The sequence below is a fragment of the Sinocyclocheilus grahami genome, unplaced genomic scaffold (assembly GCF_001515645.1).
Source record: "Sinocyclocheilus grahami isolate Dianchi unplaced genomic scaffold, SAMN03320097.WGS_v1.1 scaffold749.1, whole genome shotgun sequence".
Taxonomy (NCBI): Eukaryota; Metazoa; Chordata; class Actinopteri; order Cypriniformes; family Cyprinidae; genus Sinocyclocheilus; species Sinocyclocheilus grahami.
Window position 1 is genome coordinate 82,488 of NW_015505928.1, and position 52,862 is coordinate 135,349.

Consider the following 52,862-nt stretch of genomic DNA (forward strand, 5'->3'; position numbering starts at 1 on the left):
ATATATATATATATATATATATATATATATATATATATATATATATATATAGAAAATTGGGTAGTGTTGAAATGTCAATCAAAAACATTTTCACACATATCAAGGAAGGAATTTTATTTTACAGGGTACCTGAAGATTTAAAAAAAAGAAATCAGTGTAATTGTTTTTATGACCCTTTTTAAGACTTGCACAAATAAAATGAAATGAAAACACCGTATGAGTGGGGTTGGGCAATGTCTATGGTAACATGCATAAAATGACATGATTTACAGTTCAGATACAGGTTTTCACAAAAATAAAGGTCTTGTAAAATGATAGACATCACATTTCAGCCTTTAAACCATTAAGAAAAGGGATGAGTCAAACATATACATTGTCATATTAATTTAAAACATATAAACATATATCTTAATGTCTTAATTGTTTAGATTTTTAGAAGGCACATTAGCTTCTTTCACATTTACAACTCTATGTGTTTGGTGCTTTAAAAAAATGAGTCGATATTTGCATTGGTCTGAACATAAATGGCAGACGGGCTTACTGAAAATGCAAATCACTGATCTGTAAATTGATCAGTGATGCACATTCATTCTCTGCCAGCAGGTGGCGCTTTTGGAATGACAGAAATATAGTGGTTTCCCAATAATGACTGCACACAAAGCAGTGCTGTGCTCATAAATGCTGCTTTATCAGGCATTATAGGAAATAATAAATAAATGCCATCGAAACTCCCCTTCAGAGATGCATTCATATAAAAACACCCACGCTGCATTTTCACTTTTAGACCGCATTCTACTCAATGAAATCAGAGCCTTTTGAAGTTTAATCATCACATTAAGCTGTATTGCAATTCTTGTCTGTCAGTCCCCAAATGTAAGACCTGTTGAAATGTTGAAATTATAATTCAGAAATTTCTTATACGTATATTTTCTATATATTTTCTCATATTTAAGGTATCTAAGACTTTTATGGCCTTAAATTTAATTCCACTAAATTTAAGACATTTTAAGGACCCGTGGGAACCCTGTATTTAAGATATAGGGTGGTGATACATTTTGGTAGCCCGACTGGAAGAAACAATAGCCCTGGACATCGGGCTTGTGATTTTGCGAGCCCTGCGAATATAGCTGTGGTAGCTGTTTCAAGTTGACTTGAGATGTCCCAAAAAGTTGTGAAAACGGCATATTAAGATCCTTATCACTGTCCTCAAAACATAGAATCAGTAATGGCATTCATTTATACAGCCTATATATATATACAGTATATATATATATATAAAACAGTACTCAAAAACAACACCTTAATATTTATCTCTTAATGGAATCTACTAGCTGTAAAAGCTGCTGTTTAATTTGTATTAATTTTACATCAAGCTATTAAACATGGTCTGCTCTTTCATAATGCATAGTTTGTTGGGCAGCTGAATTCAATTTTAAACTTTAATTGAAATCACTCAGCAATCTCATGTAATTCTGCGCTCAACTACTGAACGTGCGACTAAACTGTCTCCATTTCAGACTCAATTAACACTGTTTTACATGTGCCACATTAAATTATATAACACTTCAGAGACATTCACACAAAAAGCTCTGACTCTTGTTAGGGTGTTGTGTCATGTTTTTTATTGTCTTATGGCATTGTAATTGCTCTTTCACTCACTGCTTACACTCTCTTTCTCTCTCTAGCACGGCCATGATAAGATAAGAGGTGTAATGGGAATGTAATGTAAATTTGAGTCTTGATGTTGCTGTCCCAGCACAAAATAGCAGAATATGCGGGTGAGATAGTTAATTCTCTGCATGCATGTCTCTATTGGTTACCCTTCAGGGCAAGGAGCCACTCTCATCGCAGACACCGGCGCCGGAAAGCAGAAATTAGGAGTTATTCCTGCATGGCAAACAGGTACAGTGGTGACCTTATGACTGAATAATTGGGAGGAGGCCAAATTTAAATGAACTCCATGGCTGAGTCTAAAACCGAAGGCATCTGCTATGTTGTCCAGTCTATCAGTGGCATTATAACATCACATTTAATGATCTAAAACTAATTCAAGTCAGAATAGAATAGAATAGTATAGAATAGAATAGAATAGAATAGAATAGAATAGAATAGAATAGAGAGTCTAAACCCGAAGGCAGCTGCTATGTTGTCCAGTCTATCAGTGGCATTATAGCATCACATTTAATGATCTAAAACTAATTCAAGTCAGAATAGAATAGAATAGAATAGAATAGAGCAGAATAGAATAGAGAGTCTAAAACCGAAGTTAGTAGCTATGTTTTCCAGTCTATCAGTGGCATTGTAACATCAAATTTAATGATCTAAGTCAAATTCAAGTAAGAATAGAATAGAATAGAATAGAATAGAATAGAATAGAATAGAATAGGATAGAATAGAGAGTCTAAAACCGAAGGCAGCTGCTATGTTGTCCAGTCTATCAGTGGCATTGTAACATCACATTTAATGATCTAAAACAAATTCAAGTCAGAATAGAATAGAATAGAATAGAGCAGAATAGAATAGAGAGTCTAAAACCGAAGTTAGTAGCTATGTTTTCCAGTCTATCAGTGGCATTATAACATCAAATTTAATGATCTAAGTCAAATTCATGTAAGAATAGAATAGAATAGAATAGAAGTTTGTAAGCGCACTCATTCACCTGCACATTCCCACATTCATACGGATTAGAGCATTCGTATTCAAAGCTCAAATTTAATGATCTAAGTCAAATTCAAGTAAGAATAGAATAGAATAGAATAGAATAGAATAGAATAGAATAGAATAGGATAGAATAGAGAGTCTAAAACCGAAGGCAGCTGCTATGTTGTCCAGTCTATCAGTGGCATTGTAACATCACATTTAATGATCTAAAACAAATTCAAGTCAGAATAGAATGGAATAGAATAGAACAGAGCAGAATAGAATAGAGAGTCTAAAACCGAAGTTAGCTGCTATGTTATCCAGTCTATCAGTGGCATTATAACATCACATTTAATGATCTAAAACAAATTCAAGTCAGAATAGAATAGAATAGAGCAGAATAGAATAGAGAGTCTAAAACCGAAGTTAGTAGCTATGTTTTCCAGGCTATCAGTGGCATTATAACATCAAATTTAATGATCTAAGTCAAATTCATGTAAGAATAGAATAGAATAGAATAGAAGTTTGTAAGCGCACTCATTCACCTGCACATTCCCACATTCATACGGATTAGAGCATTCGTATTCAAAGAATTTTAAATGACCGTTCCAAACATTTTAAAACATTTTCTTCTTTTTTTTTTTGGGAGAATGTTGAGCGGCCAGAGATATTTATGGCTTCATGCTGGCCAGTCAGGTTTTTATCTTATCAGTGAGCGTCCGGTGGCACTGTGGCGATGACTGATAAAGGTAGAGGTGACACAGAGGAAACTCTTTTATCTGCCTCTCACAGCTGATGTCCAACATTTGGCGTGTAGATCAATGGAAACGGGAAAGGGAATGAAATTTGAGATCTCGCCCCCGTGGACGGTTGCGCCTCTTTGGAGTGGGTTGTGGGGTGATGGGGTTGAGGTACTGTAGAGATGGAGCACTACAGGGAATAGTGTTGAAATAAAGTTTCAGGTTTAAATCTGTTTCCTTTGATAGTAGGTGTCAGTGAAGATTGCCTGTAAAGCATATAAATGCCAAATCCTGCTGATTGCCCATGTACAGAGATTATGACAAATGCTCAAACAAGTTAGGACGTTGAAGTACACGCTTCATTATTGCACAAATCAGGGTAGTTTATGAGATGTAAAATAAGACCATTTTGTACTGGGTCAAAGGCGTATTTTAAAAAATACATTTTGAATTAGATGAACACATCAGAGTAATCACAGACACAGTTTATCATGCATTAAATTGGCCTCAAATGCTCTCCCAGGTGACACCGAACTGATTACTTCATCAGTCCTTCATACAAAAGCCACTCTCATTCATTCATCACAGAATTTCTACCATTTTCAAGACCGGAGAAAAACGCGCTCAGGTTTCAAATTGAAATAATCTTAAACTGGAGATGATTGCTTTTAAATCCCTAACTGATCTCTCCATTATTTGGAATTTCTCAGGGATATTCAAAGGACGAAATCATTATAGAAAGCAAGCACAGTGAAGCTTTACATGGTTTCAGGAGTTTAAAAGGCACAGAGAGCCCACTCACGCCACACAACAGGAACAATGGCCATCAGTTCCCATTCTGGTGAATCCTCATTCACTTCACAAAGACCTATTACAGATAATCTATGTCCTGAGCTGGTATAATTGGCACGTCCTTTCATAGGAAACCGTTTTATTCCACCTTAAGCGCGTGCAGATCAGAGGAACTAGCCGATCATTTTCCATATGTTAACCTGTGGAGGATTCACCTTTACACCTCACTGCCCAGATAATGTAGAAAGGGAAAACTGACGAATGACTGTTATACCTTCGCTGTCCCACATTATGATTTTATTGTTACTGTTGTAAAGGTGCTGTGAGCATTATCTTGATAAGCTGAAATGGTTCTACTTACAGTATTATGTATATTTAATGTGAATATGAATATTTTAATTCCTCCTCGAGGTGAAGGGGCCGTTAACTATGATTTCAATTGCTTTGTGTATGTAGATATGAAGATTGTGAAAAATCTGGTTTGCAAGACGGTGGCCATTCATCAGCTGTCCATGGAGGCAACGCATGCAGGTCGGCAATCAAGCTGACCAGTAAAATCTCCTCTAAGTGCTGCTGCCACTTTTCTGAAAGCACCGTAAGTGTTTCTGATGGCTACCTGATGCGCTTACAATGCCAGTTTACGGCCCTCGTGAAACCATTGATTCTTTTTGCTTAATAGGTGTCAAGACGACAAAAGATGTACACGTATCTGTTAAACTAATGGATTTTGAAGTCAGCAAGTGCACATTGTTCCTCCATGGAAAAATATTTATTGTGATTTATGTGACGTTTTGCATGTTTTTTAGTTCTTTTACAATAACTGGGTAGGATTTGGATTGAAGCTAGCCATAGTTAAGCATAAAGGCATAGCATTTTTAATTCTCACATGCAGATGAAGTTTTTCTACAGTCCTTTTTTAATGGGAACAATAATCACCATTGACCAACATGAGATTTGCATATTGCACACATGCTTGACACACAATTTAAACTTAAGTTAATTAACTTTTTAATGAGAGTGCTTTTCGAGTGTTTTCCGCTCTCAGTAATTACACTTTTTAAAAGCGACATGCAACCTACTGCCACACTCCAACTAACTGCATCCACTCCAAGCAGAAATATCAAACATCATTCAATAAATAAAAGTTCACCATCACTAAAGAACATAGTCCAGGGGAGTGGTCATATAATGTCCTAATTTAATGTTAATAATTAACATAAACCTATATACTGCATCATGGATTTTCTAACATTATTTTCAGTAAGCTTTTAAATAAACTTTTGTATCATGGCTTCGAAGCCTTTTGTGATGGTTTGTGTGCGCAGAAGATAAATCACTTTTCCTGACATAATCATTATAGTTACACTAATTGCATTGTCTAATCTTTTAAACACTGATAATATTTTTGTCTTGTGCTATCATATTTAAAGATCGTCCAGCATGTGAAGAAAATATTTCTTCCATTGTTTTTTGAAAGTGCTTAAACTAAAGATGTTGACATAAATGTCTTTGAAAAGCCTCTCTTTTGAAGAAAAATTAGTTTTCGTATTTTTTAGATACATTTTATCGCACGGTTGGTTAGCAGTGGCCTTTTTCTGTTTAAGTAAAGCATGCTTTGCTCTGGTGCGGTTTGTTTCATATACTGAAGCTTGCAAAAAGCTGATGATCTATACATAACCTGCACATAATTGTTTCAGTCTCACTTCACAGCTCGATCATTACAAACAACCACCAGGCTCTGTCAGAGTTCTACCACAAACCAGAGTTTGATTGCTTTTTGCACCACTGTAGCAAACTAGAACTTTATTGAAGTTTAGCAGCTTCTTTCCATTTTCCACGAAGGATGCAGAGTCTGTTTGAATTTGTTCCATCAGTCCCACAACAGAAAATGAGAACTCATTTAAGACCTACAGGTGCACAACAAAGGTAAAGAAAAAGGCTCATGCCGGTATGTGGCAGAGCGGAGTTGGATTTAAAGAAGAGAGGGTTATTGTCTTTTTCTTGCACTTTACCACTCTAATGATGCACTTATGTCACCCGCTCTTCCCTTTTTCTTACACCTTACCTACTTAAGGAGGAAGTCTTGATTGGTAAGTCGATGCTATCCGCAGATTAAGGGACTTATTGTAGGCCGCTGGTGGACTGTAAAATCTCTTCCGACAGAGGACTAAAGCAGAAACATGTTCTTTTTGTTTTTCTCAAGGATTTTACCTAGTTAGAGTGATGGAGATATTTCTTTTGTCTGCAACCCTTTTCATATAATTATATATTTTTTTTACTTAAGCCCATTCTGTGATGTCTGTTCAATGTTCTTTAAAGGAAAAGTGCTTTCAAATTGGGGATTTCTGTTTCCTTTTACTCTCTCTTTCTTCTAACATTAAAGTAGCTGGAAGTTTATTCTTGTAGGTTCTTTTCTCTCTTTTCTGATCTGTCTCTTTCATTAGCATTGGTTCATTGTTTATTTTCTCTCTTCAGTCTCTATTTCATTAGTTTCTTTTGTAAGAGTTCTTGCTTTGTTCTTCTCCTTTCTTTTCAAATTTCTCGCATGTGACAGATATGCATGGCGTTTTTAATCTTTTAGTTTCTGTCCCAAAAAAAACTTGATTAATTTCCTCTCTGTGCTCTGTATGGACATACAGTATGTGCCTTTTAAAGAGTACTCAAACTGTATCATGCAGGTAGCAGATTATTGATGCGGCCTTGATTTTCTTTAGAAAAATAACAACAACTTTGCTTTGTCTGCTCGCAGATCTCGCAATCACGTCCTGGGGTTGAGGGTTTAAACAAAATGGTGATCGTCCAGGACTCGATATCCAATAAGGGCAAAGGACATGCAGATTACGATTCGGGAAATGACACGTCATCTCCACTGTCAAGTAAAACGGGCATCACAAAGTCAAAGGTGTCTGGAAACGGAAAGATCTCATGCCAGGATCTGACATCTCCTGAGAAGCTTAGGCTAGTCGACGGAGACAATGCCTCAGATTCAGGCAACTCTCTAACCAGCTATGACTCTCTGGGTAAACCAGTGCTCAAAGAAAACACCCTTCACAGCTCTGCCTTCAACAAGTTCAAAGGGTGAGGCTGTTTTGAATGCATTTTACACCAACTTTACATCGGTCTGAACTCATTCTATTACAGTTACAGTAAGAGTAAGTAAACAGAATATATGCTATACATCAGATCTATCACTGTCTAAAATACTATTAAACCTTGACATAAACATTAACGATACACTGTAAAAAATGGCCGTGAATTTAACGGTAAAAGACTGTAAAAATGCTATAGTAAAAACCTGTTAAATGGTTAACGGTAAATTCCCCTACTATATACGGTGAAAACTGTATTGGACATTACATGTAATTTTACAGTAGTATACCGTTTTTGGAAGTGAAAAATACTGTATAATTTACATTTCAAATTTTTTATGTTAGTTTTTTCTTATCAGTTTTGTATATTAGGGTTGTGTGTTACACCTAATGTTGTTAAATGAATATTTATTGCATTATTTCAGTTTCATGTGTGTTACCGTGATGGTGTTTAGTGTTTGTGTGAATGACGCTGTGCACCTTCTATATATGTTATTATTTAAAAGCTGCTTGTGATGGGCTTTGGTTCATCGTGTGGCTTTCTCATCACCTCCTGCATTTGGTGGTTATCAGTTTATTACAAAGCTACAAAACAGATTTCAGTACTTCAATAGGTTGGTATATTAACATTATATCAGTTAATGAAACTACGGCATTTAACTGTAAACTTAAGTTAAAACCGTAAAACCTAAAATGTTGCTACCGTATTTTTTACGGTAAAATTCTGGCAACCACAGCTGACGTTTTTTACTGTAAATTCTACAGAATTTTTTACAGTGTATCTTTCCAGCTTAAGTGTATAATTTTGGATGTAGGTTCGGCTTCTGTTTCACTCTTTACATATGGCCACTAATGAGTGACTTTTCAAGTTAAAATAATATAAAAATATATATATTTCAGACCGAACATGGCAAAAAAACAACAACTGTACAAAGCAGTGTTTTATTAGTATTATTAAAATGATAATTTTTATATTTTAGATTTCCATTTTTAGTACACTCAAAAATGTTTTGAAACTTTATGCATTTCAGTTACATACAAATTTTCCATCCATTTAGATACATAGTTTTAACATAAACAAATCAATAAACATAATGCGATTCATGTGCGTCAGTCATACGTGAATGAAACAGGTAAGTTTTATGTAATAGTAGTGTCCACACTGCTCAGTGTTCATGTGCACATAAAGTTTCAATTTAGACCGACAATTTTTTTGAGTGTATTTAGTATTTACATTTTACAAATTTTTAGCACTTTTGTTTTTTAGTTTAGTTTTAGGTTTTACTTCAACTGACTTTTTAAAAATAGTTTTAGCTAGGGTTGGGAATCGAAAATCGATTGCGATTCCAGAATCGGATACTTAAGGTCAGGAATCAGATACTTGTTGTCAAATGAAAATTTCGATTCCGCCTATCAATTCCTATGCGCTTTTTTTTTCTTCATCTGTGAGGACTGGACCTAGCGATCTGCCTGGACCTTGTTTGCTAATCTAAGCGCTCCAAAGTTTGGCTACATTTGCGATCAGAAGCCAAAAAAGCTAAGTATAATATCTGTAGTGTCTAAACATGTTGCAAGAGAGGTGTCACCACCAACATGAAAGCACTTTAATTTAATAGATCGTTAAAGATCGCGAACATGATTCAAACACCAACGTGATTCTATTCCTAAATTACAATGATTCGTCTTTCATTCCACAACCTTTGACGTGTGCGATCAATGTTGTGATCACTTGGTTTATCCGTGCAGAGTACGATCAAACCAGTGTGATTTGAACATTTAAATCTGCGTTTACAGTCTTTTACCGTTAAATTCACGGTCATTTTTTACAGTGTGTGTGTATGATGGGTATGGTAGCGATTAAAATGGAGTAAATCACCTTTTGAAAGTAATTTTACGCTTCAAATGAAGATTCATCGATTACACTGTTACACCAGTAGGTGGCGAAAAGGGGCTGTTAAAATGCATTTGTCTTTGAATCATACAAGAGGTTCGTTCAAGAACGCTGATTCATCCAGTAATGACACAAATACATCTTGAGTGAGTCATTGAATCATTCATTCATAAATTACGTGTGATTTTGTTTAGTTGTCTAATGTTTTTTCTTCAGAATCATGAGAGAACCACAACTTCCATTGGGGAAAAAAATAAAATAGAAAAACCTCAATTTATCCAGAATCATGCAGTTGTATTTTGCACACAAACAGCTCTTAAAGAGTCCAGTTTTTATGTAGCCTGTTGATTTTTGTTCATGGTATTCAGCTAAAATAAATGGTTTGGAAAAAAAGAGACACAGGATAAATGTTTGATATCATTATTTAATCACATTGGAATCGAAACTGGGAATCGGAATCCATAAGCAGAATCAGAATCGGAAATTGATCAAATTCAAATGATACCAAAACCTAGTTTTAGCTTTAGGTAACTATAATAACCCAGGTACAGAGTGCAGTCTCTTTCTGCAACTATGCAGGTCTCCTATTATATTGTGAAGTAATAAAGTAAATAAAAATAACTATTGCCCCTCTTATAATTGCAGTGAAGAAGCGGGCACGTGCTCTGATTTGGGGAAGACACAGCCCCTGGGTGTCGTCACTGATAGGAATCGGAGTCTGCCATATGATAGATATCAGGATCGAGCGAGGTCCCGCAGCAGAAGCATATCATCCCAAAGCAGATACTCAGGGCGCTATTCAAGAAGCCGATCCCTGTCCTCAGGGAGAAGGTGGGTCACACAGCTGCCATTCATTATAGAAGACACAACTCTGATTTGAAGCTTTCGATTTAGTTGCAAACTGGTATTTTTGTATCTGACAGCATCATCTCCCTCGGCTCATTTATAGATCATATTCCCGTTCATCCAGTTATTCACTGCATTCTCGGAGAGACAGTCTGTCTAGTGCGAGCAGTCCCCTCAGTTTAAATCACTCACAGAGCACACTAGACAGGTGAATTTCAGCTAAAAGAAGAAGTGTTTTATCTAAAATAATGGTTTGACGATGACGGCGACATTAATTAACACATACGTGCTCACATCTCTTTCATGTGTGGATGAAAAGGTTTCGAAAGCGGAAAAGAGACTGCAGTTCCTGCAAGAGTAGAAAGCACAGCAGGAGAAGACCTTGCTCTCCAATGAGGAAGAGAAGAAGAGATTCCCCCAGTCACCTGGAAGCCCGTAGAATTACAAGGTCTGTTCTCACAGAACTACTAGTGTTGCAATACAAGCTAACAAATGGACACTGCTCCGTCGATCTTTCTTTGGAGATCTGGGTTTACTGATTGTGTGGGCAAATCTGTGGAAAACTGCAGAATGGATTTAAACACTGTAAAATGTTTAAACTGAGCTAAGAATATATTAATATAATTCTAATTGGAAGCTGAAGGCATTATCAAATTAGAAAATATATTTAACAAATTAAAATGCAAGTGGCAGGAATGTCAGCATTCCAGTTCTTTCTTGCATCCTCAAGAGAAACAAATTAATTCTTCAAATTAATGTTTATATATATATATATATTATATATATATATATATATCAGCATCATTACTCCAGTCTTCAGTGTCATATGCTCCTTCAGAAATCATTCTAATATGCTGATTTGCTGCTCAAGAAACATTTCTCTTTTTTGTGATAAACATTTTTTATTTGCCAAAAAAACACTAACATGCATGGGAAAGGCATAAAAAATATGACAAAGTATAAAGATATACAACTATACAACAAAGCCATGACAAAAGAGGACAAATGTAATTACAATAGTAAAACCGAGTGATAAAGTGATATTTCTTAATATTATTTAAAAAAATTGTGCTGTTTCAAATTTTTGTGGAAACCTTGATTATTTTTTTCTATAGGATTTTTTTTTGTTTTCATAAAATGAAAGTTCAAAAGATCATAATTTATTTGAAATAGAAATATTTTTTTATCTTTCATAAAAAATAAATTTTCTGTCACTTTTGATCAATTATATGCATCTTTTTTGAACATATGTATTAATTTCTTCAAAAAAATCTTTCCTAAAGGAGAATAATATTAGGTATTTAGAAAAATCTGTTGAAGGCAGGATTTTATATCCCTTAATCTATGTAACTTCTGTATTATTATATTATTAATTGTGTGCGCTCAAAAAAAAAATTAATTGTCAGGTGCGTAAAAACTAAAAGAAGTTTAGTCAACCAAGTAGCTAAAGTTGAGAAGCACACTGAGAACATATAATCAGACCAAATAAGGTATATAAAAATATATATTTTATTTTCCATATGCAGAAGTGAAAAAGTGACAAAAGTGCAAAGCGTCTTAAAAACAGACCAAAGAGCAGACATTTCAGCCCATGCTTTCCTTTTTTTTGTCACTTGACTTTTTCACGTTTGCATATGGAAAATAAAATATATTTTTGATGGACCTTTTTTGGTCGGATTATATGTTCTCAGTGTGTGGACAACTTCAGCTACTTTGTGACATTTTCCCCATTCAGAATGATGTATTAACATGTCATTGTTTGTATACTCTTTCCTGCACAGTGCCAGAAAGAGACCGGTCCCCTACTACCGTCCCAGTCCCTCCGTCAGCAGCCGATCCTCCAGCCTCTTGTCCTGGCGTCTGTTTACTCTCAGTCGCAGCCGTTCACGGAGTCGCAGTCGCAGCCGTAGCCGCAGTCGCAGTCACACTTACTCGTCATACAGGAGCTATAGTCGCAGCTCGTCGTGGAACTCTATGTACAGCAGACGCAGTCGCAGTCGGAGCAGAAGCTATGACTCAGTAGTGAGCTACAGCAGAGCCCGTCGCTAATTTACAGAAGAACCAGATCCCAGAATGCTGAGCTACAGCACAATCCCAGGACCACATCTCACTGTAACTAGAAGTGAAATGGAGCGGCGCTGAGAACATGCTGTGCTTAGATGTGGAACACCAGGCAGTGACAGGATCATCTGTTCAGTGTCAGATAAGACTGAAGCTTTCCATATTGTTGTGTACTAAACTGTGTGCTTTCATCCATCCCGTTCAAAGGAAAACTTGTCAATCAATCACAAAGCCTGCTGTTGTAGGAAAGACCGGACCGGGAAATTCAATCTGTGAGTTCTGCTATTCCTTGTTTTGCTCATAGGTGTAAGGATATTGTTAGTCGTTTATCAAAACCGACGTGGTAGATAAAAGGAAGTGCAGGGTCACTCACCAGACGCTCATAGCGTGACCGTAAAAACACATGTATGAATCTATCGTATTTTTCTAGTGTTTCTCTTTTTTATAGGAGATGTCAGAAGCGCTTGAGGAGAAAGATTTATTGCTTCCATAACAGCTGCTTCTGTGTTGCCCACACCTTTGAAAAATGTGCCATCCGAATCGGCCCCAGTGGCGAACGCACACCCCATCAGCCCAAATGCCAGCTTTATTTATCTTCTGTTGAACTGGAAAACAATTCAAATGTCACTGGCTGTGATGGAGATGGTCATGATGGTGGTGGTGGACAATCAAAACGCAGCGGATGTGCTCCACTGGTGGGAACCGTTTTGCGGGTCCAGGCGTTACCAAATACATTAACGTACATATTAATCTTGCAGACCTCAAGAGATAGAAAGATATTTTTATCTGTAGGATTCGAGGCTGCATCTGAGTGAACAAAGAAAAGGTATATTTTCCCTGTCCTGTTGTTTCTGAGATTCAAAGCTCTGCTGTAATTGTGACCCTGCCTGTGAAAACACAACTAAAGTCTGAGATCCGCTAGTGAGCGACGCCTCGTGGTACCGTCACAGAGAGGCTCAAAATCACTTTCCAGAACATTCTCGTTCACTGTTCCCGGCTGGTGGAACGATCTTCCCACCCCTATCCGGAATGCTGAATCCCTGACAATTTTCAAGCGACAGCTGAAAACTCATCTCTTTAAACGCTACTTGACTTCATCTTAAAAAATATATATATATATATTTCTCTTTATTTATTCCTTCCCTTTCTAGCTTGTACTTATTTGAACAATGCCTAAAACTTGGTATTTCAAGCACTTTCTGTGCCTCTTTAAAAATAATCGCTTTATGTATTCCCCAACTGTAAGTCGCTTTGGATAAAAGCGTCTGCAAAATGACTAAATGTAAATGTAAAGTGTTTTTTTTGTGTGTGATTTGCTGTTTTCTACATAAAATCATCCTTCATAAAGATGTAGAACGTTCTGTGAAAATATAACCTTTATATCTTTAATATTGACTGAGTATAAGGCCATGTCAAAGATTGAAATCATAGTGAAATTAATGGTTGAAATCAAACTTTTCTCATAATTAGATTTTGAGACTTTAGCCTGGATTTCACAGAGAGGGTCACAAATAATTATTATGATTATTGTTCTGTAATTTTTGAAATGCACAACCCTTGAGGCGTGTTAAATTGTATATTATTTTTAAATTATTTATTCTTTTATTGCTCGTTTTTTTTGTATTTTTTTTTTTTATATCTGCGATCATTTCTGAGTGCGGTTTGAATATTTATTATTTAGATCTCTTGAATTATTTATAAAGTAAGACCTTTTGATATTCACATAGAAAAACTTTTTTGCTTGTATCATTTATTTCTGACTTGTTTCTGTTTGTTTTCCTCCAAACCCCACAGTTTAAACATCCAGTCCAGCACTTATTAAATCACACACGATGATGTTTATAAATATGAATGTTTTATAAAGCATATTTATTGGTTGCACATCAGTGCAACAGCAGAGAAACTATTACAGACCGGGAGAAATTAAGATGGCTGTCATAAGAAATCAGTCAGAGTGACTAGACCAAGGACTTTTTTCAAAGGATCAAAGATGTATATTTGGTGTGCCATACCTCTTGATGAAACGACGTGTAAAAATCATCACCTTCATCATGACAGATGATGGCAGCTTCTTTGTTTCTGTGTCATAAAGTCTATTGGAGTGCTTGTTAAATGAAGGCATGGTGATCTCTATGCACTGTACATTATTAGCTGTCTGACTGTTGTGAATTCTGACACTTGTACAGATAATAAGTTGTAGACGAAAGAGGAAAAACGTGAAAGTGTATCACAAATGTTTTATCATCTTGTTCTCAAACCGTAAATGAGTTTAGTAATGATTATGTAAATCCGTTGTGTAAATATGCCAACGTTTAGTGCGGCAATATTAGGCATGGGCTTTATTTATTGAGATGGAGTAGTGGTACTGACTGTTTACAAGGCTGGCTTTCTAATTGACATAATTTGCATTCCCTCAAAAAAACAGAAATGTTGCCATGAATCCAACCTATTTCACCGAATCTGGCTTCTGTAGTTGCAAAAATGAACCCAAACACCTGTAATATGAGTAATTCATTTATTTTTGCACAGAATGAGCTGTGAAGATGTAAAACAAGCAAGTCTGTGTTTTAGCGCAAAGTTAAAATTCCCAATGCAGGACGAAGATTATGTCAGGAACATTCCCCAATGTCCCCTATTCTACAATGTATATACACTGTTGTCGATGTGCACAAGAATATCAATGTCTCCCTTGCTAAAGTAAATTAATGACTAGTTCTCTGTGGTCTGAATATGTAATGATATTCAAAGAGTTCTAAATAAATTATTCATCTAATTAATTCACCCAGTACTTTGCTTCTTTAAAATTGCACTCTCTTTATTCACACTGAAGTTATTTCTTTGTATTCATGATTTGTTTAGTGAAAAAAGGGAGAGTGTGGTAAGTTGAATCACCCAGAGTGGATCAAATAATTGTGTTTCTAAAGAAATTCAAGAGCAGATGAGAATCAAAACAGTTGACATGTATCAGTCTGGAAAGGGTTATAAAGCCATTTCTAAGGCTTTGGGACTCCAGCGAAGCACAGTGAGAGCCATTATTCACAAATTGAGAAAACTTGGAACAATGGTGAACCTTCCCAGGAGTTCCCGGCCAACCAAAATTACTCCAAGAGCACAATGACGACTCATTCAGAGTTCATAGAAGAACCCAGAACAACATCTAAAGAACTGCAGGCCTCACTTGCCTCAATTAAGCTCAGTGTTCATGATTCAACAATAAGAAAGAGACTGGGCAAAAACGGCATCCGTGGGAGAGTTCCAAGGCAAAAGCCACTGCTGACCAAAAAGAACACAAAGACTCATCTCACATTTGCCAAAAAATATCTTGATTATCCCCAAGACTTTTGGGCAAATATTCTGTGGACTGATGAGACAAAAGTTGAACTTTTTGGAAGGTGTGTGTCCCGTTACATCTGGCGTAAAACCAACACAGCATTTCATTAAAGAACATCATCCCAACAGCCAAAGAAGGTGGAGGTAGTGTGATGATCTGGGGCTGGGTGACTTGCCATAATTGACGGAAGCATTAATTCTGCTCTCTATCAGAAAATCCTGAAGGAGAATGTCCGGCCATCAGTTTGTGACCTCAAGCTCAAGTGCACTTGGGTTATGTAGCAGGACAATGATCCCAAACACACCAGCAAGTCCACCTCTGAATGGCTCAAGAAAAACTAAATTAAGATTTTGGAGTGGCCAAATTAAAGTCCGGACTTAAATCCGATTGAGATGCTTAAACAGTCCACTCATGCTCGAAAACCCTCCAATGTGGCTGAATTAAAACAATTCTGCAAAGAAGAGTGGGCCAAAATTCCTCCACAGCGATGTGAAAGACTCATTGCCAGTTATCGTAAACACTTGATTGCAGTTGTTGCTGCAAAGCGTGACACAACCAGTTATGAGATATTGGGGGCAATTACTTTTTCACGTAGGGCCAGGCAGGTTTGGACAGCTTTTTTCCCTTAATAAAATAAATAATCATTTAAAAACTGCATTTTGTATTTACTTGCATTATCTTTGTGTAATATTAAAATTAGTTTGATGATCTGAATCTTTTAAGTGTGACAAATATGCAAAAAATTAAAAAAACAGGAAGGGGGCCAACACTTTTTCACACCACTGTATATTAGTTTTTCTTTCTGTCAGAAAAGTGCTATATTTAGGTAATATAGGTAATATTTAGCTAAATATAGGTTTGATATTTTGTTGTCTCATGAAATTACATTTAAAGTGAGGCTTTTTGTGCCACTGCATACTTTCCAGCGGATAGAAGACTTCCTGAAATAGAACTTGTTGCATGTTTTTCTTGCTCATCTTTCAGCTTTACTCTTCATGACGAATGCAAGACTCGTCTGAAGAAGGAGAAGCAGATACCGCATGCCTCTGTTGCATTTCGTGTTAGTGTATGAGTGTGTGACTCCTCTCCGGCCTTGAGGAGTGAGTAGTTTTCTATTATGAAGTTAATGAGTCATCTGGGGGAGGGGGAGGGTGAGATTGGACCAGTCGCTGCCCGGTGGAGCCAGTCACAGCCTGGGGTCTAAACTTGGATAGGGAGGGTCTTCAGTCAGCTGTCGTGTACCACCGAGCACTTTCTGGACTTTGTCGACCGGTAAATCACATATAAACCAGTGGAAAGAGCTTACATCGTCAGTAAACTTCTAGAACTCCTACACGAGCGCAGTATTACGCGTAAACTTGGGTGCGTAATTACGCGCCTAGAGGCTTTTTTTCAAACTGCGCTCTTTTTGATAATTGATTAATTTCGGACTTCTGACAGGAACGCGAAGAAAAGTTCTCTAAAGTCACTTTTTTCCTAGTTTCACCATGGCAGAAGGGGATTACTACACTATGGGCAACCGACAGAGGATTCCAAGGGATCCGTTTGGTGAACAGTCGCTCGCTTCTCGATTTATGGACGATGACTTTGGACTGCCACCTTTTCACGACGAGTTATCGATGGACTGGCCCGGCTGGGCACGACCTCGACTGAGCACGCGCCTTGACGCGCCGTGGACGGGCCCGTTGAGCACGGGCTTCCCGCGGGGCTTCAGCGCCAGATACAGCGAGGGTCCGCGCCGATCCAGCGCTCCCCTGACCAACCCAGACGAGTCGTGGAAAGTGTGCGTGAATGTGCACAGCTTCAGACCTGAGGAGCTTAATGTCAAAACTAAAGACGGTTTTGTAGAGGTGTCAGGTGAGAAAACACATCTGAACTTTGAGAAGGATGAGTAATTGATAGCATATGTGACCTGGAGCACAAAACCAGTCATAAGTAGCACGGGTTTATGTGTAGCAATAGCTAACAATACATTGTATGGGTCAAAATTATTGATTTTTCTTTTATGCCAAAAATAATTAGGGTATATTAAGTAAAGATCATGTTCCATGAAGATATTTTACCGTAAATATATCAAAACTTAATTTTTTTTTAGTAAAACGTATGGCTAAGAACTTCAGTTGGACAACTTTAAAGGCGATTTTTTTTCAATATTTTTATTTTTTATTTTTTGTGCACTCTCAGATTCCAGATTTTTCAAATAGATGTATCTCGGCCAAATATTGTCCTCCTATCCTAACAAACCACACATCAATGGAAAGCCATTTAATGGAAATAGAAAGGATAAGATGTCTCAGTTTGACCCTTGTGACTGGTTTTGTGGTCCAGGGTCACATATTTTATAGCCTATAATAATAAATCATGCAATGTTATATAAAATACAGCCAAAAAACTGATTGCTTTATTTACGTTTATTACCATGCTTATTATTTATATACCTTTTTCACAAAACAAAACATAATACATTTTGCCCTCAGGTATTTGTTTATTTTTATTTGCATAAAGCATGACATAACTCCTTTAGTATGTTTATTTTTATTTTTCTACGTTGTCTTTGTTTTTTGTTTATTTATTTATTTGCAAAGTATACAACTCTTTTAGTATGTTTTATTTGTTTGTTTGTTTGTTTACTCATAACTCCTTTAGTATGAGTTTTACTTTTCTGGTTTGTTTTTCTAAGTTAACACATATTATCACAATATCAACACAACAATTTATTTTACTTAATTTTTATATGCAACTTTTCTTTTGCTTCCCCCAACCATTATTTCATTGATTAATTAAATATAAAAATAAAAATGAAATCCCACCAGGTTTTCAATAATGCCATTTTGGGCTCCATAGGCTTATTCCATACATCACTGTTGCTGTCTCTCGACTGTGGTTTGAGAATGGAAGGCCTTTGGCATGACTTGCACATTACCAGCAAATCTCTTGTAATCAGCCACCTGCTGAGATCCCTTGAGGATCACACACATAAACACACTGAATTAGACCTCAAATAGAGAGTCCCACACTGCACGCCTTCCCTCGCTTTTTTCTCTTTAATGACTAAAGTTCTTTAGTAAAACTTATAAAGCGGAAAGGGCAAAGGGCAGTTGCTGTCTGCTCCAGAAATACTTTATATTTGTTGACTGTGAGGGTATTGCAGAAGTTCAGAGTTCAGGAGAGAGCAAAGGCCTGGTGCGCTGGGATATTTAGAAACACTGTGCTGGTATGCCAGCTGGGTCACTCAGTCACAGTGTGAGGAGGACTCAACGTCACACAACCTCATTCTAAAAGTGTCACACACAGATATCAAAGTGAATGTTTTACCAAAAGCCTTTTCACAGACCTCAGATTTTGGTGACCAGTTTTGGAACACCTTGAAAATCGGCAAAACATTAAGTTCAACTTTGTCCTGAAAGAAAGCATTGTCAAACAAATGCCACAGACATGTCTAAACATCTTTTTTTTTAAAAGGTAATTGCGACTTTTTATCTCACAATAGAGTTTTATTCATTATTACATAATTCAGACTTTTTTTTCTCAAAATTGTGATTGCAAGTTATAAACCAGGTTTTTTTTCCTAATTGATATCTTGCAATTGCTAGTTTACATCTCGCAATTCTGATTTTTTTCTTCCAAATTCTGAGGTTACTTCTCACAACTGTGAGACAAAAAGTCACAACTGTTAGATGTAAACACAGAATTCAGAGGGGGGGGAAAAACTCAGAATCGCGACAACTCGCAATTACGAGTTTGTAACATGCCGTTCTAAGATATAAACTCGCAATTATGAGAAAAAAAGTCGGAATTGTGAGATATACTCTAAAATTCAGAGAAAGAAGCCAGAATTGTAAGATGTACAGGATTCCAAGAAAAACGTCACAATTGTGAGATGTAAAGATGCAAGATATACACTAGTATTCCCGAGAAAAAACGTTTTTTCTCAAAATTGTGATTGCAAGTTATAAACCAGGTTTTTTTTCCTAATTGATATCTTGCAATTGCTAGTTTACATCTCGCAATTCTGATTTTTTTCTTCCAAATTCTGAGGTTACTTCTCACAACTGTGAGACAAAAAGTCACAACTGTTAGATGTAAACACAGAATTCAGAGGGGGGGAAAAAACTCAGAATCGCGACAACTCGCAATTACGAGTTTGTAACATGCAGTTCTAAGATATAAACTCGCAATTATGAGAAAAAAAGTCGGAATTGTGAGATATACTCTAAAATTCAGAGAAAGAAGCCAGAATTGTAAAATGTACAGGATTCCAAGAAAAACGTCACAATTGTGAGATGTAAAGATGCAAGATATACACTAGTATTCCCGAGAAAAAACATCAGAACAGCGAATGAACTTTTCCTCAACATTCTAATTTATTGAGATGCACCTGTATGACATATTATAATATTGGTGATAATAAGAATCTTGAGCAGCAAATCAGGATATTAGAATGATTTCGGAAGGATAATGTGGCACTGAATGATGCTGAAAATTCAGCTTTGCATCACAGGAATAAATTACATTTTAAAACATATTAGAATTTAAAAACAGTTATTTTACATTGTAATAATATTTCACAATATTACTGTTTTTACTGTATTTTTTTATCAAATAAATGTCGCCTTGTTGAACATAAAATACTTTTTTTTTTAAAAAGAAAAAACTTACTGAAGCCAAACTTTTAAGCACTAATGTAGGTCCTTCTTCTACTTTCAGTCTAAACTTCTTATTTGATCTGATGTTGACAGACCATGTTGGTGATGCGAAATGTTAGAGACTTTCCAACAGTGTTGAACAGTAGCATTCTGCTGAGCTAAGAACACAATACTCTTATAGAAGATATAGGTCACGCATAAGTATTGGGTAGAATAATCAATTTTTTAATTAAGCTGATCGTTTTTACTGATATCTTTCAGTATTTAGTGAAATCTCAGTCTTTGTGTCTGAGTCACAGCGCTGCTGTGCTAATTGAACAGCGTCAGGCCACTGAAGGCAGCTACATGATAAGGTTTATATAAACTCCACAGAAGCTTGGCAACAAGCATGGAACCTTCCAGCCTTATTTGGCCATGATGACAGACAAAGCTCAGAGTCTCTCTGTCTCTCTCTCTCTCTCTTTGCATCTCTGTAACTCTCTTTCTAAAGGCAGAGATTAAAAACAACAATAAAACACTACATTAGCTCTGTTCTAAACCCTAGTGAGCTCTAACTGGGCACCATAGGTGTAAAATGCTGATCCAAACAGCATTAGACCAAAATTAAGTAGTATTAAAGGGTTAGTTCACCCAAAAATGAAAATTAGGCTGTGTTTTACTCACCCCAGAGGTATCCTAGGTGTATATGACTTTCTTCTTTCAGATGAATCCAGTCGGAGTTATATTAAAAATTGTCCTGGCTATTCCAAGCTCTATCATTGCAGTCAGCGGGTGTTGCATGCATCAGTCCAAAAGAAGTGAAATAAAAAGCGACCATCCATAAAAAAAGTGTCTCGCACGGCTCCGGGGGGGTTAACGAAGGCCTCCTGTAGCGAATCGATGCATTTTTGTAAGAAAAATATCCATATTCAAAATGTAATAATCAATTGAATCTAGCTTGCGCTCACTGTTGTACACGGAAGCAGCTCCGGGCGGATGACGTATGAGGTCAGCGTTGCGCATGTGCCGCTCAGAAGTGACGCACGTGGCAGCACAGCGGAGAGATCAAAACAAAACACTATGGATATTTTTCTTACAAAAATGCATCGATTCGCTACAGGAGGCCTTCGTTAACCCCCCGGAGCCGTGTGAGGCATTGTTTTTTTAAGGATGAGAGCTTTTTATTTCACTTCTTTTGGACTGAAGCATGCAACACCCGCTGACTGCAATGATAGAGCTTGGAATAGCCAGGACAATTTTTAATATAACTCCGACTGGATTCGTCTGAAAGAAGAAAGTCACATACACATAGGATTATTATTATTGACTCATAATGTTTATAAATGTATACTTTTATTCAATAAGGACACATTAAATTTATCAAAAGTTTCAGTAAAGGCATAGTTTTATGAAAGATTTCTATTTCAAATAAATGCTGTTTTTCTAAACGTTCTATTTATCAAAAAATTCTGAGGAAAAATGCATTGCGGTTTGCTCAAAAATATTAAGCAGCACATTTTTTTGTAATTTTTTTGTAAGCAGCAAATCAGCATATTACAATGATTTCTGAAGGATCATGAGACATTGAAAACTGGAGTAATGATGCTGAAAAATTAGCTTTACCATCACTGGAATAAATTACATTTTAAAATATATGAAAAAAAAAAAATTTAAATTGTGTATAATAAGTAATCGTTTGTGATAGTATTCCACAATATTACTGTTTACAGTAAACAATTCAGCCTTGGTGCACATAAAATAATTTTCACTAACATTAAAAAATCTTACAGACTCCAAACTTTTGAATGGCACTATTCAGTGAACATACTTTTTTCCCAGCCCAAATGTTTTTTGACAATGATAATATATTAAACATGCTTAATATTCATGTGTTGAAAAGAAAAAACAAATAGTCAGCCTAATTAAAAATGGTCAGGTTTTGTGTGTTTTGTATATTTTTATGCTTGTTAGAGTAGGGCATCTCATCATTAGTTTAGAAACTTGTTAAAGTCAAACTCTATAAATAATTGCATGAGGGTTTCTTTTTTCACTATGTGTGGAGTTTCTTGTGGAGTGTGGAAGGTTTGGATGTTGACTTTTGCAGTGCATTTAGTAATATATTGCTGACCATGGAAATGCATTTATTTCCATACACTGTGTTAAGTACAATTATTTTATCTAGCATTACCCAAACACTGCATTCACCTCTCAAATCTCTAAAGCGGCTCTAAAAGTTCCCCCACCTCTAGACTTTTGCCGCAGAAGATCAGCAGGAAGTGACTTTGTATGATATCACCATCCATTCATGTTCAAAACAAGTTCTACCCTTTCTCTGTAGAGCAGATATGAATTTATGGCAATCCAGGCTTAAAGGCATCACAATTCAAACAAACAGTAAGAACTCCTCTCATTAAAATGGCTGCAGTCAGTCTGCCTGCCGGGTGATTAGACAAGTGTGCAGATGGAAATTTCTGGTGATAAACTTTGCATCAGGAGGCGATTTGTAATAATTGGCAACAGACTCTATTTCTGAGCCCAGCACCTGGAGGGAGCAGGACTCGCTCACTTTCTCTCTCTTTCTCTCATTGCAAGTGATGGCAGGCAGAACATTTAAATGGAAACCACGAAATGCATTGGGAATTATCTTCTAGCCACAAGCTGCCACACAGAAAATGAAGTTTGTTGGAAATTAAACCAAAATTAGAATATACTATGTACACATGGGGATAGTTTGAGCAACTTGCACAATTCTGGGTTAATATCAACTTTAGACTCGAGTTATAACTCAATTAGTCTGGGTTATGTTATGTTCAGGCAATACTGTGTAGTTGTTCATATTAAACTAGCATTTGTCAGATTGTAACATTTGATTTCAAGCTTCACTGCAACTGCAGAGTACAATCCAAAAGCGCTTTTTAAGGTGAAAAATTATGGTATGCATTTACAGTAGATATGTGACCATGGAGCACAAAACCAGTCATAAGGGTACATTTTTTGAAATTGAGATTTATGCATCATCTGAAAGTTGAATAAATACGCTTTCCATTGATGTATGGTTTGTTAGGATAGGAGGACAATATTTGGCTGAGATGCAACTATTTGAAAATCTGGAATCTGAGCGTGCAAAAAAATCTAAATATTGAGAAAATCATCTTTAGCAATGTTCTTAGCAATGCATATTACTAATCAAAAACTAAGTTTTGATATATTTACGGTAGGAAATTTACTAAATATCTTCATGGAACATTTTTACTTGATATCCTAATGATTTTTGGCATAAAATAAAAATAAATATAATTTTGACCCATACAATGTATTTGTTGGCTATTGCTTCAAATATACCCCAGCGACTTAAGACTGCTTTGTGGTCATATTAGCTTTCAGTACAGTGACAATTTATGATGGCCTAAATCAGAATCTGGTTCAGTCTGTATCAAAGAGGGGTATCTTCATTGGCATTGATGGTTCCATGAAGAAAGTTTAACATCCATGGAAACATTTCATTGCGCAAAGGTTCTTTAGATTATTAAAAGGTTATTCTTGTTGTTCTTTTAAGAACTGCTTACTGAAAGGTTCTCTGAGGAACTCAATGGCATTGCTGTGAAAACCCCCTTTTGGAATCGTTCTACTCTTTCTTCTTTCACAGAATCCCATCCGATGTGGACCCTCTCACTGTGTTTGCCTCTCTGTCTCCGGAAGGGGTTCTCATCATTGAAGCCCGGCAGACCCCTCCGTACTACCTCTACAGCAATGAAATGCCCGCAGAACCCATGGAAGAACCCGAGGCCAGACCTCAGGAACCCAGTATGGCTTCAGCCGAAGTCTTTGCAGCCAGGGAGTGAATGCAAGCTTACATGCCCTTGGTATTTGTTCCAAGCCAGTGCCAAAACCTAGTTTTATCAGTTTCATAAATTTACTTAAATCAAAAGTCATTAATCTGCTAGTGAGTAGTCCATAAATCAAATGTTACTCTACATGGTACGTGGTTGGATCAAATACCAGCAGCTTTCAGTTACTACGTCAGTGAAGAAAAATGAACGTGATAGAGCTACCAGTCAAGTAACAAGGGAAAGGTTCTGTAATAAAGAGTCTACGGCCATAAACATACTCTACGCAAGTACATAAAATAGGGATGGGCGGATCGATCCTTAAGTATTGATACTTTTCGATACTGATGTTGTATCGAAAAGGATCGATCCTCACATAAAAATATCGATTCTAAAGTGCATTTTTTTAACCATTATTATTATTTATTTATCAAGAAATTCGGTGAATAAAATAAGCTTCTAAGTGGAAAAATAGACTATATTAGCGAATAATTGTGTTGGATAGAACCATTTCTCTGCTCATCGGAACACGCAAATGCTGAAAGACAGAACCAATCAGTCACAGACAGCGTTCACTGCTGACGCAGTGCTTGTTCAAATGGGGCTGCGTTTCAAGCATCAGAAGCGTAAGTAGATCTTAAGAAACCATTGCCACATTATTACATTACATTACATTGATACTATATATAAAATTAGTTCTGAAAAATGCATCACGGTTTCCACACAAAGCAGCAATAATAATAAATGTTTCTTGAGCAGCAAATGATATTAGAATGATTTCTGAAGGATCATGTGGCGATGAAGACTGGAGTAATTATGCTGAAAATTCAGCTTTGATCACAGATGCATTTTAAATTACATTTTAAAATATATTAAAATAGAAAAAAGTTATTTTTAATTGTTATATTTCAATATTGCCGCTTTTATGTTTTTTTTTTTTCAAATAAGTGCAGCCTTGGTGAGCATGAGACTTAAAAAAATATGACAAAATCTTACTGACCCCAAACGTTTGTGTACATGTAATATTTATTTTAAATTGGCTAGTTTGTGCAAGTAAATTTATTTAAACTTGTTGTTAAAAGTTCAAATGGATTGTGTTATATTCTGTAATTGCTGTTAATAAATCTGTCAGAAAAAAATATGCTAAAGTTTCACCTTTAGGGGTACAACAGCCTGGCAGCCTTTTACAAAAATTAACCATAGTTTTATTACAGTAACCACAGTTTACCACAGTATTTGTAGTAAAACTGCAGTAACCACAAATTTACCATGGTAATAATAATAATACATTTAGTACTTATGTAACACCATGTTTATTTCTCATGAGGTACCCTCAAAGGTGCACCTTTGTAACTTATCTACCCTTAAAGCATGCATACTTGTATGGCACTAACATGCTCCCTTTTAGGGGTATAGTTGCGCCTTTGAGGTTACTGCCCCAGTAAAGGGCTAAAATACATTATAGTATATTTGATTGCTTACAGTGTAAACAAAAAAGGCCTATGGAGTGTTTAAAAACATGGCTTTAAAATCTAATATTAAGTGAGTATAATTACTGATTATATTCTTTTAATAATTTAAAAGATCAGTTTAGTTTAGAGGTATCGGTATCTGTATCGATATCGACGATACCAGGCTTGAAAATATCGGTATCGGATCAAAAATAAAATACGAGGTATCGCCCATCCGTATTAAACATTGTAATGGCAAGTCTCAATCCTCAAGGGGGCGATAAAGCTCCCTTCAGATGTCAGCAATTTAAAGGGATAGTTCACCCAAAACTCGTCATTTACTCGTCCACATGTTGCTCCAAACATGAATGACTTTATTTCCTCTATGGAACACAAAACATTTTTGTCCATACTATAAGTGTCAATATGATCCAATGTTATTTTAAACCTCTTTGAGTTTCACCGTATGGACTAAAAAAAAAGTTCTTTAAAGCGTCCTTCGAACATTTTTAAATATCTTTTTGTGTTCCGTAGAAGAAGCTCATACAGGTTTGCAACAACAAGAGATTTAAGTAACATTTAACTCGTTTTCTAGCTTGAGTTCTAAGTTAAGATTCTCCTTAAAAACTGTTGCTTCGTCATATTCTGATCAAATAGAGGCCATCTCTGGGAATGCAATGCACGCTTATGTTGCAATGTAAATTACTTTGAGACAAGCTTACGTAGCTACAGTTTGTGTTCACATACTTGTGTAGAGTATGTTTTGGACTTTCTAGTCCCTCATATAAACCTAAACTTGTTTTGGCCCTGAGTTCAAATGGAAGTGCTCTTTTAATCATCTGAGTATTTGTCATGTTGGACTATTTATATGGTCTTCTCTGAGAACTGAGCGTGAGTGCTGGAGCTCTTTCTCAAAGGCTGTTTATTGTCTCTTCTTCTTTTCTTATTTGTGTGTGTTTTTTTCTTTTTCAATATTGCTGCTTTTATGTTTTTTTTTTTCAAATAAGTGCAGCCTTGGTGAGCATGAGACTTAAAAAAATATGACAAAATCTTACTGACCCCAAACGTTTGTGTACATGTAATATTTATTTTAAATTGGCTAGTTTGTGCAAGTAAATTTATTTAAACTTGTTGTTAAAAGTTCAAATGGATTGTGTTATATTCTGTAATTGCTGTTAATAAATCTGTCAGAAAAAAATTATGCTAAAGTTTCACCTTTAGGGGTACAACAGCCTGGCAGCCTTTTACAAAAATTAACCATAGTTTTATTACAGTAACCACAGTTTACCCCAGTATTTGTAGTAAAACTGCAGTAACCACAAATTTACCATGGTAATAATAATAATACATTTAGTACTTATGTAACACCATGTTTATTTCTCATGAGGTACCCTCAAAGGTGCACCTTTGTAACTTATCTACCCTTAAAGCATGCATACTTGTATGGCACTAACATGCTCCCTTTTAGGGGTATAGTTGCGCCTTTGAGGTTACTGCCCCAGTAAAGGGCTAAAATACATTATAGTATATTTGATTGCTTACAGTGTAAACAAAAAAGGCCTATGGAGTGTTTAAAAACATGGCTTTAAAATCTAATATTAAGTGAGTATAATTACTGATTATATTCTTTTAATAATTTAAAAGATCAGTTTAGTTTAGAGGTATCGGTATCTGTATCGATATCGACGATACCAGGCTTGAAAATATCGGTATCGGATCAAAAATAAAATACGAGGTATCGCCCATCCGTATTAAACATTGTAATGGCAAGTCTCAATCCTCAAGGGGGCGATAAAGCTCCCTTCAGATGTCAGCAATTTAAAGGGATAGTTCACCCAAAACTCGTCATTTACTCGTCCACATGTTGCTCCAAACATGAATGACTTTATTTCCTCTATGGAACACAAAACATTTTTGTCCATACTATAAGTGTCAATATGATCCAATGTTATTTTAAACCTCTTTGAGTTTCACCGTATGGACTAAAAAAAAAGTTCTTTAAAGCGTCCTTCGAACATTTTTAAATATCTTTTTGTGTTCCGTAGAAGAAGCTCATACAGGTTTGCAACAACAAGAGATTTAAGTAACATTTAACTCGTTTTCTAGCTTGAGTTCTAAGTTAAGATTCTCCTTAAAAACTGTTGCTTCGTCATATTCTGATCAAATAGAGGCCATCTCTGGGAATGCAATGCACGCTTATGTTGCAATGTAAATTACTTTGAGACAAGCTTACGTAGCTACAGTTTGTGTTCACATACTTGTGTAGAGTATGTTTTGGACTTTCTAGTCCCTCATATAAACCTAAACTTGTTTTGGCCCTGAGTTCAAATGGAAGTGCTCTTTTAATCATCTGAGTATTTGTCATGTTGGACTATTTATATGGTCTTCTCTGAGAACTGAGCGTGAGTGCTGGAGCTCTTTCTCAAAGGCTGTTTATTGTCTCTTCTTCTTTTCTTATTTGTGTGTGTTTTTTTCTTTTTGTGTAGGGAATGTATGCTATGCATTTTTATAATAAATGACATTTACGAAAGCAAGCCTTTTATTTATTACTCCTCTCTGCAAATCTGTAAAGTTAATAAATGAGCTGAGATGTTATTTCTCCTACAGCTTTACACCTGTTTGCTTATCCCACTTATATAACCTCCTTATGCTGTCGAGTAATAAATCAAGCATCACGCTTTCCTTGGTTTCTCTCTGTCTCACAATCCTCTATCACATCTGGGTGTTCGCTTGGCAGATTGGCTGTGTGCTTATGGGAGTGACTCCATGGGAGTTGTCTTTGCACGGTGGCGGTAATTGGGTGACAGATTAGTGTGGAGATTATTCCGAACGCTTTGGCTCACTTTCAATCTCCTCGACGAGGATGCGGAGAGAAAATATTGAAGAAAATGGTACTCCACTGCTGATTAACTGATGTGTTTGCCCATTGGATTTTTCTCCTCAAATCGATCTGCGCTCTCGCTGTGTATAATTTTCAGGGTTTGAGGTTAATGAATCACAAATATAACCATCCTAAAGAGGCGCTGGCATCATAACCATCCGAGTTAGATGAGAATTACACAATATTTACTAGAACTCGAGGGATGTAATGTGCAACCATATTCACTGCATAAAAAAAATCATATAAAATTCTCTGCAAGAACAAGTCAACTAGGTGCCACAGTGACAATCTCCATCTGCCACCTTTAGTTAGAAACATTTCTCAGCTTTCGCTGATTAATCGCTCATGTTATTGTAAAGCACAACAAGAAGCTTCACACAATCTTGCTCAGGTCTTTATTAGTGCTAAGAAGAAGCATGTTACAGTAAATTTGAAGGCTAAGGAAAGAGCTGGGATGTTGCTATTTTGTAGCCTACATTTTGTCTACATCCATCTCCTTTTGGAGCACCTGCTGAGGGGTGAACACCTCTTGGGTTTGCCCGAAGGTTGATTGCTCATCTTCTGTCACAGCAGGGTCTGTATATCCCTCTTCACCCTCCAGTTCTCGAGGCTGTATGACCTCTGCCTGCTGTCCTTGCTCGGAGGTGATGGTGTCTGGAGTCTCTGGAGCCTGAGGCTTGTCTGCAGACTCCTCTCCGTCTCGCTCGGTGCCCTCAGTCGCCTCTTGAAAAGCAGCTTCTTTGTCCTCCTCTCCGGGATCACCGACCCGCTCTCTTCCAGACTCAATGGTAACCACCGCAGCTCCTGAGTTGGACTGGGGTTGTGGTTCTCTAGATGGATCTACATCAGATACAGTCTGCTGCTCTGGTTCAGTGACCTGTCCACCTTCAGGATGCTCAGTTGAGACTGAGGGTTCAGGAGTTTCTCCTTCAAATGCTTCTGGTTTGGCCTCGGCTTCAACGCCCGTTTGAGGCTCATCTTGTTGTTTTCCTCCAACGGTTTCCTCCAGCTGTGGCAAACACAAAACAGCCTTTAAATGAAGTCAAGAGCTTAAATGCCACATCAAGACCCTAAAATGCCAGGGTCAGTGTACACAAAAATGATTAATTTTCTGGGTTGTGAAGAAAGGCCATATGTCCCCTGCGGGAAAATAAGCTTGCATTTAAACTCTTTGTTGGTTATTAGAACAATTATGAGCTTGGTAATTGGAATTGCTGGGCGATTAATTTATGAACTGACTTTAAATTTGGCATTTAATGATTACACGGCATTGTAGAATCGTATACCTCTAATTATTTCTGAAATCCTTTTAGCTTTAATGTAAAAAACATTTTGTTTTGAAGCCTGTTATGACGGCATGCCTTAATAAATTGGCGTAACCCGAAAAAGACATGCAACGGGTAAACAATATCTGGCTCAACACAACAAAATAATTGAAATAATAGGTTTTGAGAAGTCCTTTTCTCCCATTTTCTTCCATGCCTGTATTACACCCTAGTTTCCACTGCAAACTTAAATTGCAGTCAGCTTTTTGCCAATAGACTGGCTAATATTACAGCTTCTGGGAGACAGTTACTTTATCTGCGATGTCTAGCTTTTATACAAAGCCAATTAGGCACCGGTGGATGGATGAGTAGTGTTTACCCCTTGGATTTACCGAGAAAAGTTTTCAATAATGATAATAATGGGGCCATTTCACTGTGAATGACAGAAAGCACCACTTAAATGTAATATGGTGATATATTATAAACAAGTGCAATGCATGCCACCCAGAACACTCAGTGCCTAATTTTGAGCTTCAATAAGTGAAAATGTTCAGACTGTATGATTACAGATTAAACAGCTGTCAGAACTAATCAATACTTGGATGGGGATATTGACATCAGCAGGGAGGGGAATGCCGGCTGATGGTGCTTCCACTGTAAGAATCCCATCGGAGGACAGACAGGACTGGAGACTTTCAGCTTCAACACCACCTGGAAGTCTTAGGCAGTGGTGAGAAAAAAAATTCTGATAATTAGTTTTTATTGATCAACAGCTTTGTGAAAATTTCACACACACTGTGCTAAAACAGAATAAAATAGACCTTTAGTCCACCATTCAAAGGATTTTTTCCAAATAAATTATTACTTTTATTCAGCAAGAACACATTAAATTGATCAAAAGTGACAGTATATAGAATTTTACACAACATTTCAAATAACTTCTGCTTTTTTAAACATTTTATGCATCAAAGAATCCTGAAAAAAAATCAAAAATATCAAGCAGCACAACTGTTTGAATTATTTTACAACATTGATAATAATAATAATAATAAATGCTTCTTGAGCCGCAAATCAGTATATTACAATGATTTCTAAAGGATCATGTGACACTGAGGACTGCAGTAATGATGTTGAAAATGTAGCTTTCCCATCACAAGCATAAATTACATTTTAACAGTTATTTAACAATGTAATAATATTTCACAATATTACTGTTTTTACTGTATTTTTGATGTACTTTTGAACGTGCTTGTTAACACTTACGTGTATTTTCTTGTGAAACATCTAGCAATGTAGCCATGCTCATCTTGTCTTTCCTCGTGCTTTCCTATAGATCAACAAAATCAGAGATTAATAACTTTAGCTCAAAGAAGAGCATTTTATATTTTTGTGATTTTTTAAAAAAGTATTTAAAAATGGAACTTTCAATAAATATATAAATAGTGTCATTTATTAGCTGACATTAAATGCAAAATTATATATGAAGAGTTCAGATGCAAAAGCCTCTAAGTGCCTAAAATGAGCATTTTTCTCAGGCTCCTATATTTATGTTCAGTTCTTTCACTTTAATTGCATAGAAAAAAACCTATACATTGCCATTAGACTAAAATTACTGAACATAAACATAGGAGCCTGATAAAAAAAGTGCTCAATTTAGATGAAAATGTCAGACGGCTCTTAGAGCCTTTTGCATCTGAATATATATATATATATATATGTGTGTGTGTGTGTGTGTGTGTGTGTGTGTCTTTATCTCTTTATAGTAGTCTTTATCACCCATACCTGCAACTACTAAAAGTCCATCCTGCATTTTGACAGTGATCTCCGAGGGAGCGAAGTGATTGACATCCAAGCTAATTTTCCACTTGCACATCCCACCAACCACTTCCGACACCCCTCCACTCATCTCCCTTCGCAGCTTAGACATGCACTGTCCTGGGGCCTGAGCAAAGGGAGTGAACACGGGTGTGCGCAAGTACCCAGGCCAAGACGACGTCCCCAGCCTTCTGAAGATGCCCTCCATCCAGCTGAGGTCTTGAGGGTCCAATAACGGAGGCAGGCCGTAATGTTGGTTAAAGATTACGCTGGGCCATCTGTAGCTCAGGGGATTCCAAGATACATCATGACAATATTGAGGCCTGGATGGTGACTTGATAGCATCCGCCATAGTGAGAAAATTGAAGCGTGAAAGGAAGAAAAAGATTTGGAAGGTCCAGCCACAGTAGAATTAAAGAAGCGCTAACTGTACCAAAACGAGACCACTGCGAAATAAAACCAACCCCAAATGTGAGCGGCAGACATCGCAGACGCTGTTTATATAGCGTCCTTGTGTTTTAACACTTACTAAGCACTAACCATGATGCTATCAGAGGAGAATGTAGGAACGAAGTGATGGCTAGGTTCAATCTGCTGCTGGAAGGGTGGAGGGACTCTATGGGAGATGCTAATTAAGGATATTTATAGATCGAAAAGGGAAGCAACAAATAGCTATTTGATGAGAACGAACAGCCTGAGTGAAGTCCTGCTTAGCCTTTGACAGGCAAAGAGCTTTTTATTGAACTGATCGTTAATGGCGATGTAGAAACTATTAAAGTGTTGCGGTGTCTATATAGAGGTTGTGAAGGCGTCTAAGTGCTTGTTAACTTTATTTCTTGGAATCCGAATGAAAGAGTGCACAGGAGACTTTCTTTAATGGGCCCAGTGCAGCCAACTCACCATTATTAATCTCAGCGCCGAGGCATACAGCTGCTGCACAATTATGTTTTCTCAACACTTTATTGTTGTGTTCAGGTTCTATTTAATATTCTGTGTTTCGGGAGTCTGTACCTGGTGTGCAATATGATTAAAAATGTATATGATTAAAAATGTATATCATTGAATATTATTTCACTAAGTGTTACTATAAAGATGCTTGTTATTTTAAACTTACACAGTTTAGCCTGAGCAATATCTGTGATGCACAACTGTGCTAATAATCCATCCAGCATGGCTTCAAATGGGCTGTCCGTGGGCTGGACAGGTTCAGGCTGGTTTTTTAATCGTCTTTTTACCACTGGAGACCAAGCGGCCAACATTAGGCTGAGTTTGCACTGTGAGACTTTATGTTGAAGACCGCTGCTGCTTTTATATGCCTGAATATATCTGAACCGCCGTTCAAAAGTTTGAGGTTGATAAGATTTTATTAATATTTGTGAAGCCTCTTAAGCTCACAAAGGCTGCATATATTTGATTAAATAGAGTAAAAACTCTTATATTGTGAAATATTATTACAACTGTTTTCTATTTTAATATATTTTAAAATGTAATTTATTCTTGTGACTTTCAGCATGATTACTCCAGTCTTCAGTGTCACACGATCCTTCAGAAAAATCTGAAACATTTCTTACTATTATCAGTGATGAAAACAGTTGTGCTGATGCATTTTTTCTTTGATGAATAGAAAGTTTAAAAGCATTAATAGCATTTTAATTAATAAAAGCATTGATAGCATTAATTTGAAATAAATGTATTTATTTATTTGAAATATTATAGATGTCTTTACTGTTACTTTCGATACATTTAATGCACCCATACTAAATAAATGTATTCTTTTTTTTTTTTGCAAAACCATACTAACCCCAGTCTTTTGAATGGTAGTGTGCAGTATATAATCCATTATAATTTTAATAAACTGATTATTGTTCTTCTTTCAACCCAAAATTTCACCGCGGGCAGGGACCACTGACCCGTAGAGTCTACAGTTCACTCAGACGGAGCTGCGCTGAGGATGTGTTGGAGTCACTTCACCTGGAACCAAAAAATCTCATCACGAATTATCTGGGACAAGTAGACAAGGTACTACGATCTATGCAAGACATCACAAGCATGTTAAGACTAAGCCAGGATTAGGCCATTGTTCAATTAGGACATTTAAGTAATTTTTATTATCATGCCTTAAAAAAACATTACTGGTGTGCATCGTGAGACAAAACAAAGGCACTGATATATTTTAAGATCAGTCGGTGCAAGTTTCTTTCAATTAAAACAGCTCAGATTTACACTTTAGTCTGGGACTAGGCTTAAGCCTTGTCTGTGAAACCGGGGGTATATCTGCTAACAATATTTAATATTTAAACACTTAGTTTTATTATCAAATATCTGTTGTAGTTTGTGTGTGTGTGTGTGTGCATGTTTATATTGTTTATGAGGACACAAATTTGTATAATAACATGGGTATGACATAGGTATTACAATGAGAAGGTGATTTATGAGGACATTTTCAGTGTCCTCGTAATTCAAAAGGCTTATAAATAATTCAGAAGGAGTTTTTTTGAAAATCTAAAAGTGCAGAAAGTCTCCTGTGAGGAGTAGGTTTAGGGGTAGGGTTGGTGTAGGGCAATAGAAAATACGGTCTGTACAGTATAAAAACCATTACGCCTATGGAGAGTCCCCACTTTTCACAAAAACAAACCTGTGAGTGTATGTGTGTGTGTGTGTGTGTGTGTGTGTGTGGAGGGCAAAACATATAATGCAATGATTAAAAGATCAAAAGCCTGATGCATGATATTTGATATTCACATTTTAACATGATTTTCTAAGCTCTGAATGTTCTCTGACTGTTGAAAACATTTACATTTTAAAAAACATTTTTTATTGCGTATGTGAACATTAGAGAAAGCATTAAGAGAACATTTCATTTTATCATTTAGAGAATATTATGGGAATGTTTTTTGAATGTTTTCTGAAGTAACGTCCAACTAAATACCTAAGTGTGTGTGTGTGTGTGTGTGTGTGTGTGTGTGTGTGGTGGGCAAAACATATAATGCAATGATTAAAAGATCAAAAGCCTGATGCATGATATTTGATATTCACATTTTAACATGATTTTCTAAACTCTGAATGTTCTCTGACTGTTGAAAACATTTACATTTAAAAAAAAAAATTTTATTGTGTATGTGAACATTAGAGAAAGCATTAAGAGAACATTTCATTTTATCATTTAGAGAATATTATGGGAATGTTTTTTGAATGTTTTCTGAAGTAACGTCCAACTAAATGTTTCACCAAAAAATTATGATGTATAAATTAAGTTTTTGTGCTAACATTCTGAGAATGTTATTAAATACCAGTTGACTTTATAACATAATGAATGTTCTACTAACATTACTGAAAGAATGTGTGTTTATAAGTTCAGAGAACATTCCCTGTTAGCTAGGAGCCTTTTTTTAAACGTAACTACTGTACTGTCCTTTTTGACTCTGACGTGATTAGTGTGGACTTTTTCTCCCATGAAGCACTGTTCAAGCTCTCCTCACCTCCGCAGGCCATACACATCTGTCTTGATCCTTGAACTAAAGTACTCCAATTACTCTTAATGGACATGGATACAGAGCAAATTAATGACACTGACAGCATCACCTGTGATAAGGGCATCACCTTTTCCCACTTTGCACTTCTTTTCTCTTGTTCTGAGAGAGCCTGTTCCATAGAGGCTTGTAGCTTTAACAGTGAAGGATACTCTCCAGTTCTTCTGAGGGGTTCAGCACGGCTCGGTGTTGCTCCCAGTGGCTTTACATAACCCACACAGATGTAAAGAATGAGATGCAGAGGCTGTCATTGGAAACACAATGACTCCTGTGAAGTGGGCCTCAGCTATGCCATCACTTCCTATTACTACATGCCTTAAACAGCTACAGATCTGCACAGAGCCTAACGCATTATGGGAATTTACAATGTCAAATGAGTGCCAGAGCTGTGAGCTTTCCATTTATTATCATTATATGTTTAGGCATGCAGGGGCAGGTTGCATTTGTGTGTTCTCAGTATTTAAAGTGACAGGAAGAGATTTGTTATTAGGTAGCATGGCAACAGTAACGTAAGGAATGCTGTTATGCAATTGTAAGTACCGTTTGATATTTCCACCGTGCTTTTTGAAACTGTTTCAGTGCTCTTAAAACTATTCTCCCAGATGGTCTGTTTAACATTCAAGTTGCATAATCGGTTGTTGTACACATTCCTTTTGCGTCGAAACCGGGTAGCGTGAAGCTTCTCCAAGGATAGACTAAACAAATGTCCTTCGTGCTCCTGTGATGTGCTTTTATTTGCCACCTGTGTGCTCATTTCTCAGAAGCAATGAAGCGAACATATGAACGTTTGTATTTTCCTAAGGAGGATTTTGATGTATTCTACAGGGAGTATTGTAAGATACTGTTGTTGTTTTTTTTTAAAGCATGCACTTTTTAAAGTATTACTTTAATAGTGTAGTGTGAGGGAAGCTGCTGTAGTTAGGCAGGATACTCATAATTAAAAGTAATTCAGTAAAGCTGCCCTCTTGAAAGTAGTTTGCAAATAATAGAGATAATGAGGCAGTTTCTTCATTAATGTTTAGCTTTCAGATGTTGCCAAACCTGAAGAGTGTTTATCTGGCACAAAACAACTATAACTATAAAACTATTTACAAATTATACTAATTTTAAAATGAATCGATCAATCCAAAGCTATGCACTTACTTATTTTGCTAATTTAAAAAAATGAGGAGCACCTTCTGATCAGTGACAGAAATTAACTTTCTAAGGCCATATTTGCCCCCTTAAAATGTTTTCCAGGGGTATTTTATTTTATTTTATTTTATTCGTATTTGTTTTTATTTTATTTATTTATTTTAACCTTTGTATGGGTATTTTTCTATTCTTTAAATGTATGTCATCTTTTATGAAAAATCTTACAATGACAAATAAAAAGTAATAATTAAAAATAAGACAATAAATTCAAATTCAAATGAAAATCACTATTTGTGAGCTTCCAAATATATTTTAATGTGCGTCCATTATTTTATTTTATTCGTATTTGTTTTTATTTTATTTATTTATTTTAACCTTTGTATGGGTATTTTTCTATTCTTTAAATGTATGTCATCTTTTATGAAAAATCTTACAATGACAAATAAAAAGTAATAATTAAAAATAAGACAATAAATTCAAATTCAAATGAAAATCACTATTTGTGAGCTTCCAAATATATTTTAATGTGCGTCCAAATACTTTTTTCACAGTCACACTGTAGAGTCTCGTTTATTTGATCAATTTATTTGATAAAAAAAACATACTGATTCAACTAAATCAAGTTTATCAGCAATAGAGAATGAACATGATCATATACTTTCTAAAAGAGATAAATGTTGCTGCAATGGAGAGTCTCATTTGGAGTCCCCAGGGCTCTGGTCTTGTGGTCTATAATCTTTTCTTGATCCATCCTGTCTTTTAGAAGTTAAGCCCATAAAACCTGCAACCCACCTCTGTTGTATATTAAATATAAAATATGTTCAAATTTGACAGCTCCTTGGCTTTCATTGTGGAAGGACAAATTACTTGTTGGAAAAGTTCAGCTTCTAATTATAAAATTATAAATAATATGTTATTTTGTTCACGTCATAGCGCTGCTCACAGTTCAAAATCCTGCTCCACTAAGCTATGCATTAAAAATCAAATGCATTCTGAATGGGTGTCATCGTGTCAACATAATCCATAAACCTCATTGATTATGGTCCTGTTGAACATATTATGCCATTTTTAGTAACCAAGCATGGTCAATGTGAAGTCGATTCGCTCTTTAAGGTAACCGTTCTTTAAACTGTGTTTAAATGTGGCTCGTATGTTGTGGCTTTAGGCCCAGCAGGGGTAGAGCAGTGGAGGCAGAGCTTTCTGGCATGTCTGGCTCAGACACAAGCAGATTTACTGCAAATGAGATCATCTATCAGCAGGGGAGAGGAAGGATGTGGACAAGGGCATGGAGGACATGAGTGAGGGAGCGGCCGGAGCAGAGACCTCTGCCCAAGAAAGGACACATTCTTTCAGCCTCTGTCTCTTTTTCTACCTCTTTTCCAGAATTATGAGATGGAACTGACCTGTGGTACTTCATAGTGGAGGGAGCTGCATTCAGAGATGCATGCACTTTTACAGTGAACTGAAGCACTGTTTTTTATTTTATTTCGGGCATTTGCCTTTATTTGAACGAATAATAGCAACTGAAAATAATGCATAATGCAAATTTCTGCTTTTAATATTTAGCTTAACATCGCGATATATAACACGCTATATTAAAGGCACAGCTAAATGTGACATTTATTATAATGGATTTATGTGAAGATTGTTTTTGGTTCATTTAAATGAAAATTTATTTTTTTCAATGTTTTGTAAAAGTTTAGGCCTATTAAATGTTTAAAATGATGGCACAAATTTTACTATAATTTTGAATGGCTATATGTACTTATTTGATCAGAATCAGAATCAGAATGAGCTTTATTGCCAGGTATGTTTATACGAGGAATTTGTTTTAGTGACAGAAGCTCCACAGTTATCCTGAGAACAGGTACAAGTGATACTGACTTTAATTCATAGTAAGTAAAACTTGTTATTAATCAAATATTTAAAATATACCGTCTTTATGTGTTTCTACGTTATTTTGAGGATAATGTGAAAAATATTTATTTTATTACAAACTTTAATTTTCAGTGCAATTAATTGTGATTAATTAAATAAAAATGTGTTTACTTTTTTATTTTTTAAATTTTTTAATCAACTGACAGCAGTAATACATGTCTATATATATATATATATGCATTTACATTTAATCATTTAGCAGACGTTTTTATCCAAAGCGACTTACAAATGAGGAGAACAATAGAAGCAATCAGACGAACGAGAGAGCATCAGTATACAAGCGCTGTGACAAGTCTCAGTTAGTCTAGTAAAGTACACATAGCTAGGTTTTCTTTTTGTTTTTTTTAATAGAATAGAATAGAATAGGTAAGTTCTAGTATTAGTTCGTCAGGTGCTGGCAAAAAAGATGTGTCTTTGGACATTTTTTGAAAATGGCCAAAGAATCAACTGTTCGAATTGAGATAGGGAGGTCATTCCACCGGCTGGGCACAGTCCAGGAAAAGGTCCGTGAGAGTGATTTTGTGCCTCTTTGGGATGGCACCACAAGGCGTCGTTCACTAGCAGAACGCAAGCTTCTGGAGGGCGCATAAGTTTGAAATAGCGAGTTTAGGTATATTGGTGCATTGGTGCAAAAGAGCATTACAATAGTCAAGTCTGGAGAGAACAAGAGCTTGGACAAAGAGTTGTGCAGCTTGCTCTGATAGGAAGGGTCTAATCTTCCTAATGTTGTATAAGTCAAATCTGCAGGACCGGGCCGTTGTAGCAATATGGTCTGTGAAGCTTAACTGATCATCTATGACAACTCCAAGGTTCCTGGCTGTCCTGGAAGGAGTTATGGTACCCAGCTGTATAGAGAAGTTGTGATGAAGTGCTGGTTTGGCTGAGACCACGAGCAGTTCTGTCTTAGCAAGGTTGAGTTGAAAGTGATGGTCCTTCATCCAGCTAGAAATGTCTCTCAGACAGGCTGCAATGCGAACAGCTACTGTCGGATCATCTGGTTGGAATGAGAAGTAGAGTTGAGTGTCATCAGCATAGCAGTGATAAGAAAAGCCATGCTTCTGAATGACAGATCCTCCATGTAGATGGAGAAGAGAAGATGTCCAAGCACCGAGCCTTGAGGAACCCCAGTAGCAAGAAGTTGTGACTTAGAAACCTCACCCCTCCAAGACACCCTGAAAGACGCCATTTTCCAATAGGGTTGACAGGAGAATCTGGTGGTTCACCGTATCAAAAGCAGCAGACAGATCCAGCAAGATAAGTATAGACATTTTGGAAGCCGCTCTTGCCAGTCATAGGGCTTCAACAACTGAAAGCAAGGCAGTCTCGGTCGAATGTCCACTTTTGAAGCCAGACTGGTTGTTGTCCAGGAGGTTGTTCTGTGCAAGGAACATAAAGAGTTGGTTGAACACAACTCGCTCAAGTGTCTTTGCAATGAATGGAAGAAGGGATGGCGGTCTGTAGTTTTCTAAAAGTTCTGGATTTAGAGAAGGTTTCTTAAGCAGTGGGGTTGCCCGAGCCTGCTTAAATGCTGTGGGAAATGTACCAGTGTGAAGAGAGGTGTTGATAATGTAAGTAAGCTAAAGTAAATGTTTCACCAAAAAATTATGATGTATAAATTAAGTTTTTGTGCTAACATTCTGAGAATGTTATTAAATACCAGTTGACTTTATAACATAATGAATGTTCTACTAACATTACTGAAAGAATGTGTGTTTATAAGTTCAGAGAACATTCCCTGTTAGCTAGGAGCCTTTTTTTAAACGTAACTACTGTACTGTCCTTTTTGACTCTGACGTGATTAGTGTGGACTTTTTCTCCCATGAAGCACTGTTCAAGCTCTCCTCACCTCCGCAGGCCATACACATCTGTCTTGATCCTTGAACTAAAGTACTCCAATTACTCTTAATGGACATGGATACAGAGCAAATTAATGACACTGACAGCATCACCTGTGATAAGGGCATCACCTTTTCCCACTTTGCACTTCTTTTCTCTTGTTCTGAGAGAGCCTGTTCCATAGAGGCTTGTAGCTTTAACAGTGAAGGATACTCTCCAGTTCTTCTGAGGGGTTCAGCACGGCTCGGTGTTGCTCCCAGTGGCTTTACATAACCCACACAGATGTAAAGAATGAGATGCAGAGGCTGTCATTGGAAACACAATGACTCCTGTGAAGTGGGCCTCAGCTATGCCATCACTTCCTATTACTACATGCCTTAAACAGCTACAGATCTGCACAGAGCCTAACGCATTATGGGAATTTACAATGTCAAATGAGTGCCAGAGCTGTGAGCTTTCCATTTATTATCATTATATGTTTAGGCATGCAGGGGCAGGTTGCATTTGTGTGTTCTCAGTATTTAAAGTGACAGGAAGAGATTTGTTATTAGGTAGCATGGCAACAGTAACGTAAGGAATGCTGTTATGCAATTGTAAGTACCGTTTGATATTTCCACCGTGCTTTTTGAAACTGTTTCAGTGCTCTTAAAACTATTCTCCCAGATGGTCTGTTTAACATTCAAGTTGCATAATCGGTTGTTGTACACATTCCTTTTGCGTCGAAACCGGGTAGCGTGAAGCTTCTCCAAGGATAGACTAAACAAATGTCCTTCGTGCTCCTGTGATGTGCTTTTATTTGCCACCTGTGTGCTCATTTCTCAGAAGCAATGAAGCGAACATATGAACGTTTGTATTTTCCTAAGGAGGATTTTGATGTATTCTACAGGGAGTATTGTAAGATACTGTTGTTGTTTTTTTTTAAAGCATGCACTTTTTAAAGTATTACTTTAATAGTGTAGTGTGAGGGAAGCTGCTGTAGTTAGGCAGGATACTCATAATTAAAAGTAATTCAGTAAAGCTGCCCTCTTGAAAGTAGTTTGCAAATAATAGAGATAATGAGGCAGTATCTTCATTAATGTTTAGCTTTCAGATGTTGCCAAACCTGAAGAGTGTTTATCTGGCACAAAACAACTATAACTATAAAACTATTTACAAATTATACTAATTTTAAAATGAATCGATCAATCCAAAGCTATGCACTTACTTATTTTGCTAATTTAAAAAAATGAGGAGCACCTTCTGATCAGTGACAGAAATTAACTTTCTAAGGCCATATTTGCCCCCTTAAAATGTTTTCCAGGGGTATTTTATTTTATTTTATTTTATTCGTATTTGTTTTTATTTTATTTATTTATTTTAACCTTTGTATGGGTATTTTTCTATTCTTTAAATGTATGTCATCTTTTATGAAAAATCTTACAATGACAAATAAAAAGTAATAATTAAAAATAAGACAATAAATTCAAATTCAAATGAAAATCACTATTTGTGAGCTTCCAAATATATTTTAATGTGCGTCCAAATACTTTTTTCACAGTCACACTGTAGAGTCTCGTTTATTTGATCAATTTATTTGATAAAAAAAACATACTGATTCAACTAAATCAAGTTTATCAGCAATAGAGAATGAACATGATCATATACTTTCTAAAAGAGATAAATGTTGCTGCAATGGAGAGTCTCATTTGGAGTCCCCAGGGCTCTGGTCTTGTGGTCTATAATCTTTTCTTGATCCATCCTGTCTTTTAGAAGTTAAGCCCATAAAACCTGCAACCCACCTCTGTTGTATATTAAATATAAAATATGTTCAAATTTGACAGCTCCTTGGCTTTCATTGTGGAAGGACAAATTACTTGTTGGAAAAGTTCAGCTTCTAATTATAAAATTATAAATAATATGTTATTTTGTTCACGTCATAGCGCTGCTCACAGTTCAAAATCCTGCTCCACTAAGCTATGCATTAAAAATCAAATGCATTCTGAATGGGTGTCATCGTGTCAACATAATCCATAAACCTCATTGATTATGGTCCTGTTGAACATATTATGCCATTTTTAGTAACCAAGCATGGTCAATGTGAAGTCGATTCGCTCTTTAAGGTAACCGTTCTTTAAACTGTGTTTAAATGTGGCTCGTATGTTGTGGCTTTAGGCCCAGCAGGGGTAGAGCAGTGGAGGCAGAGCTTTCTGGCATGTCTGGCTCAGACACAAGCAGATTTACTGCAAATGAGATCATCTATCAGCAGGGGAGAGGAAGGATGTGGACAAGGGCATGGAGGACATGAGTGAGGGAGCGGCCGGAGCAGAGACCTCTGCCCAAGAAAGGACACATTCTTTCAGCCTCTGTCTCTTTTTCTACCTCTTTTCCAGAATTATGAGATGGAACTGACCTGTGGTACTTCATAGTGGAGGGAGCTGCATTCAGAGATGCATGCACTTTTACAGTGAACTGAAGCACTGTTTTTTATTTTATTTCGGGCATTTGCCTTTATTTGAACGAATAATAGCAACTGAAAATAATGCATAATGCAAATTTCTGCTTTTAATATTTAGCTTAACATCGCGATATATAACACGCTATATTAAAGGCACAGCTAAATGTGACATTTATTATAATGGATTTATGTGAAGATTGTTTTTGGTTCATTTAAATGAAAATTTATTTTTTTCAATGTTTTGTAAAAGTTTAGGCCTATTAAATGTTTAAAATGATGGCACAAATTTTACTATAATTTTGAATGGCTATATGTACTTATTTGATCAGAATCAGAATCAGAATGAGCTTTATTGCCAGGTATGTTTATACGAGGAATTTGTTTTAGTGACAGAAGCTCCACAGTTATCCTGAGAACAGGTACAAGTGATACTGACTTTAATTCATAGTAAGTAAAACTTGTTATTAATCAAATATTTAAAATATACCGTCTTTATGTGTTTCTACGTTATTTTGAGGATAATGTGAAAAATATTTATTTTATTACAAACTTTAATTTTCAGTGCAATTAATTGTGATTAATTAAATAAAAATGTGTTTACTTTTTTATTTTTTAAATTTTTTAATCAACTGACAGCAGTAATACATGTCTATATATATATATATATGCATTTACATTTAATCATTTAGCAGACGTTTTTATCCAAAGCGACTTACAAATGAGGAGAACAATAGAAGCAATCAGACGAACGAGAGAGCATCAGTATACAAGCGCTGTGACAAGTCTCAGTTAGTCTAGTAAAGTACACATAGCTAGGTTTTCTTTTTGTTTTTTTTAATAGAATAGAATAGAATAGGTAAGTTCTAGTATTAGTTCGTCAGGTGCTGGCAAAAAAGATGTGTCTTTGGACATTTTTTGAAAATGGCCAAAGAATCAACTGTTCGAATTGAGATAGGGAGGTCATTCCACCGGCTGGGCACAGTCCAGGAAAAGGTCCGTGAGAGTGATTTTGTGCCTCTTTGGGATGGCACCACAAGGCGTCGTTCACTAGCAGAACGCAAGCTTCTGGAGGGCGCATAAGTTTGAAATAGCGAGTTTAGGTATATTGGTGCATTGGTGCAAAAGAGCATTACAATAGTCAAGTCTGGAGAGCTTGGGAGCTTGGACAAAGAGTTGTGCAGCTTGCTCTGATAGGAAGGGTCTAATCTTCCTAATGTTGTATAAGTCAGGACCGGGCGGACAAAGAGTTGTGCAGCTTGCTCTGATAGGAAGGGTCTAATCTTCCTAATGTTGTATAAGTCAAATCTGCAGGACCGGGCCGTTGTAGCAATATGGTCTGTGAAGCTTAACTGATCATCTATGACAACTCCAAGGTTCCTGGCTGTCCTGGAAGGAGTTATGGTACCCAGCTGTATAGAGAAGTTGTGATGAAGTGCTGGTTTGGCTGAGACCACGAGCAGTTCTGTCTTAGCAAGGTTGAGTTGAAAGTGATGGTCCTTCATCCAGCTAGAAATGTCTCTCAGACAGGCTGCAATGCGAAATGACGACATGTAGATGGAGAAGAGAAGTGGTCCAAGCACTGAGCCTTGAGGAACCCCAGTAGCAAGAAGTTGTGGCTTAGAAACCTCGCCCCTCCAAGACGCCCTGAAAGACCTACCTGAGAGGTAAGACATGAACCATTGGAGTGCGGTTCCTGAGATGCCCATCTTTATGAGGGTGGACAGAAGGATCTGGTGGTTGAGCACTGAAGATTTGCAAGCTGCTCTTGCCAGTCTCAGGGCTTCAGTAACCGAGAGCAGGGCAGTCTCAGTTGAGTGGCCGCTTTTGAAGCCAGACTGGTTGTTGTCCAGGAGGTTGTTCTGTGCAAGGAACATAAAGAGTTGGTTGAACACAACTCGCTCAAGTGTCTTTGCAATGAATGGAAGAAGGGATGGCGGTCTGTAGTTTTCTAAAAGTTCTGGATTTAGAGAAGGTTTCTTAAGCAGTGGGGTTGCCCGAGCCTGCTTAAATGCTGTGGGAAATGTACCAGTGTGAAGAGAGGTGTTGATAATGTGAGTAAGCGCAGGTATGACTGAAGAAGAAATGGCCTGAAGTATGTGAGTGAGGATAGGATCAAGTGGACAGGTAGTAGGGGGATTGGAAAGGATATGTTTGGAAACATCCATCTCCAAGAGTGGAGAGAAGGAGGAGAGAGAGTGTGTATTTGTCGTAATGAAGTTCTCATCGGTTTGTAGTGTGGAGAATTGGTCATTGATGTTTCTTGTTTTATTTATGAAGAATTTTGTAAAGTCATCAGCTGTAAGAGTTGATGAAGGAGGAGGGTGAGGAGGACAGAGCAGAGAAGAGAAAGTTTTGTAAAGTGTGCGAGAGTCAGAACAGTTGTTAATTTTGTTGTGGTAGTATGTTATTTTAGCAGTGGAGGCATTTGCAGAGAAGGAAGAGAGGAGTGACTGATACTCACTGAGGCTGGTCGAGTTTTTTGATTTGTGCCATTTCTTCTCTGCATCCCTGAGTCTAGAGCGATGTTCACGGAGAACATGCCGGTACATGCTGGTCTGGATGAAAGGGGGCAAAAGTTATCTAAGCAAGATGTTAGAATGGAGCAGAGAGTGTCAGTAGCACTGTTTGTGTCCAGTGCTGAAAACTGAGAGGGTGAAGGAAGTGAGGATAAAACCATAGAGGATAGGCGAGAGGGAGAGAGTGAGCATAGGTTACACCGAATGTGACCTGCAGAGGCGTGTGTGCTATGTCAGGAGTTAGTGTGAGGTTAGAAGTGATGAGGAAGTGGTCTGAGGTGTGTAATGGAGTAACTAAAGTGTTGTCAGTGGAGCAATATCGTGTGTAGATGAGGTCCAGGTGGTTACCTGATTTGTGAGTAGCCGTAGTAGACACTCGCTTGAGATCAAATGAGGCGAGCAGAGTGTTGAAGTCAGCAGCCTGGGGTTTTTCTAGGTTGATGCTTATAGTCAACGTACAGTACCGTCCTCAGGAAAGTTTGATAGTAACACATCCAACTCCTCCAAGAAGTTACCCAGTTGACCTGGGGGACGATAAACAACTACAAAGTGGATTTTAACAGGGTGGGTAATAGTAATTGCATGTGATTCAAATGAACTGTTGCCTGTAATAGATGGTAGAAGATCAAATTTCCATTCATTTGAGATAAGTAAACCAGTACCTCCACCCCTCCCAATCGCACGAGGGGTGTGGGAAAAAGTGAAATTAGTGGAGAGGGCTGCAAGTGTGGCAGTGTCCTAGGGTTTGATCCAAGTCTCAGTTAGGGTCATGAGGTTGAGACCAGAATGAGTAGCAATAGAAGAAATGAATTCTGCTTTGTTTACTTTGCTTTTTTTATTAAATGAGAAAATATATGAGAAAATAAAACAGTATATGTAATGAGCTAACTGCTGTGCAACATCTCTGACAAAGCCTGAAAAAAAAATAGATCTTCATTATCACTAAGTGGGGAAAAACTTTAAGCACTTTGCCTGTAATGAACTTCTGTTATGTTGTAATGTCACATCTTCTCTGGATTCTGTGGGCTGTACTTTAATTCTCATTTCTATGCAACTGTGCAGTCAATAAAATCATCCTGAAATGACTTGTGTTTTTCTACTAGGCACCAAATGAGAAGATCTTTGAAGTTGATGACGATCTCGTTCACAAAACCCCTCCACATTCTTCACAGGAAAACGAGGTGTGAGGCTTTATCTGCAATGCTCTCACACATACCTAATGATTATAACTCTACACACTGGTCCTGTTTCTGCAGCTGAGTGAAAAGTACAAGACGGCACATGGCACAGGGGCAAACGAACGTGTTAATTAAAGTCAACCGATTCACTGTGCAAACAGATGCAGGTTCTATGTGGAATGTCGCATTCTGAGAATTGTGCCCATCTCTAGCCGGTCAAATGAAGTTCAAAGGGGCATTCTAGAGTCCTTGCACTCATTTTAGCATTCCTTGCCTATTTTGCGTTTATGAGTTGCTGTTTAAAAATGTGAACGTTTGAAGAGCTAGACAATAAGGATGGCCAAAAAAGAGTTTTGGACCATCAGGCCAGTGCTATGTTGTCAGTACAAATGAGTTGATGATCATTTACATGCGTTTATATGCACAGAACATTAGAAGATTGTGAATCTTAAAAATTTGAAAATAGTTAATACATTTGCTGATTAAATATGTCACCAAGGTAAAATTATATAGCAAAAGTGTATATATGATTTGATGGCTGTCATGAAGTTATATAAGTAGTATTTAATTAACAAATAATTCTATCAGCAGAATGCATTAAATTGATCAGAAAACATTTGTAAGGTTAAAAAAAACAAAACCTGTTTTTAATCACTTTCCGTGTGCCAAAAAATCCTGACAAAAATGATCACAGTTTCCACATGTTAAGCAGCAACATTGATACTAATAAAATGTTTCTTGAGTGCCAAATATTAGAATGATTTCTGAAGGATCATGTGGCACTGAAGACTGGAGTAATGATGCTGAAAATTCTGTGTTGCCATCAGGAGAATTACTTCGATTTTACAATGTATTGCAATGTCTTTTTTTTTTTTGTGGTGGACCAGTGAAAATATTGGCTAGGCCACAAAGTGGCATTATAATCCTTATGTTGAGCTCTGTTTATGGATATTTCCAAGACCTTCTAATGAAATGATGTTCTTTGGTTCATTCTTATTGTTTTATCCCCCCATAGAAATTGCCACCAAAGTGGCCCCGGTCGTGGAAGAGAGAGGACATGGTTCTTCGAAAACACTTATTCTAAACACAAGGTTAGAATTCCTACTGTGCACTAATTATTGTTTATGTCTGCATCAATATGCTGTTGCAGTTTAGCTCCAGCTGTAGTGAAGCATTGCCAAATCACTGGATTGCCTACTGCATATACTATGAATATGTATGTTTGCATAAAATATGATTATGCTTTTTAGATCTGTTTGGCTTTGCAAATATTAAAACGGCATACATACCGTGTTTCTTGTATCACCCAAAAAATGGAAAATCTCTTATTGTTTACTCACCCTCATGTCGTTCCAAACCTGTATGATTTTATTTTTTCTGCAGATCACAAAACAAGCTTGTTGGAAGAATGTTGGTAACCAAACAGTTTTGCTTATCCATTTTCCACTGTATGGACAAAAGGCACTGAGACATTTCTCAAAGTATCTTTTTTTTATGTTTCACAGAATAAAGAAAGTCATAGATTTAGATTTAGAATAACATCACAGAACTTTCATATTAGGCTGTTATGCCGGTGCTAGTTGTCACACCTCTATTGCATTGATCAGTTAATCAGAATGAGTTTTTATGAGTTTTTTTTTTTTTTTTTATCAAATCATTTTGATGGAAGAGTTTAACTGACTTACTGACATTTTAGTATAATGTTTTCAGGCGGTGGCCCCTGTAACCATATGTAACCAGTAATTTAAATGATAAACTGTGTGTTCTTGCAACAAGACCTATTATTATCTGTTCTCCACCCCACTCTCGCCGCCTGCGTCTTGCCCAGCGGCTATGGTTTCAACCTGGCAGGCATCACCGATGGCATTTTGTTTGTGAGGGAATTTCACACAGTCTCACGACAGGCAAGAGCACTGTGTGTCCCTCTCTCACCCTCTTCCTCTCTTTCTTTCTGCGCATCCCAAAATGGTTGACATTTATGACAGACACGACCGTAGCCAAGCGTGCTCAAATATTCATACTCATTCTCATGAAGACTGGCATTTTTTAAATGGAAAAATGCAATTGTTGTGGTTACGAGAGGATAATGTCTCCGTTCTTGTGCCTATCAAGAGCTTTTGTTCAGTATTGCTTCAGTTATTTTGTTAACTTTACTTTTGGCCTTGATGAAATATGTAGCTGATGTACCCACACAGATTTTTCCATTGGCTTTTGTACTATTATTGCAGAAAATGAGCTCTGTGACCAACAAATGCTTAGGATTCTTGCATGTTTTGTTCATCATAATCTTCACAATTGAACTAAATGTTGATGACCTTTGATGCCTAAATACAATCAGTAGACGTAAAAAGCTAAACGTATAACTAATTGCCAACAGCAACTGCCATAGATATCAGTTGAAGTTTTGTTTTAACCGTGATAACATGCATTTACCAGGATTTCTGCAGATATTAAAAAAAAGTCTTAAAAAGGTCTTCATTTTTCATTCCACACATTAAGGCCTTAAAAATCATTTATAAACTCATAGCATTAAATGCTGCATGCACTGGAGAAAATGAATATCTTCCTCATTCCTCGTCTTATTTTTCAATACAAATATCTATACATTCTTGAATCAAATGCATTTACTTAAGATGCAAAATTGAGATACAGTAGTTGAAGTCTTGTTTTCTGATCAATTAAAAATTAAGTGAGTTTATATTTAAAACAAGAACAAATACCTGTCAGTCACATGTGGTTGCCGCAAGCCGTTCTCAAGCCCGCCGTGATGCTGAACTATGAGTTTCTAATGGTGTGATCAGTAGCTACAGTAAATGTATTTCCATGTTCTCGTGGAAGGGAGCAGAGTGCCTCCTAAACATTATTGACGTGTTTGACTTGAATACATCTACCATTTTCCATTCACACCAAACACGGCTGATTTGTCAGGTGGTGTGATATTGTGGCAACATCCTCTATAGATTGGAAACCCAACAGGAGGAAAATGTTTACCCCCATCCACAGATCACTGATCTCAACACCTCCTCACCTTCTACCAGTCTCAGACCACTCAGCCCTTTCCTGTGCTCTGTTTTGCTGTTTACAGAAATCCATATTTTGATTTAGCTTTTTTTTTCATGATTATTGTGAAATTTTAGATGACTGTTTCTCTAGATGTTATATAAGAACAAACCAAACTGTTAGCGGTCTCTGTATTCTTCCTGGTGGTTCCTGGTCAGAATATGTACCAGATTTCTGCCATAATTCAACGATCTGTACATGTGGTTAAAGAATTCCTGATAACTTCTGAGTGTCACATTTTCACACGGATGGTTGGGATACTGACAAATCACATCACGTTTTTTTCCTGACATTAACATTTAGTTCACACAGACATAGAAATGCATTAAACCAAATGGAAAAACAAGAAAATAATGCCTTTCTCTGCTGGAATGAGCCACGGCAATCTGTGCGAGTTTTTCACCGTGAGGGTCTCAGCTTCCAGAAAAACAAAATTCGTTCAACCGTCAGTCTCTCCCAGCAGGATAGAGCGATTACCCTCTGACTAGAAGGATCTAATGCAGCAAAATGAAAAGAAAAAATAAACATGGCTCATTTACAGTGTCTCTTGATGGAATGTAACGTCATGCTGGAATCAAAGTACATCTTCGATGCACCATTACTCCTTTGATAACCTATTTGCATTTTCTGCCAGCACTTGAAAAACATTTTTGGTTTTGATGGGGATTATACTGTAGTTACCTCTGGTGGCCTGTAGGAGAGGTGTAGGCTAATAGGTTTGATCTTTTGTTATCTAATGCACTTGCTTTGATATATTATTTAAATGTATTTACAAGTGCACAGATACATTTTGGAGGGCACTGTACTACCTGCATTGCATATGGAAGTATTTCTCAGGCAGGTTATTTTGAAATGAATACACTACCATTAAAAAGTTAGGGGTAAGTATTTTTTTAAGGAGGAAAGTATTGCATTAAATGTGCATTAGTATGCATTAAATTACTCAAAATGACAGTAAATACATTTATACTGCTAAATGATATTTATAAACAAAAAATGTCAAATAAATGCTGTTCTGAACTTTCTATTCATTATGGAATCCAAATAAATCAAGCTTTCCACAAAAATATTCAAATCATTTCTGAAGGATCATGCGACACTGAAGACTAGAGTATTGAAGAAAATTCAGCAGCATTTTAATTTGTATAATATTACTGTTTCTACTGTATTTTATTGTAGATTTTACTGCAGCCTTAGGGAGCATTAGAGACTTCTTTCAGAAGCATTACTAATCTTAATCACCTCAAACTTTTGAATGGTAGTTTTTTTAAAGCTCCTTTAAAAAGTTTTACAAGTTAAAATATGACTAGATCTTTTAAATATATTCAAAATAAATTAAAAAAATATATTCTAAATGGGGCAAGTTGTCTCAGTAGAAAACTTTTGAGAAATAAAATTTTTTTTTTGCTGAAATAGTTATAAAATAATGACATTAAAAGACATCTTACACCACATACTGTATATATGTGCATCTCAGTATGATTGTATTATGTTCTCTTATTTAGCCAACAGCTTGTAAAATTACCGCTTGGGGTCTTCTGAATGAAGATCTTATTATTTACAGCTTTCCTAAGTGTCTGGTCGCCTCCGCTTGAATGTGGCATTTATAGGAATCCTGTTCCGTCACCTTTGTGTCTTTTGAGCTGGATATTTAACCCGCGTATCACATCGTGGCTAACTAACCTGTATATGTGGCGTGATGTCAAGAAGCTTGTTGTCTGCCAACAGTGAGTAGGTGGATGTCTTTGATTGAAGGCCTGATTAAACATCTTAACCTTGATGTTTGAACAGAAAGCAGAGAGCAAAGCAATGACTCTACTTCATGCTGAAAAGAAAGTGAGAGGAATTAATTTAGACACGGAGATGGCCTTGAGATGTTAGCTTGTAACAAATGAGCCAAAGCACAGTCAGGGTAACTTTCTCTCTCTCTCTCTCTCTTTCTCACTCTGTTCCTTTTTTCCATTAGAGTTTTCTTTCATCTTTAAGCAGGAGATTAAACACTGAATCTATTAACATCGGATTTGATTCTCACAGTTTTTACAGACAATGTCCCCAAAGTGTGACTGTAGTTGTGTTCACACACAGGAGACACAAATAAAGTAAGAGAAAACTCTGTCGAAATGGTAAAAAAGTCCTCACAAAAGCATCGGACTCTTACGGAGGCACATCTTTTTTTAATATATCATGACCCCACGGGGTGAGATCTTGTGTGGAGCCCCAGATCGAGGGAGATTATCAGTGGTCTTGTATGTCTTCCATTTTCTAATACTTGCTCCCACAGTTGATTTCTTCACACCAAGCTGCTTACCTATTGCAGATTCAGTCTTCCCAGCCTGGTGGAGGTCTACAATTTTGGTCTTGGCCATGGTGGAGTTTGGAGTGTGATTGTTTGAGGTTGTGGACAGGTGTCTTTTATACTGATAATGAGTTCAAACAGATGCCATTAATACAGGTAATGAGTGGAGGACAGAGGAGCCTCTTAAAGAAGAAGTTACAGGTCTGTGAGGGCCAGAAATCTTGCTTGTTTGTAGGTGACCAAATACTTATTTTACAGAGGAATTTACCAATTAATTCTTTAAAAATCCTACAATGTGATTTTCTGGATTTTTTTTCTCATTTTGTCTCTCATAGTTGAGGTATACCTATGATGAAAATTACAGGCCTCTCTCATCTTTTTAAGTGGGAGAACTTGCATATATATATACATAAATAATTGAACGATGAAAGATTTGCTAGACCGTCTCAATAGCAAAGTTCTGCTGCTGTTTTGCTGTCAAGAGGGCTTTCAAGCTGAACAAAGCTTGTGATTCTGTATCTGATCTAATTCGTACATCGTGGGATTTTTTTTTTAAATTATGAAAAGAAAGCTGTCAGGCTCTCTGTGGAATAGCAAGTTTTAGGCCTTCTGTTGTACATCAGCTTGTAAACTAAGCAATTACACAGGATTTCAAAGCTGAGCATTGTTGTTGACTCAAGGTTGCGTGTTGCGCCCTGCAGGAAAATTGCATTGGCATATTTGGGGTGTTTTTTTTTTGTTTGTTTGTTTGTTTTTTTACTTTGTAATATGATTTGCACGTTGTATATGTTATCTTCTTTTCTTAGTGAGTGTGTATATCGTCAGTTGTGCTGTCTGCATTGGCTGCTGGAGGCACTGACTCTAGAACGTTCTGGAAGAGTTGGACCTGTAACGTCTGGTTGGGATGCCAGCTGAGTGAAAAATAAAACATAACAGATATTGTGTCTAGGACAGAGACATTCTTCAAGCTCACCTCCTTGCTCATCATTGCAGACCACTCCAAAGACTGGAGACTTTAAGGTAAAAAAATGCAGCAAAACAGTAATACTGTCAAATACTATCACAATTTAACATAACTGCTTTGCATTTTAATTTATTTTATAATATATTGTATTTCGGTGATGTCAAAGCTGAATTTTCAGAAGCCTCCAGTGTCACGTGATCCCTTAGACATTTTTTTAAATATGCTAATTTGGTGCTGAAGAATGATTTGTTATTATTGTTCTGCTTAATATCTATCTATCTATCTATCTATCCATCTATCTATCTATCTATCTATCTATCTATCTATCTATCTATCTATCTATCTATCTATCTATCTATCTACCTATCTATCATCCATCCATCCGTCTTTCTGTCTTTCATCCATCTATCTATCTATCCATTCAATCTTTCTGTCTTTCATCCATCATCCATCCATCCATCTATCCATCCATCCATCCAATCTTTCTGTCTTTCATCCATCATCCATCCATCCATTCATCCAGTATTTCTATCTATCTATCTATCCATCCAATCTTTTTGTCTTTCATCCATCATCCATCCATCCATCCATCCAATCTTTCTGTCTTTCATCCATCATCCATTCATCCAATCTTTCTGTCTTTCATCCATCATCCATTCATCCAATCTTTCTGTCTTTCATCCATCATCCATCCATCCATTCATCCAGTATTTCTATCTATC

The 52,862-nt window shown here is 36.7% G+C and overlaps 2 protein-coding genes, 1 long non-coding RNA gene and 1 pseudogene across 3 annotated transcripts in view; 3 read left to right on the forward strand and 1 right to left on the reverse strand.

The window, feature by feature from the left end:
* Positions 1–12,978, forward strand: part of srrm4 (serine/arginine repetitive matrix 4) — a 60,200-nt gene extending 47,222 nt beyond the window's left edge. Inside the window, exons 7-13 of the mRNA XM_016245269.1 lie at positions 1,828–1,902; positions 4,629–4,767; positions 6,922–7,250; positions 9,798–9,983; positions 10,102–10,206; positions 10,318–10,446; positions 11,780–12,978. Coding sequence (XP_016100755.1) covers positions 1,828–1,902; positions 4,629–4,767; positions 6,922–7,250; positions 9,798–9,983; positions 10,102–10,206; positions 10,318–10,446; positions 11,780–12,047 — 1,231 coding nt within the window. The 3' untranslated portion in view covers positions 12,048–12,978. The remainder of the gene's footprint in view (positions 1–1,827; positions 1,903–4,628; positions 4,768–6,921; positions 7,251–9,797; positions 9,984–10,101; positions 10,207–10,317; positions 10,447–11,779) is intronic.
* Positions 12,979–16,539: 3,561 nt separating this feature from the next.
* On the forward strand, positions 16,540–17,324 carry LOC107560968 (heat shock protein beta-8 pseudogene; annotated as a pseudogene).
* Positions 17,325–28,646: 11,322 nt separating this feature from the next.
* Positions 28,647–31,606, reverse strand: LOC107560961 (retinitis pigmentosa 1-like 1 protein). The gene is made up of 4 exons (XM_016245270.1): positions 31,222–31,606; positions 30,703–30,766; positions 30,038–30,158; positions 28,647–29,183 (listed from the first exon to the last, which is right to left on the reverse strand). The coding sequence occupies exons 1-4, from the start codon at positions 31,604–31,606 to the stop codon at positions 28,647–28,649; spliced, it is 1,107 nt and encodes a 368-aa protein (XP_016100756.1).
* Positions 31,607–33,197: 1,591 nt separating this feature from the next.
* On the forward strand, positions 33,198–46,902 carry LOC107560964 (uncharacterized). The gene is made up of 3 exons (XR_001605785.1): positions 33,198–33,273; positions 45,746–45,823; positions 46,836–46,902. It is a non-coding gene; the product is annotated as an uncharacterized lncRNA (long non-coding RNA).
* The last annotated feature ends 5,960 nt before the right edge of the window (positions 46,903–52,862 follow it).

What these genes read in the sequence shown, in the direction of transcription:
- LOC107560961 (XM_016245270.1), bottom strand. Translation starts at nt 31,606, where the DNA reads ATGGCGGATGCTATCAAGTCACCATCCAGGCCTCAATATTGTCATGAT. An exon ending in TGGACTTTTAGTAGTTGCAG is followed by an intron (nt 30,767 to 31,221) that starts GTATGGGTGATA and finishes GTTGATCTATAG; the next exon opens with GAAAGCACGAGGAAAGACAA. An exon ending in ATGTCAATATCCCCATCCAA is followed by an intron (nt 29,184 to 30,037) that starts GTATTGATTAGT and finishes TGTTTGCCACAG; the next exon opens with CTGGAGGAAACCGTTGGAGG.